The sequence below is a fragment of the Myotis lucifugus genome, unplaced genomic scaffold, assembly GCF_000147115.1.
Source record: "Myotis lucifugus unplaced genomic scaffold, Myoluc2.0 scaffold_0, whole genome shotgun sequence".
NCBI lineage: Eukaryota > Metazoa > Chordata > Mammalia > Chiroptera > Vespertilionidae > Myotis > Myotis lucifugus.
In genome coordinates, this window is record NW_005871048.1 from 30253183 (window position 1) to 30325271 (window position 72089).

Sequence of the window (72089 nt, forward strand, 5' to 3'; positions counted from 1 at the left end):
CCTCTGATTCTACTTTATTCACCAGTTTATTTTGTTCATTAGATTTCTTGTTTGTTTATTTTTAGATTCAATTGTTGATCGATATGTATTTGTTGCCATTTTATTGCTCATATTTTTTTTATCTCTCCTTCTTCTCCATCTTATTCTTCCTCTTTTCAAAGAATACCCTTCAACATTTCATGTAATACTGGTTTGGTGGTGATGAACTCTAGCTTTTTCCTGTCTGTGAAGCTCTTTATCTGAACCTCAATTCTAAATGATAGCTTTGTTGGGTAGAATAATCCTGATTGTAGATCCTTACTATTTTTTTTATCTTTATTGTTGAAAGTATTACATATGTCCCCCTCACCCCCATTAACCTCCTCCAGTCCAGCCCTACCCCCTAATTGTCTGTGTCCATGTGTTATACATATATACATACAAGAACTTTGGTTGATTACATCCCACCCACCCACCCTCCCCCACCTTTCCTCCAGGATTCTGCACCCTGTTCCATGCTTCCATGTCTCTGGGTCCACTCTGTTCATCCGTTTATTTTGTTACTAAGATTCCACATATGAATGAGATCATGTGATACTTGTCTTTCTCTGACTGACTTATTTCACTTAGCATGATACTCTCCAGGTCCCTCCATGCTGTCTCAAAGGGTAAGAGATTCTTCTTTTTTACTGCTGCAAAGTATTCCATCGTATAAATGTATCACAGTTTTTTAATCCACTCATGTGCTGATGAGCACTTAGGCTATTTCCAAATCTTAGCTACTATAAATTGTGCTGCTATAAACATAGAGGTGCATACATTCTTTCTGATTGGTGTTTCTGGTTTCTTAGGATATACTCTGAGAAGTGGGATCACTGGGTCAAATGGCAGTTCCATATTAGTTTTTTTGAGAAAACTCCATACTGTTTTCCATAATGGCTGTACCAGTCTGCATTCCCACCAGCAGTGTACTAGGGTTCCCTTTTCTCTACATCCTCACCAGCACTTGTTATTTGTTGATTTGTTGATGGTAGCCACTATGACAGGTGTGAGGTGATACCTCATTGTCATTTTAATTTGCATCTCTCTGATGATCAGTGACTTTTGAGCATTTTTCATATGTCTGTTGGCCATCTGTATGTCCACTTTAGAGAAGTGTCTATTTAGGCCAGTGGTTCTCAACCTGTGGGTCGCGACCCCTTTGGGGGTCGAACGACCCTTTCACAGGGGTTGCCTAAGACCATCGGAAAACACATATATAATTACATATTGTTTTTGTGATTAATCACTATGCTTTAATTATGTTCAATTTGTAACAATGAAAATACATCCTGCATATCAGATATTTACATTACGATTCATAACAGTAGCAAGATTACAGTTATGAAGTAGCAACGAAAATAACTTTATGGTTGGGGGTCACCACAACATGAGGAACTGTATTAAAGGGTTGCGGCATTAGGAAGGTTGAGAACCACTGATTTAGGTCCTTTGCCCATTTTTAAATTAGATTATTTGTCTTCCTTTTGTTAAGTTGTATGAGTTCTTTATATATTTTGGATATTAACCCTTTATCAGATGTATCATTGCCAAATATGTTCTCCCATACAGTGGGCTCTCTTTTTGTTTTGTTGATGCTTTCTTTTGCTGTGCAGAAGCTTTTTATTTTGATGTAATCCCATTTGTTTATTTTCTCCTTAGTTTCCTTTGTCTTAGGAGATGTATCCATAAATATATTGCTAAGAGAGGTGTCTGAGATTTTGCTGCCTATGGTTCCTTCTAGGAATTTTATGGTTTCCTGTCTTATGTTTAAGCCCTTTATCCATTTTGAGTTTGTTTTTGTGTATGGTGTAAGTTGGTGGTCTAGTTTCATTTTTGTGCATGTACTGTCCAATTTTCCCAACACCATTTATTGAAGAGATTGTCTTGACTCCATTGTATGCTCTTGCCTCCTTTGTCAAATATTAATTCAGTGTAATGGCTTGGGTCAATTTCTGGGAGCTCTGTTCTGTTCATTGATCTATATGCCTGTTCTTGTGACAGTACCTGTTGTTTTGATTATGGTGGCTTTGTAGTATAACTTGATAACAGGTATTGTGATTTCTCCAACTTTGTTTTTTCTCAAGATTGCTGGAGCTATTTGGGGTCTTTTTTGATTCCATATAAATTTTTGGAGTATTTGTTCTAGATCTGTGAAATATACTATTGGTATTTTAATAGGGATTGCATTGAATCTATAGATTGCCTTGGGTAGTATGGACATTTTAATGATGTTAATTCTACCAATCCATGAACACGGTATATTCTTCCACTCTTCTATCTCTTTTTCCAACATCCTGTAGTTTTCCGAGTACAATTCTTTTACCTCATTGGTTAAATTTATTCCTAGGTCTTTTAATTTTTTGTTGCAATGGTAAATGGATTGTTTGTTTAGTTTCTCTTTCTGAGAATTCATTATCTATAATAATAAAAGCGTAATATGCTAATTAGACCGGGTGTCCTTCCAGACAAAGCCACGGCAGTGGGGGGTGGGAGGTGGGGGGGAATGAGGCAGAGCCTGGTGGCCACTGTGGTGGGCAGGGGCCGAGGTAGAGGCAGCCCCCACTGCAGCGAGGGCCGAGCCCCTTGTACGAATTTCATGTATCGGGCCTCTAGTTGGTGTATAAAAAAGCCATAGATTTTTGGGTGTTGATTTTGTAGCCTGCTACATTGCCAAATTCATTTATTAAATCTAGTAGTTTTTTTGTACAATATCATGTCAGAGGGCAAAATTGTCCCACAAAATGGTTGTGCTCACATTCCCATCAATAATGGAGGCAAGTGAGGTTCCTTAACTTGAACATGGTAGACTTACATAATGAAGTATGAAAAACTATAGAATTTTAACATAAAAGAACAAGTTTTAGAAAAATCAAATTAAACTTTTAAGATTATATATTTATGCTCAGAACTACTAAACTGCTTTACTTCTATTAACTTCATTATCTGTCAGTGCCTCAGGCTGGTATCTTCTTGCTCAAGATAGAAGTATTTCTGCAAAGATAAAAACACTCAATGCCAAAGGTTTTTTTGTTGTTTTTACATATAATTTGTATTTGCACTGTGTTTGCACCTACTATTATGTTTCCATGGTCTGAAGTACTTTTATGTAGTATTACCACCCAATATAAAAGCTATCAACCAGAATCCTTTCTTCATCTATAATAACTAGAATAATTCCAATATTGCCTTTTCATTTCCACTAATTGGATGAAAAATCTTTTCCTGGGTCATAATTCCTTTTTCAGGAATTCCACCTTCCATTTAGTTTACCTAATCACTTAGAAATGTTGAATTCAATCAAAGTTACAAATCTGTATTTCAAACTCAGAAAATTAGCATCAAATTTCAACTAATTTTAAGATAAATTTTGCTTACTTAGGGATGTTCTGAAAATTGAGTACATATTACTCTTGTGTCATGTTAAGGAAATGCATAAACCAAAAAAACCTTATTTAAACATTTTATATAATGACCTTAGAGTCTTTTAAAGTTAAGGGAATCTATAGAGAACTTAATTTAAGACACTTCTTGAATTATTTTCAAGGAAAATAACAAGGATAAAAATTTACTAAATGGATTTATGACCTCAAATCAACAAACATTTATTGGGCTCTGCCACATGCATGGCACTATGTTAGGTACTGTTGAATTCAACAATAAATGAGATATGTCCCCCACAATTCAAGGAGCTTACGTTTCAATCACGAGATAGACTTTGGTCTCTATTCTAGGGAGATAATAGTTATACATTCTCTGCACTTTTCAAACAATGATAAAAAGTTATAAAGTTGATTAAATCAATGCTGAATACTAGCTGAAAATAATTCACTTTTGGCTCCTATCTCACATTTTATCTCCAGTAGAAAAGATAAGAAATGATGATAAGAAGTAGGAAGCTTTTTTTTTTTTTTTTTTTCCCCAGGTAGCCAGAGATCCTGGCTGAGACAAGCTGTGCACTAAATAAGTCCTTTATGGATTTCAATACTTCTGACTATGAGGAGAGTGTGTGCAATGCTGAGGAAAAGCATGGGAATGGAGATTATGCATATTCTGGTGAATTATCAGAGAAATGATTGAATGAATTGCTATGAACTTTGAGGTTTATGATTTATAGTCTTGAATTGTTGAAACAGGTTTATGCAGCCTCTCCTTCTTACAGAAATTGTAGAGGATTGGTTTCAAAATAAAAACTGAAACGAAAACCAGATCTGTCAAAGTGGTGCTCTTCAGATAAACCTGAGTCCTTCAACTATTCTAGTAAATAGACTGTGATCTCACAGCTAGATGGTAAGCTTTTGTAAATGAAACATACTTTAAGCTTTTTTTTAATGAATTCAATATTCTAAGTACTGTTTGCAATGATATCATTACTTGCTAAAAGCATATAAGAAGAATAAGGAGAAACAGAATTCAAGAGTAACTTGAGCTTTCTCTAGAAACAGATTGTCTTTACAGGTTATGTCCCCTGAGTGCTATGCTCAACAAAAATGCACACATAGACACCCCAATCATACTGTTTTCTCATCCTGACTTTATGCCCTAAAATCAAACCATTGAACCATTAGAATTAAACCATTCAAGGAATAAACATTTGTTTATTCACAATGAAAGAATGGATGAATCCAAGTCAAGTTTGTGGTTTAATTCCAATGTACTGAAACTAGAACTAAATAGTTTAAGGTTTTGTGACAGATCTAGTAAAAATTAATTTTTTTTAATCAAAGTGGTTTAGTCTGTGAACTTAAGTTAACCTTTATTATTATTTTAAATTATTTTTCTATGCTCACAAAATTACAGAGGGTGTTTGGCTATTTACACAATATAGCAGCAGTTCTCCAATGTTTTACATAAAAATCACCTGGCAATGGGTGCAGATGACCTTTCGTTAAGTTGTACACTTGAAACCTGTATGGTTTTGTGAAGCAATGTCACCCCAATAAGCTCAATTTTAAAAATCACCTGGGGAGCTTGTTAAAAATTCAGATTGCTAGGCCCCTCCCCCTATGATTCTGATTCAGTAGGTCGGGGTAAAGTTCAGAAATCTTTATTTTTCTCAGCCACCCCTTTCCATTCTGATGTTAGGTCGATCCAAGCCTTGCACTTTAATACTGCTAGAGGCCAAAATCTAAAATAGATTTAATGAAACATTTGGAGTAAAATATAATTTTTTTCTTTCTTTCCTGCTGTCTTTCATTACTTCTCTTCACTATTCCAAACTTTCTGTACAAACTTCCATCTACCTGCTCGCTCTCAAATCCACAATTAATTAATGTGATCTTTTCCTAGCAGTGTTTGTTTTTCCCATGGAAAACATTACTTTATTCATTTTATGTTCCTCTAGTACAATTCCTTCAGCCTCATTGGTAGTCTTTATGACTAGCAGGGGTGGGCAAACTTTTTGACTCGAGGGCCACAATGGGTTCTTAAACTGGACCGGAGGGCCGGAACAAAAGCATGGATGGAGTGTTTGTGTGAACTAATATAAATTCAAAGTAAACATCATTACATAAAAGGGTACGGTCTTTTTTTTTTTTTTTAGTTTTATTCATTTCAAACGGGCTGGATCCGGCCCGCGGGCCGTAGTTTGCCCAGGGCATTGGAGGTTGGATTTTGCTTCCAAATGTCTTCTCTCTTAGTTTTTCTACCTTTGTAAAAAACTGATGAGGAATTAATAACCCTAATAATAAACCTGCTTTATAAAGTAAAATTTTCAAAATAATTTTGAAATGGGATGATAGTGTTACTATGATAATGGTCCTCTGGTTTGGGGGACACACCATCTTGACTCTTCTTCTCTGAGGATCTTTGCTTGCAGAGTGTAGTTGTTTGTTTCTTCTTTAGTTTAAGGATCATTTTGAAAATTAAACATTCATTGTTCACCGCACAAATATTAATTCAGTGTCAACTCCATGAGAAGCACTGTCCTAGGCCCTGGGGACACCACTGGGAGCAAAATGGAACTGGTCCTGGTCCTCATGAAATGTTCCGTCTAACTTGTGGCCCGAAGCCATTGGTAGATTTATGAGATTACTTGGGTGGTTAAAGTGAATTTGGAAGTTGAAAGGATTTTAATGATACCAGGGTTGCTGAAGATTTTAAAAGCTGGAAGAGCCCTTAAAGATGATATATTTTAGTCTCTTAAACTTTAAAAAACTGGAATTAAGGGATAACTCATTTTAAAATGGAACAAAACTGACCCATGTCCCAAAGCCACATGGCTGCTCAACATTTCATATTCTTAGTTGGACTCTGTTTTCCATTCCATTTCTATATTTTTATTTCTCATATTTTTTGTAACTGGTGGAGAGGCAACTTCCTTTGACCCAAGGCAATCCCTTACGGAGGTGCACAGTGTGAGCCAGACCAGTCAGCATACCAGACGGTTGAGGTTCTAAGCACAGTTGACCAATAGAGGTGAGTGGGACTAGTCAAACTGAGTTAAGAGTATTTATAATTCAGAGCTTCACTGTTTTAATAAGATATTATTTGCTTCAAAAACTACTGATGTTTTTAAAATTTCCTTTTAACTTAATTTCTTAGATGTTGTTTATACACTGACAATTTGAACAGAGATGACTTTGCCAGCAAAGCCTCTGAAGTGTGTTCTTATAAGTACTGACTCTAGATTACTAGATGAGCACCTATCTTCCTTTAAGAAATTAAGAGTTATTGAGCTCTTATTGTCAAACGGTTATAAAGACTGACTAGACAATGTGTCCAAGCACTGCATAGTAATAATCGTGAGAAAATGGAATCACTTGATTGAAAAAAAGGGGAGAATCAGAACATTTTAATGAGAAAGCAGTACAATTTTGTGCAAACAGGGATAAGAACAATAAGAAAATATGTTAAAAAAAAGAAGAGAATCACGATAGCTGGGATTGCTAATGCTTAACTGTGTAGGGAGCTACATACACTTAGAAACAACTATAACTGCAACACAAATCTTTGAGCAGCATCACCAATGTCCTGTAGTATCATACATCTAAATAGCCAGTTAGGACATTTGTCATCAGAGAATGATAGCTGCAAAACAGGTGAAGATATTTAAAGGATGTTTCCCAAACTGTCCCCAGTAAGTCTCAGAATACCGAGTAAGGACTAACAAAATTCATCAGCTCATTACTATCACCAACCACCATTTTGAGCCAACAGAAAAGGATGGCTAAAAGTTAAATAACACTTGTAAATTATAACAAAACTAAATAAACTATAATGTTAAAAATAGTAGCATCAAATTAAGCATGATGACAAATTTGATAAACTCTTATGGAATAAATCAAACTGTAACATTTCGATTTATACATTTTCAAATATTGGAGCTGGATATGGTCCCAGAGGCGAATCAGTTCAACTGTGTTTGTATTTTATTGAAGACAAGGAGAAAACAGGTCCAGAGATGTTGGACGACTTATTTAAGATCATTCAGTTAGTGATAAAGGCTAGACTAGAAAGCTGATAAAAATGTATCTACTGTAAGCTCCATGCTTGTCACTGTGAGCTGTTAAAAAAGCAAACGTTATCCAACCTTTTGTGTCCAAAAGGAGTTTGAAATCAAGCTTGATCTTTGTCAGGACAAACATATGTGCTCATCTCAACGTAACAATTCATGCCTCTAAAATTGAGGGAAAGGCAAATGGAGTGAGCCAATTGTGAAATTATTTGTAGCCTCTTAATGCAAAAAGTTTTCTTTACAAACTTAATTCTCTCTGAACTGTGTATAGAAATAGAATGAGTCACCTCAAAAGTGTTGGGGATTATGAAAATATTTGAAATTTTGAATGTTTAAAATTTTTTTATTCCTTATGAATTTTTGGAACACAGAATTCACCCTTAACCAGTTTCTAATACTGGAAATTTCAGCTTGGCTCTTGATCATGAAACATAGTGATTTGGAGATATATTAATACTGGTTCATGGTCAGTGAATTTTTAAACTGGGAATGTAGGAGGAGCATTCATCTGAAGATATACCTGAGGAAGGAGAAAAGATCTTTGGTTTGTGAAGAGAAAAGTTAGTAATTTTTACAAAATTCTTGCATATGAGAAAATTTTAAATGCTTTAAAAATCTGTTTTTGGGGGGGAGGGTGGTCATTTATTTATTTATCTATTCATTTACCAATATTTATTAAGGCCAGGTATTTTTCTAGATGCCAAGAACACAGCAGTGAACCAAACAGACATAAACATCTTCTTTCAATTAGCTTATATTTTCTTTTGATACACAATGAGAAAATAAAGAAGTTAAACATATAGTATGTCAGATGGTAACAAGTGCTACGGAGTGAAAGGGATCAGGACTTTGGGGGTTGAATTGCTATTTTAAACAGTAGATGAGAGAAGTCCCCACTGAGAAGATGACATTTAAGGAAAATCAAAGGAGATGAGGAGGCAAGCTGCATAGCTCTCTGGGAAAACAGCATATCTGGAGGAAGAGTGTTCCAGGCAAAGGAAACAGCAAGGGCAAAGGTCCTGTAGTGGAAGCATGCTTAACGTGTCTGAGGAGGCCAGTGCAACAGGAGCAGATGCTTGAGGGAAGTAGAAGGGGAAAACATCGGAGGGAAAATGGAGGGTCATAGCATGTAGGGCCTTGAAAGTTAGTTGATGACTTTGGCTTTTACTCTGATCGAGAAAAAGTCATTCAAGGGTTTTGAGCTGGGTAGTGATATGGTTTGCCCTATACTTAAGAAAAGAACATGTATAGGTGCTATGTTGAGAACATCTTCTATTCTCTGTTGGGGCAGAGATGGGAGACCAGTTAGAAGGCCATTACAATAAGATAAGTGGTGATGGTGGCTTGAAACAAACTAATAGCAGTTGAAGTGGTGAGAATTGGCCAGAGATATGGGTATATTCTGTGTAGAGCTGAACCATTTTGCTAAGGATTAATTGAGAGGACTGAGGAAGAGAGAGGAGCCCAGAAAATTTTTTGCCTTGGACATTGTAAGGTTGGAATTGCCATTTGCTGAATGGGGGCATGGGGAGGAGCAGTTTAGAGAGGAAGACTAGAAGTTTGGTTTTGAGCATGGTTAACTGCTTTTTCTCATATTTTGCTGAGATTTGCTGTGTGTGTGTCTATGTGAAAAATAATCTTACAGACTTAAAATAAATTAAGATCATATCGGTTTGGGCCACAACACCCATCAGAAACTTTCTTTTTTTTTTCTCTAGAAATGTAGCAAAGGATTTAGTAAACATTCTTTAAAATATTTAGTATTTACACTTAAGTAGAGAAATTTGTACTTAGGCAAATCCAGGTTTGTTTGTCCCCCCCCCCCCCCTCAGAATGTCAAGAAAAAAATTTAAATGTACAGTTGTTAATGATGAGATGGAAATAATAGAATCAGTTAAATATTAATGAGTATAATGGTATTGATTTTTATTGTATGATTTTTGAAGCAAATCCCGGAGAGCATATATTTTCACTCATAAATACTTCTGTAAAAATGTTTACATCTGAAAAATATTTTATCCACTTACTTATCTAGCTATAGCTTTTAATTCCAATTCCAATTTCACTATACATATACTACCACATTCAAGGCCTTATCTGTCTACCAGTAGGTGTAAGAGATCCTTAAAGTAACTCAAGAGTTGCTCTAAAAAAGTGACAATAATAAAGTTAAATAAAAATTTTTCAGTGTGATTTACTATACATATTAAAATAAAACATTTCCTTTCCTCATGCCACCTTGTTGAAGTGTTTGATATGTCTAGGAATATTTGTGTACAGTTACTAAACATCTGCTTGAAATATAGCTTAGGCTATGTCTGCAAATGAACTAAATTGAGAACTTTCCTGGGTGATTAAAAATATTTCAATGTTCTATTTAAGAATGCAAGAGATTTTAAATGATCCAAAGAGAAGTTTCTAGATTTTGATATTTTCAAAATATTTAAGTGGAGTGAACTTTTAGTGATCATACAACTTTGGAACATTAACAAATTACCTGAGAAATATTTTTGCATAATTGATTGATAAATAAATATTTATCTGGCTGTCAATTGCCTCCAAATTCAATTGCACAGATTATTACCATATTTATAAAGCCTACAGTTGAAATTTATTTTAACCAAAAATATTCCCAAAGATATTGAAAAGAGGGCATAAATTTCAGCCATTCTTAGATTCTTCAAACTGATCTTTGTGGTACACCAAGGGTTTATTTTGGAAAGAAGAACATGGGTGTACAGGTCTGGAAGTGTCCATAGGGTTAATCTAGTTCATCATGTCATCCTAAGCATTATTAAAATTTCCAGGTGCAAAACCAGTTATAATAGGCTGATTTCCAACCTCTGAACTCTGGAGAACTCTTTTAAAGGCAGAACATCCTTTTCAAAGATATTAAAAATAAGGTTTCTCCTCATTTCACTTCTGCAGAGTCCCCCATAGTGATGGATATTTTAAAAGATCTTCTCACAATACTTTAAACCCTTAAAAGATTTTAGAACTTAAACTTCAAATAATCTTCTCTTTGTCAAGGTCCTTTGGTGTTCTTCAAATAATAGTGCTTTGTTTAAAGACTTAAACTTGTGTATTAAGTGATTAAAGTAAAAGCTCATTATTATGTTTTTCCTGTTACTTCACCTCTGATCTTTCAACTATAACCTCTGCTTTTGATCTATTTCCAAAGTATTAAAATATAACCACTATTAAGAACAAGCCTTTATAATAGCACAATTGCCAACATGGCCCTTGGCTATTTCCAATTATTCAGGCCTTGTTCTTCAGTTTTGAGACCACCTAGTACTTTTTGATACACTTCATATCAGTGGTTACCCAACTTTCTCTTTCAAGGGACTCTTTTAGCAACTGTCTTATTATATTGAACATTAACATAATTAAAATATTTAAAACTTCTATTTTTTGCAACTATGCTTATAAAAGGAAATAAGCAAAAAATGAAAAAGAAACTATGTTAAGGTAGAGGATGATAGGTGATTATTTTCCAAATATTCTTGAATATTGTTGCTATGTCAACAGTAATATATATATATACTCCTACAGTGGATTAAATATACCAGGTATGTTAAAATATCTGAGTTAATAATGATATTTTAAAAGCATACTTCATTGGTCATTCTTGGGAACCAAATCATTCTGAAAACTGATCAAGAAAGGTAAAGCGTCAAAAAAGAAATATTTTAGTTTTTAAATCTCAGAAATTTAAAAATATCTTTACTTACTTTCCATCAAATATTTAGAAACTTCTCTTTCCTCCATCCTTAGCATTCCAGATTCATTTTATATCTGCCACAATTGTAATATCACCTATGCTAGGTCCCAGGGTTTTACAAGATCAATTTTGGAACATTCAGGGACTTATTAGGTAATATTTTTTACAGAAATGTACTTCAATAAAAAAAAAATTGGTGGCGCTATTTTAAAATGAAAGAATTAAATGATTTTCCTTAAAGGCTATGTGTTAGTTGATTAAAAGGGGAGGGCCAAGTGTGGGAGAGTGAAGATTTTCCTGTTTTCTCCTGGTTCCCACTAGACTCTCTAAAGGCCTTTTTTCAGGGAAAAGCTTCCTAGAAGTTTGGTGCCATCTCAAAAAAAAAAAAATAAATCTCATTATAGCTTAAATTTAGAACAACCCTGACACATTAAATTAGTAGCTTTGGGCGCCAAATGACTCCAGGTAATTGCTCTGATCTTTTTTACTTTTGTAGATGTGTGATATTGATACCCCCTTCTTAAGATCATATCCAAGTTATGATGAATTCCGATCCAGAACACTTCTCTGTCTTAATCCACTCATCTGCCTGTATGTCCTCCTTATTGTTCTCCTTGATGGTTTTGGCTCTTATCTCAACAGGAATTCTATGGCAAACATTTCCTTAACAAGAAAAGACAAGCTTCTACCCTACCTTTCTCCTGTCCCTTGACTATAAACACAGTCACTGGCGTGCATGAAGCGTATTCACTTAAAATAGTCACTTTTGCAAACTTCCAGACGCAGCTACCATGTTCCTGTCTTCAAGAAGTGTTTCTCAAGCTCTCAGATGGAGGCAATGGCTCCATTCTCTGACAAGTCACAGAACCTAGTTTATAACTTTACTGGAGGTCCGATGCAAGAAATAAGTGCAAGAGTAGGCCTTCCTTCCCCCAGCTACTGGCACCAGCTTCCCTCTGGCACCCGGGACCTGGGCTTCCCTCACAGCCCCAGCTTCATCTGGAAGGTCCTCCGGAAGGATGTCTGATATAATTAGCATATTACGCTTTTATTATTATAGATTGTAGCATTTACTATGTTCTCTACTCACACAGTCATGTAATGGTGTAGCTCTCACTGGTCATGAGCTTTTCAGAAGCAGAAACTATCTCTTCATTATTTTTTCTTCTAGCACAGTTCCTGATTTTGGTAAATACTTAATATACATCTGTTGAAAGACTAAAAGAATTGATGAACAAATGAATGAATGGTCTTGTGTACTTTTGTTGTTTCTTTGACAACTTCTTCCTGTGCTTATGGCATTGTTTATTTGTTTGTTTTCATGATTACTATGCTTTTATATTCATTAAGTGGAATGTGGTCTTTATTCTAAATAAGTAACTCTAATTCTTAATATCCCCTTAACTTCAATTTAAATAATCCATGCACTAGTAAAGCACTGTGGGAACTTCATTTTATGTTTGTCAATGCTGGAAAACCCCAGCTGAATTGCTACAAAAAGGCAAAATTAGGGTTGGTCAAGAGAATGACCACATGGTTTGATTTATTTTATTGGGACTTATCATCAACATAGGCTCTGATTTCTAATTTACTACTTGCAACAGTTTTTTTTCTCTCTGTAGATATTGGTAATCAGAGAGAAATTGGCAATCCTGTAAGATAGATTTAGAAATGTTTATCCTGAGCATTTTGCTTAATGCATAGTAGGTGCTCTATTAACAAAATTTAAATGAATGAACAAATAACAATTGACATTTTTAAAGCAATTCATACACATTGTGTCCATTTTTCTTACCGCATTCTGTACGTGTGATTATCATCCCGCTTTTGAAACAGTAAAATTAATTTTGTTTCTTCCAGGGGATGCTGCTCTGCGATGAGAGCCCAGAGTAAAATCAGTTCAAATTAAACCCTGCCTATCCTATTACTGTGTATTCTCAGGACCTAGAGCAGTACTTGAATTATGGGATAAGAGCTCTTATGTTTTCCACTTGCCTAGCATAACACTCTAGAAACGTTAACTTATTTAATTTTTACATGAATTCTATGATTCAAATCTCCATTTACAGATGAGGAAACTGATGTGCCGAGGAAGGCCATGAGGGCCTTGCCTAAACTAGTTAAATGCTTTAGAGCAGTGCTTCTCAGAGTCCGCACCCATCAGAATCTCCTGGGGGCCTTGTTAAAACAGAGGTTGCTAGTCCCCCACTGCACTGTTTCTGATTCAGCAGATCTAGGGTGAGGTCTAAGAATTATCATTTCCAAGTTCCCAAAGAATGCCGCTGGTCCAGAAATCACCTTTTGAGAATCAGTGCAATAGAGTTTACAGAGCATTTTCTCACACTATCTATATTAATGCCCACATTCCCATAATCAGTTATTTTGCCCATTTGTGGATGAGGGAACTGAGGTGAAGAGAAGTTAATCAGCCTTCCCACAACCACAGTTAGTGGAAAGTCCGCTTGGACTCAAGTCTGGCTCTAAATCAGTGCTCTTGGCTTTGCCCTAAGAGGCCCTACATGGTACTGAATTTTTAAAAACGCTGCTCCAGTAGATAAATTGTAAAGACTTTATGGATTTGGCAGATAAACAAAGGAACCCCATGGGAACAGAGGAACTTACATCTTCTACTCTGTTTCCCTTAATTAATCTGAGTAAACAAGATAGTCTCTAGACAAGTTGACTTGTTCAAAATTTATTTTCATTCTAATTTAGACCGGTCATAAATATGATTCAACTATTTTCCCTTTTTGTGTAATACAATTGGAGGCATATGATAGCATTTTAAGAGATGCTTATCTGGCTCATATTACTGTTAAAGAACCTTTCCTGCAAAAATGAAAGAATAAATTCTGGAGTATTTATTGAAAAGTATTATTTTAATATTTAATCCTTCTTCATAATGACATTCTAAAAAAATCTTACACAACAATTTTCACTAAAATTTATGAAGTGCTTTAACTCTTTTTTTCTTAGATACCAATCCTACAGCACACCAGAGACTTAAAGCTGCAAAACTTTGTTTTCCTCAGCTTCTTTCAGGCATTAACATTCCGATGCCATATTCTTATGACAAAGACTAATAAGAAGAGAAAATGGCACACCCTGGATCTATTTCAGTGATAAAGATAGGAGTGGGAAACAGTAAAAATCTACCTTGTTCTCATTACTACCGTGCTAAAATGGTCATCAATTATAATCACTCACCACATCCCTAACGGGAGACTTGGTTGGTAACTTCTCTTGAACACAAACTCAGTCTCCTTTAATCCAGTACATATGTGAAATATATATGGAAATATATTGATAGTGCTTACATTGATGGCATTCTCTTCACTTATAAAAGCATGTGCTGAAAAAGAAGTGATATCAGTGCATAATAGCAAGGTTTCTATAAGACAGCTATTTCTGTTTTATTGCCCATCATCTTATACGCAAAATAGAAATGTTCCAAGCACTTACTGCCACCTATATTTCATAGTCATAGTTATATATGCAGAATTTTTCTTTTGTCTTTGCCCAATGGGCAAAAATGTCAATACACGTTTTCCCTACCCTTTGCCTGTGGCCTCATGTTCATTTCTGTTCAGTTTGACTTGACTCATTTTTTTACTTTCCTTCTTTAGTTCACCTTCTCCCTTTCTCCATCTCTTCTTTTAGCAAATAATTATTGGTGTTCAAGATTTGGAAAGTAAGACACTTATATTATGCTGGAGAAGAAAACATAGACATATGAAAAAGTCCCATAGTTTGTGTGGTACATTATATGATGAAGAAGCAAGAGAATGTACAGTACAGTGCAGTACAATAAGCATTCAATGGGAATAGAGATCCCTAATTAACCGGTGTGTTTGAGAATGGCTTTGTAACGAACATTTTCTTTAATCTATTGCTGCATATTAACTTATTATTTGTCTTAATTGTACCATCTAAGCTGGGTTCAGCTGTCTTCTTCTTCACTTGGTGTCTGCTGGTGTTGGAATGTGCAAGATGGGTTCTTTTATCTAGGTCAGTGGTTCTCAACCTTCCTAATGCTGCGACCCTTTAATACAGTTCCTCATGTTGTGGTGACCCCCAATTTCATTGATACAAATTGAACATAATTAAAGCATAGTGATTAATCACGAAAACAATATGTAATTATATATGTGTTTTCCGATGGTCTTAGGCGACCCCTGAGAAAGGGTCGTTCGACCCCCAAAGGAGTCGCGACCCACAGGTTGAGAACCACTGATCTAGGTGGTCAGAACCAGTGGGAGCTGACTGAGTTCTCCCTAGTAGAGTAGCTGAATCTCTTTTCATGGTGGCTCAAGTCTCCCAGAGAGCATTTCAAGAGCTTAAACCTCAATGTGCATATAGTTCAAATGTTCTGCTTCCTATTCACAAATGTTCCACTGGCCAAAGCAAGTCAGTGTGGGAGGCAATGAATTCTAGGCAGCTAATGAATACTTGGTTCTCTGTGGGTCACCAATCCAAACAAAGCACTTGGAGGATATGGAGAATTTGAGCTGGACTGACTAAAAACATTATGGATTAGAAAAATCCATTGGAAGAAAAGGTATTTGGAGGAACAAGTTTTAGATATAGTAAATATGAGATGATAAAAATATCCAGTAGGCAGACAGAGAAAATTTACTAGAAGACATGAGTTAAAGACTGAAGTTTTAAACTCTGTAGTCATGTGCAGAGAAGTTCTGAGAAAGATAGAAGTTGGATCAATGAAATTTGGCCTCTGTTTATAGTTAGAAGTTGGAAGGAAAAAGAGGAGCCAGATTAGGATACCGTCTATTCCTTTGAAATGCTGTGATACTGTTAGAATTTTTATATTTCTAGTTGAATTTGACTCTCATTTTCAGACATCTGGGAGTAGAATTTATTTGAGAAGCAATGCAGTTTTATTGTAGCTATTTTTACTATGGAGCACTTCTAGTGCCTAAAGTTAATGACTTAAAAATATGTATTTATTAGTAATAGCTAAGATCTTTGAGTCTTCATGGTTCTCAAGTAGGTGGAATTTATTGTATGAAAACTAAAGTTAATGATACAACTTGACAGAAGTCAAACCTTTATTAATTTTATCAAATCAATTCTATTAATTAAGCTTCATGAATCTTTCTGTAGACTAACAAAATTGTATAAGCTTGTTTTCAGTGATGAATTAATTTTCTTCTTATGAAATGGACTTGATATTGAGGCTAGGTCAACTCAAGTGCAGGAGGTTAAAAATATGGTGCAGAAATATTTTCTTATCCATTGACAAACTAAACTCAATATTCAGAGGCAAATAATAGTTTCCTAAGAACCTGTTACACACATTGCCCTGGCTGCTGTGGCTCAGTGATTAAAATGTCGGCCCATGCACTGAAGAATTGCAGGTTTGATTCATGTACCTGGGTTGCGGGTTCCATTCTGGGCCTGGTCAGGGTGTGTTTGGGGGCAACCAATTGATGTGTGTGTTCTCTCTCTCTCTCCCTCTCTCTCTCTCTCTCTCTCTCTCTTCCTCTCTCTCTCTCTTTCTCTTTCTCTCTCTCTCTCTCCACTCCCTCTTCCTCCTTTCTACTCTTTCTAAAAATCAGTGGAAAAATATCCTCAGGGTGAGGATTAACAACAACAAAAAAGGACCTGTTACCCACATAAATGAGAACTACTGATTGAGGAACTGCATTCATATACTCCCTGAGGAAGTGTCAGGAAGTTGTTTGCATTTAAGCACTGCCTTGTTTTGCTGAGCTACTCAGGTAGGCCTTCAGTAGTAAAGAGAGCTATGACAATCAGACCCAAACAACTGTGGGTAGCTGTGGAGCCTTGTCACACTTAAGCCCAAGGGGGTGGGATAGAGTACAGAAACCATTTGGATTTTTTTTTTAACTCAGCCCACTGCTTTTAAAGAAAAATGTGAAGGCTAGGAATTTGGCCAAAACTGAGATTAAATATTTGTGATCTTGTTCTATGGTATCACTAATTTCCCCTTTCTGTTGCACTTTTAAATCATTTTGAATTTATTGTTTGGAAAACCATTATACAGTACATGCTTGCTTATCTGTAAGAGTATAATGAGAATGATATCAAAAGTAGTTATAACTTTATATGTCCTTATTCTGTAACACTTTTATTTAGTATGTTACTTGGTTCTCTCCACTTTTTAAAATCTCATGGTAATATAGCTGTGTTATGTAGGTCACGCCTTCCCTAGTATGCTACATTATGACCTAATAAAAATAGGTAACATTTATTGAGCTCCTAGTATATCTTAAGTGCCTTATATGTATTATTTTATTTGATCCTCAAAGCGGCCTTATAAATTAGGTACTATTATTCTTAATTTTCAGCAAGGGAGACTGAAACACAGGTATGTAACCTGTTCAAGGTAACAAAGCTAGTCAGTGGCAGAGTAGAATTTAAGCATGCATCTCTGAATTTACAGTCAGAGCTTCTAACTACTATTCAGGCACCAGGCATTTTATGATCTTTCTTTTACCATGTTGCAATTACTTTATTTTCTACCTTTCAAAATCTTGAACTATGAAACTGAGGGCAAATTGGCCAATGGAGAAAGGGCACTCATCTGTAACATTTCCTTGCTATTCTCTATTTCCTGAGAGAATATTCTCTCACTATTTCCTCTCACATCTGTAATCAGGTAGCTGTTATATATAATAAATACATAGGTTTTGCTCTATGTCAGTGCTGTTGTTTGAAGTGTATTTTGTTTTTGCTTTTTAATTCTCAGAACAACCCTATGGCATAGACATTCTTATCTCCATTTTACAGGTGAGAAAAATTAACACGGAGATATTAAGCCACATGCCCAAGGTCACACATCTATTAAATGGCAGAGTCACAGTTCAGATTCAGACAATCTAACCTCAGTCCATGTGTTTAACCACTACAAATACTACTTCTTTAGTTTTAATTTGTTTTCTTAAAAACTACATTTTTACATAATTATAATTATAAATTTTTATTCTCACCTGAGGATATGTTCCCCCCTCCCCTCGCTATTGATTTTAGAGAGAGAGAGGAAGGGAGAAAGAGAGAAACATCAATGTGAGAGAGAAACACTCAACCAGTTGCCTCCGGAGTGCCCTGTCTGAGGATTGAACCCACAACCTAGGTATGTGCCCTGAACAGGAATAGAAGCCACAACATTTTGGTGCAAGGGATAATACTCCAACAAACTGAGCCATCCAGCCAGGGCTTACATAATTATTTTCATGCAACAAAATTAAACAATTAAAATTAGTTTTGCCTATATAAAGAATAATATACTGTATATTCCATTCTTCCCTCCCCAATATCTTTTAAAAACTAGATGGCTTGTACTGGGATAATAAAGTTATTCTTTGTACTAAATAATGATTTGTGGTTTATCTTATCCCTTTTGTTTATTGAGTGTCTACTTATTTAATCAGCTCATATGTGGGGCAAGGACATGTGTGTCCTCACTCACTGAAGGCACAGAAGAAGATTTGAAAATAACACAAGAATTAGAATATCCCATGAATCATATCTTTACAATAAAGAAATAGAGATACCCTTTAATCTAAGCATATCATTCTGAACTAGTGTGTTGTTATAAGAGCCAAAGAAGCTTTCCTTGTAAAACTGTTTAGTGCTCAACAAATGAGCCTATTTATAGTAGGCAATTCTTTTTTTTTTTTTTAACACTTTATATATTTTAGAGAGACGGTAGCTTACTGATATATCTTCTAGAAAAAAATTAGTAATACTATCATTAGGAATAATTCTTGAAATTAGAGCAGGAGGTCCTTTCTATAAAACTATGGTGACAGTGCAGAAAGGGAGAACATGCCCATGGCATCTGTTCAGGTGACTGTGTGATCCTGTCTGCCCAGACAAATGGCTGATGTCCAAAAAATCAGAAAATGGGTGTGTCTCAGGATATCAACATGGTAAACACCAACATTTTAAAGGGAACTTAGTCAATGGGGACAGAAGTAATATTCAAATTTCTGACTTCTTTCATGGCCTCCGGTGACAAAAATTTTTTTAATAAGGAGTTTTTCTTAATATTAAAATGCAAAGGAAATAAAATTTTTCAAGTGAGTTAGTTAACGTGAAATTCATACTTATGCTTGACTAGTGGATTCTCTCCTTCCTGTTGACTATATTAGATTTGGAAAACTTATAGTTTGCAAAATTAATTCTTACAATGCTATATTAGAGATCAGTAAAATGGAGATCTAGATGTAAAAACTCATATTAAAATCACTGTTACATTCTTTCAATCCATAGAATCCGAAAACACAGTGGAACGTGATGCATCCTTCAGAGTATTAGTTTATGGCTAAAAAATTTTCTTCAGTCTTTAAGTAAATGGGAACTTCCAATGAACTTTTAACATGAAAATAACTTTTGCTGATTACCTCTTTGACTTTAACATTTTAAATGATTTTCATTTGAAAAATATCCAGAATTAAGTATATAGAATAATTGGCAGCATGTACATAGTGACTAGATATACTATTCTAATAATTTGCAGAATGCAAAAGTAATTATATATATTATACTAGTAGATTTACTTCCTCATTTTAAAAGGGGCTATAATAAATATAGCTTTAATTTATCACGACTTTGAAAATTCCTTGGGATTTTTATTATACATGAAGTAATGAATAACTAAATATCCTTTAGTCATAGCCTTTCACTCAGTGAACATAGAGTTTAGGCAACTTTCTGTGTAGGAATATGAATCATCTAGTAGAAAGGTTTTTTTGCTAGCTACTTGTATCCCATAGTGATGGTAGGTATTAAACTGAAGCTAGAAGAAAATTCCTTACTTTCATATGATCTTCAAATAATTTTAAACCTACTAAATTCTTTTCAAGCTTGAATTTCATGTGTTTCAATAACCCTGGGCTCTTCTTTGAATCTTGTTATCACAGGATATGTGATTTTAGAAATGTTTTTATTTAAGTCATAAAATAAAATGTACCCCTGCTCTAGCATGGATATTGCATGCCTTTCAATTTAACATGAGCCAACCTTCTCTCAGCTAACACCATTGTTAGAATGGAGTTCCCACGGAATCACAAAAGCTGAGAGCTATATTTTATATGAAGTCTGTTACTGTTTCCACAGTGGAGGAAATAGCTTGCTCTTTCATAGTGGATTCCAAGAGAGTGAGACCTATTAGGTCCCATCAACTCAAATTTAGTGATTAGTGACAGACTTGAAGATTAGTGATAGACTCGGATTGTGGCCTGTGCCTGCACTACAAAACAAAGTCGAGAAAGTTATTAGAAGATTTGGTCATTACAAGTGCATTTTTTCCTGAGTTAATGACTCAGTTCTCTACTTACATAGTTCAGTGTACATGCAATTTTATTCTTTCTTCATAGAAATTTGTAGTAATATTCCATGAGTACTAATTAATCTGTTTTACTAGGATGACCCCAAAGGGTCAGAGGAGGATTGTATTTAAACTTGTTAATTCATTCACTCATCTATTCTTATTCATCTGTTCAACAAACTTTTCTTAAAACACATCAGTAAGCAGGGGAAAAATACAAAAACTAAATAAACAGCCATGATCTCACTCTTATGAAAGTTCAAACAAGTGGAGGAGGCAGGCATTAATCACGTCACCATACTAATGAAAATGCCATATAATTACAAGTAGATATGTTATCTTATGGAAAGCATAAGCTGGGAAACTGGAAGGCCAGTGTTGCAGATGTTCCAAAGGAGACAGAAGCAGAAGCTAAATCAGGGGTCAAACCACTGGGAGATTTTCAGCAATTTATAAATGTTGGTCTTTTAAAAAAATTAAATTGATTATATATATTATACTAGTAGATTTATTTCCTCATTTTAAAAGGGGCTAATAGGATTGGTTAATAGGATCATTTAGGTTTCAAGTAGTACATTTCTATGATACAAGATCTGTACATTGCACTGTGTGCCCACCAACCAAAGTAAAATCCTCTTCTGTCACCATCAATTAAGTCCCCTCCACCCCTACCCCCCAAACTTTGGTCTTTTATCCAAATAGCAAGTAGAAACTGTGACAGTGTTTGAGAAAGGGAGTGTAGTGAATTTAACTGTAGCTCCCATAAAGATATATCTGAAACCTGACCCCTGGAACCTGTGAATGTAACCTTATATTGTAGATATAATTAAGATAAGACTTTTGAAATGAGATCATCCTGGATTATCCCAGTGGGCCCTAAATCCAATGATATGGCCTTATAAGAGACAAAAAAAAGGGTAGGGGAAAAATTAGATCCTAGAAACTGAACGTGTCTCCATGTCACTGCACATGACTGATTGGTAGGAAATGCACATCTCATATGGACATTCTGAGGCCACAGTCTGAAGTTAGCGTCCACCCAGCTGTGCTTCCTCAGGAGAGGGTCTGTTCCTTGATCCTTTCAAGCTTCTGATGATTGTCAGCATTCCTTGAATTGTGGCTTCTCAGTCCAATTTCTGCCTCCATCTTCACATGGCCTTCTCCTTTGTGCCAGTTGTCATCAGGAACAGATAAATGAAAACCACAAGGACATATTACTTCACCTCTGTCAGGATGGATAGCTACTGTGAAAATAACAATAACAACAAAACAGAGACAGGAATTGGTGAAGATGTGGAGAAACTGCAACATCTGTACACTGTTGGGGAGAGTACAAGATAGTTCAGGCACTATAGCAAACATAGAGGTTCCTGAAGAAATTAAAAATAGAACTACTATATGATCCAGCAATCCTTACTTCTAGGTATTTATGCAAAATAATTGAAATCAGTATCATGAAGCAATATTAGCAATATTAGCACTTCTATGTCCACTGCAGCATTATTCAAAATAGCAAAGTGTGGAAGCAACCTAAATGTCCATTGATACATGAGTGGATACAGAAAATGTGGTATATACATACAATGGAATATTATTCGACCCTAAAAAAGAAGGAAATCCTGCCATTTGTGACCACATGGATGGAGCTTGAGGATATTATGCTAAGTGAAATAATCCAGCTCACAGAAAGATAAATATTGCATGATTCCCCTTATAGGAGGTATGTAAGAGTCAACTTTATATCATCAATGAGTGAGATGGTGGTTTCAAGTCCTGGGTGAAGAGGAAAATGGGAAGTTACTAATCAAGGAGGAAAAAGCTTCAGTTAAGCAAGATGAATAAATTCTAGAGATCTGCTATACATTATGGTGCTAATAGTCAATGATATTGCATTATACACTTAAAATTCATTAAATAAAAGGATAGATCTCATGTTAATTGTTCTTGCCACAATAAAATAAAATTTAAAAAAGTTATGTGGACTTGGCCTGATTCTGTGGGATTTCCTAAAAGGGACAGGAGCTGAAGTATCCACTCTGTATGGCTCACAAGGTTCAGCCGCTGAGGGAATGAGTCAGCAGGAGGTAGACAGAGGCAGCCTCCAAGGTTGGAGGCTGAGGGCCCTTATGGTGAATCCTGCTCCAAGGCTCACACACTATACCTTACTTCTGATTTTGTTTCCTTAAACCTTTAAAATACCTATTTTGTAAACTCATTTTGAAGATTAGTGTATCTTTGTAAAAGATTTAGCAAAGTTTTGGGGTTGTAGTAGGAGCTAAATAAACCGTATTGATGATTACGATTATTGCAAAAATGTTAGGAAGAGTCATCTTAAATCTCTAAAACAATCGCCACTGATTAGCTACTGTAATTAAATGCTCTGCTCATTTGAGGAGGTGGGCAGAAACTATTCCTCAGAAGGATCTGAGGCAGAAAATTTCTTTTTATTTATTTATTAATTTTTTTATTGTCTAAAGTTTTACATATGTCTCCTTTTTCCCCAATTGACTCCCTTTCCTCCCGCCCCCCCCTCCCCCCGCATTCCCACTCCGGGCAAGCCCCCACTGCCCCAGTGTCTGTGTCCATTGGTTATGCTAATATGCATGCATACAAGTCCTTTGGTTGCTCTCTAACCCCCCCTCCCCTACCATTTGTATCTGGATCTATTCTTGTTCACCAAATTATGTTGATCATTATATCCCACATATGAGTGAGATCATGTGATATTTATCTTTCTCTGACTGGCTTATTTTGCTTAGCATAATGCTCTCCAGTTCCATCCATGCTGTTTCAAATGGTAAAAGTTCCTTCTTTTTTATAGCGGCGTAGTATAGATGTACTACAGTTTTTTAATCCACTCATCTGCTGATGGGCACTTAGGCTGATTCCAAATCTTAGCTATGGTAAATTTTGTTGCTATGAACATAGGGGTGCATATATCCTTTCTGATTGGTGTTTCTGGTGTCTTGGGATATAGTCCTAGAAGTGGGATCACTGGGTCAAATGGGAGTTCCATTTTTAACTTTTTGAGGAAACTCCATACTGTTCTGCACCAGTCTGCATTCCCACCAGCAGTGCAGGAGGGTTCCTTTTTCTCCACATCCTCTCCAGCACTTGTCATTTGTTGATTTGTTGATGATAGCCATTCTGACAGGTGTAAGATGGTACTGCATTGTTGTTTTGATTTGCATCTCTCAGATGATTAGTAACTTTGAGCATGTTTTCATGTCTCTTGGCCTTCTGTATGTCCTCTTTAGAAAAGTGTCTATTTAGATCCTTTGCCCATTTTTTGATTGGATCATTTATCTTCCTTTTGTTAAGTTGTATGAGTTCTCTGTAAATTTTGGAGATTAAACCCTTATGGGAAATATCATTGGCAAATATGTTCTCCCATGCAGTGGGTTTTCTTGTTGTTTTGTTGATGGTTTCTTTTGCTGTGCAGAAGCTTTTTATTTTGATGTAGTCCCATTTGTTTATTTTCTCCTTAGTCTCCATTGCCCTAGGAGCTGTGTCTGTAAAGTTATTGCTACAACATATGTCTGCTATTTTGCTGCCTCTGGAGTCTTGTAGAATTTTTATGGTTTCCCGTCTTATATTTAAGTCCGTTAGCCATTTTGAGTTTGTTTTTGTGTATGGTGTAAGTTGGTGATCTAGTTTCATTTTTTTTGCATGTATCTGACCAAATTTCCCCGCACCATTTATTGAAGAGACTGTCTTGACTCCATTGTATGCTCTTGGTGAGGCAGAAAATTTCAAACAGCCTTCTGCTGTTCCATTCAAACAGGCTTACGGGTGAAAAATCATATTGTGTTTAAAATAGAATATTTCTCAAACATCTGTATGTAATCATACTTATTAATTTTACAATGCTTATTTCATATTTAATTCCATTGTAATTATGTATATAAAGAAAAAATAGTCTCCCAATTTATTGACTTCCTAGATGTTCCTTGGTTACTTCTGAAAGCAGCAATGGATGCTTTCCCTTCATAAGAGTGTTACTTAATAAAGTATTATTTACTTAACAAATGACTAAATATTACCTTAGTGCAATGGAAGAAATAACTTACCAAATCTCCTCAGAATGACCATATATTTCAGTAAAGATTCATTTATTTTAAACTGTTTGAAACTCACCAAGGTTCATATTTTCTCACATTTTATCTGAGAAATGCACAATGTTTATTTTTAAAATGGAAATGAATTTTAATATTGCACTTCTTACTGCTGTGGGGTTTAGAGTTGACTTGATATCATTAAACGCATGGATGAATTAGTGTGTTTATTTGCATGTGTGATATAGCTGTATTTCAAAGCAAACATTTCAAAGGAGCACCAAAATATGTATGTAAAGTTTGTATTTGCCTCCTAGTAATGTTCAGAGAGAGGGTATGCATTGCACAGATCTGGGTTTATAAGAAAAAATTGACTGCTTGGAACTCCATTACTCAATTTTCATGGCCAGACATGTAGGCAGACTTATAAATGCAAAATTTGCAAGTGTTTATGACATAATTTTAAAATCTGACAATAAATAGCTAAAATCAAATTTTACTCACAGGTGACTTAATATTGGTCAAAACAATGCCTCTTCTCTTCTGTATTTATAACACAGAGCCAAGACACATGGGGCCAACATAGTTTGTGAGACAGTTACTCACACATTTCATTTTATAATGCGAACACTTTATAGTAAATAGCCTGAGACCAAGGACATATTGGAAATAGTGCCAGGGGGCTGGTGTGCCATTTCAGTTATCCATAAATGTAAATTTCTTTAATTAAGCACAACATGGTCTCATTTTTTAATACACTTTCCTCTAGATTTTAGTTCTTTTTATTTTATGATAAATATATTTGAACCTATGAGGGCCTGGCTTCACTTTGATATGTGCGCATTTGATTCCCATGGAAGTTAATGGGGGTTATGAATACCTACGGAGGAGAGAATACACCCACAGCCTCTAAAACAAATTTAGAACAATTTAAAATGCCCTGGAGTGATAAAGAGCAAGTTTAAGGGGTCAATAAGAGGGTAAAGGTATGTTTTAAAGATTATTTTTGTGAAAACTCTTGTGGCTTTGAGGCCCAAGGGAGGAATAGATGGGTGTGAACAGAAAAAAGGATAAAAACTAACAATTATGCCTAGGGTAAAAGTGTAAATTACAGTTTACCTTGGCAGAAAGCATGTGCGTGGTAACATTTTTTATGAGAGCTATTTGTATTTCCAAGAGCTGTGTAACCATGTTTATCCCTCAGAATGTCCTTGTGAGGTGTGCATTTCCTACCAATCAGTTTTGTGTGACAGTGACATGGAGACGCGTTCAGTGTCCAGGATCTAATATTTTCAGTGGACAATTAAGCTACTGTCAGTACGCCCCTGGGCATATGAGAAGTCAGAGAGTTAAAAGGGGTTTAGAACTTTCCTTAAATCCTTGAGTGGCAGCATTTGGGTTGGATTTTGTAAGGAAACACTCTGTTGTGTTATCTAAGAGACACGGAACACATTGGTTGCCATGTACCATGCCTGCCTCTTCATCCTTCCACCTCAGCCCCTTCTCTTCCATAGTCAACCTTATTATTAGTTAGCAAGGTGCCAGGAAAATACATGCTTAGAACCTCAGTCTTGAATGATATTTTAAATGTTGGCAATCCTACACTCTCCTTAAAAACCATCAGAAAATATTAATTTAGTCAGTAATACCAAATAAAAACCTTCACCTTCACTCCCCTTAAAGCAACAGCAAAAATAATCTAGTGCCAGCCCTGGCTGGCTGGTCCAGGCTCGCATGGAAGGCAACTGATTCTCTCTCGATCTCTCTCTCTCTCTCTCCCTCCCTCCCTCCCTCCCCCTCTCCTTTCCTCTCTCCCTCTCTCCCTCCCTCCCCCCTCTCCTTTCCTCTATCTCTAAAAATCAATAAAATCATATCCTCGCACAAGGATTAACAAAAATAACATAATTCAAATCAGTTGCATAATAATACACACCACCTATTTTGATTTAGTATTATGCAGTGTAAAAACCATTGAACTGAAGTCACAATACCTGAGTTCTAATCTCATGCTTCTCAACTCTGGCTGCTATTAGAAACATCTGGTGAGCTTTTTTAAAAGCTACAGGTGTTAGAAGCAACTTTCTTGATACCCAACAGTCTAATTCAATTGGTTAGGCATGAGGATTAGGAATCAATATTTTCACAGACTCCTCAAGTGAGTTCAACATTCTACTTTCCATTTTATAACACCAACTTTTTATGAATTTCTCTCAAGAATTCAACACCGCCCCCCCCCCCTTAAGCTTCTATTTTTGGATCTCTGAAATTGGGCAACACATACTAGCCTGATTGTATCATAAAGTCATGAAGATCAAATGGAGAGATGATTTAAAAACTTGTGAAGCAAACACATGCTATACTTATGTGAAATGAAGATGATCAGGTTAACATTCTTATGCTTTAAAGAAATACATTTGAAGAAACATTGGGAAAACTTTTTCCTCACATCTCCAATTCTTTTTTAATTTTCTACATTTGTTTCTTGATAAAGGTTCAGTCTGTTTTTATGTGAGTACTAGTGGCCTGGTGCATGAAATTCGTGCACATTAAAAGGAAATTAATTAGAGAAAATATTTTAATATTGCTATTTGCCCTTTCTCTATAATAGAAGTGTCAGAGATGAAAGAAAATTAGTAAAATGTATATGAAAATCTTCCTCCTGTCAGAGTCTGGGGCACGCCGCGGGACACAGAGTCAAGTCCCTGCCTACCCACGTGCACCTTGAAATCACTCAAAACCCAGACCTGGCTAGTCCTACCCTCATTGGGCAAGATCCAGATCTGGCCGGCCCCACCCCCATCAAGCCCTGCCGGGTGGGGGGTGTGGCCTCAGGTCCCCTGTCAAACTCTGCTGGACGGGTGGCAGAGCCTAAGGTCTTCTGGCCTGGTGCCGGAAAGGGGGCGCAGCCTCAGGTCCTCTAGTGCACCCTCAGGTCCCCCACCCCAGGGCAGGGGGTGTGGCCTGAGGTTCCCCTTTAAGCCTTGCCAAGCGGGGGGCACGGCCTGAGGTCCCCTGTCAAGCCCCACCTGGCGGGGGGGCACAGCCTCAGGTCCCCCGCCCTGACCTGGTGCCACGCAGCCTCAGGTCCCTGCTGATCGCTCCTTACAGCTCGTTACGGGAACCCTGCCTCCGCTCTGAATAAAGCCATCTTGTGTTACAGGAACCCCGCCTCCACTGTGGGTGCAGCCATCTTGTGATGGCGTGATGGAGTGAGGGTCAATTTGCATATTACCTCTTTATTACATAGGATATGTTGTGTACTTTGTTTTTGCATAGTGTTTGCTAATTGATTTCTGTCAACACAGTGATAAGGATAGTGAAAAGGGCTAATGTGCATGTGTGTGTGTGTGTGTGTATATATATACTAGTATGTGCGCACATGTGCACAAGTTTGTCCACTCTCTTGATAGATTTAAACAGTGGATGGTGATAAACATATAAAAAGGCAATTGGCCAAAGCATGTCATAGTATATTCATTCAGCCAAAAAATACTTTACTGAGGGATAAATATGTGCCAGTCTTTCTGCCAAGACATAGAAATAGATGACATTGTCAACACCCTGAAGAAATTCACAGGCAATTGACAATGACAGACAAGGAAAACAACACTTATAATACAGTGTCATGAATGCTGCAATTGAAGATTTTTCAGCAACCTGAAGAAGTCTGTAAAGAGAAGTGAAAGGCATGAGAATGTGGTCAGGTAAGACATATGAGAAGATACAAAATATGAACTGAGTCTTGGGGGACACATGGAGTAAGTTAGGTGGAGGAAGGGGATGGGTCTTCCAGGCAGAGGCAAAAAGTGCAGGAAGAGAATTGAAAAAGTGTGGCCCATTCAGGAAAGTTTCTGAAGTTTATGTACCTGCATGTGAGAGTACATTTGGGGAGCTGGTATTGGATGAGGCAGGAGAGAGGAAGCCAGGGACCAAACATAATTGGATTTACAACTTAGTCTGAAGGCCATAGGGTTACATTTTATTTTCATAGGCGAGTACAAATAGTGTGTGTATTTTTTTTTTTTGTAAACTCACTCCAATAACCAGGGGAGAGCAAAGGAGATGGACCAGGAGGTAAGATACCAAAAGAGTTCACCTTTAATGTAGCCCAGGAAAAAAAAAAAGATAAAATATTGAACTAAGGCAGTGGCAGGAAGAAGGTCAAGCCATTTAACAGAGTAGAATCAATAAAATTCAGTGACAGATTATTCATAATCATATTAAACATTTTGAAATAAAACCAAAACATAGATAATAGAATGTTAGAATGGAACAGTTAGTAGGCTAAATAAAGCCCCCCTACCGTCCCAAAGATGTTCATGTCCCAATCCCTGGAACTCTGTGAGTACATTACTTTATATGATAAAAAGGACTTTGCAGCTATGATTAAATTAATGACTTTGAAATTATCTTGCATTACCTATTGGGCCCAATGTAATCACAAGGGTCTTTTAGGGAACAGTGGAGAATCAGAGTCAGTAGTAGATGTGACAATGGAAACAAGAGGTTGGAGGGATGGGGGAAGGGATCTCAAGCTAAGGAATGTAGAAAAAGGTAACAAGATGAATTCTCCTCTAAAGCCTCCAGAAGGAAAACATCCTTGCCAACACCTTAATTTTAGATTTGTGACTTTCACAACTGTAAAAGAATAACATTTTTAAACCTCTAAGTTTATGGCAATTTGTTACAGCAACAATAGGGAGCTAATATGCAGACTTTTCTTGCCACAGTGTTGGGTGAGAAGCAGATAGAATAGATATCAAAATACCAGATATCAACTCCCCCCCACTCCCAAGTATATGTAATTGGAGAAGTTGCCTTTGGAGGGGGTACTTTCTAATCACAGCCTAGTGAGGCATGCTTCACGGGCATTACTTGGAAAGCTTAGAAATAAATTCCCTGCAGTTAGAAGGCACAGAGTATTCACATCCTTTTCTTGACAGGAAAAGCTGGGAACTGGGTTCTGAATGCTACTTAGGAAATCTAGATGGTGCAGGAAAGGCTAACTGACCGCTTGAGATTGCTGCTATTTAGAGACCGAGTATTTCAGTTGGTTGGAGTGTCATCCTGATACGCCAACGTTGTAGATTCAATCGCCAGTCAGGGCACATGTAAGAATCAACCAGCGAATTCATGGATGAGTGGAACATCAAATCAATCTCTCTTTCTCTCTTTCTCTTCTCTCATTAAATGAAAAAACAACAGACTCTGTTTTGAAGTTATGCTGGCTATTCAGGTACCAATGGTAATTAATAACTTTTCTTTTTTTCAACATGCTTGGATGTACATGCCTGATTCCTGTTTTTGTTTTTTTTCCTGAGATTGAGTTGTCTGATTAAAAACTAGTGTTTAAAATCTCTACTTAGCTTACTCTCAATTGTAGATTTCTATATTGTAATCTCCAACAGTTCCAATTCCTTCCTAGTAATGGAAAACATTTCTTCTCAATTGAGTTCCAAAACTACTTAATTCTTCTTCAGCCATTCTTCCATTTTATGTTAATTAACATATGTATTTTAAATTAGAGGCCCAAATCCTCAGTCCTTAAGATCAATTAGAAATGTTATGATAATAAAAATAAATAACAATTATTGAGTGCTTACAATGTGTGGCATTGTATTATGTTCTTTACATATCCTTTAAGCCTCACAATTTTTGAAATTGAATGATACTTATAGTTCCAAGCTTATATAGTTAGTAAGTGCCAAAACTGAGACTTGAATCAAAAGAGTCTGGATGCAAATTCACTGTACTTACTCTTGCCTGCAGATAGAAGCATTGTGTAAAATAGACCCTTAAGTTTCACTAAAGCTGTGTAAGGGAGCTTTGAGAATTCTGAGATTCACAACACCACCAAAGGAATCCATTTACCCTATGAATAACAAATAGGTTTCCTAAAATCAGTGAAGAGCTTACTCATCACCCCCTATGTTCATTTATATCTAATATCACTGTAGATTACACATTATAGACTATTGAGTTTATTAGCTGTCATCTGTTGAATTCATTCAACAAATGTTGAGCATATGTTGAATAAACAAGGTCCTTGTCTTCATGGAACCTATAATCTGGGGGAGGGAGCAGGAGTGATAAACATATAAATATTAAGTGTCTAGTAGGTTATTTTCATATACATATAAATGTTGAAGTTGTAGAGGCCACCTCAAACAAAGAAGGTAACTTTGAGGATGTGAGAGTTTGCAAAAGCTTAAGGGACTTTTATTTGGAAAGAGCTGAGAACAACCAATCTAACCAATGGGAATGCCATGGGAAAATGTTGCTTCTTGTGAGGAAAGGAAGAAGTCATATTGAGGAGGTGTTATGCTATGAATTTTGAGATATTAAGAAAATAACATCTGGACTGGTAGGTTTCTTTGGTTTGCATATTCCTGCCAGTTAAGAGTTAGAATAACCTGAAAATCACTGAAAACTTCTATAATGTCCTGACTTAGAATTTCAAACTTCCACAAGGAACGAAAAAGTAATAGCAATCCATTCTAACTGTTGCATCCAACTCTCCTGCCTACACTTGTCTTCCAATACTACTCAAGCCTTCTGGAATGGCCTCTCCCTCTCTGGAGAGTTTGGGGCTTTCCATTTTTTTTATATCTTTGCAGATAAAAAAGGATGGGAACTTATGCTTCATAATTACAGCTATTAGAAACCAAATAAAAAACAATTTTCTATTCCATTGCTTTTATTAATCATGATATAGAGCCGAACGTTTTCTTCTAACTTTAAATGACTCTCTGTTCTTGATTTTGGGTATGGGGTTTAACTGATTTCTTAGAGAATTATAATGACACACAAAACTTTTTAAAAGAATTCACCAGAAAATCTGAATGAAAGGCCCATTAAGTTATTTTTATGGTAATACCTGCTAAAAAGATAAACAGATTAACTATTATGTTAACTGTCACCATGAGCCAGCCTAATAGAAATCTTGAGATAAGTGCTACTCTAACACCCCTTTATAAAAATTTGAAATATAACTATCTCTAGGTTATTTTTCTAGTCAGTCTATTTGAGTTATTAACATTTATATTTGGTTCATATTTATAAATAGAATACTTTTTAATAAAGAAAATTAAATTAATGACATAATAAAGAATCCAATAAAAAAAATAAACATTTTTAACTTCAGAAAAAGTAATTTTTCTCAAGAATGTATGCAAAAATTCCACTTGCCTATATTTACTCTAAAAATATTCACCTATGCCTTTATTCATTCATGTTGTGAAAAAACAATTAGTTTTTCTGTATAATACAATTTAGAAATTACTTGAAAGAAACAATACTTTTTCTTTGCTATGATAATAAAAATAAACTTTGCTGTTATGTTCCTATATTAACAGTTTAAAAGGCCATATGGCTTTGGAGTTGATTTTGAATTTTAATTCTCTCTCCAGTACATACTAGACATATGTTCTTGGACAAATATCTTAACCTAACTGAGCTCTTATTTTCTTATTTATAAAATGGGAGTAGACATAAATTATTTCACAAGATTTGAGAAGGTCAGATGAGATAATGTAGATAGCATAGACTGTATATAAACTAGGAATTCCTACACATTGTATTCATAAACACACTCAAAACTTTTTTTTTATTGGTTAACTGGGTTTGTAGAAAAATCCAGTGAATTGATATTTACCAAGAAATATTTTGTGTTTTAAGATAAACTCCTTTAGGAATTTCTACAACTCAATCATATAAGAAAGGGGAATATATAACAATGAAAATGCCACTGTACTGAAGTAGGAACAGAGCATAACCTATCCAGGAATTATGCTGGATAGCAGGAATATTTCTTCATAGGACATCAATGCTGGATTTGATCTTATTATCTCAAATAACCCTCTATTATTTCATAAAATATTAATTTTAATGATATGCATATTTAAATTATTAGAAAGTAGTTGTCATCCTCCCCCCAAATTAGAGATCTTACCTTGTTTTATTTAACCTGCTGGCATTTATGGAATCCCAGCCTCCCATGACATGCTAGGCAGTCACTGGGTGAGGATGGAAGTAAATTCAAGAAAAGACATCATTACTACCCTTTAGGAGCTTATAATCCAGTTAAAGGAATGCACATCAACCCTCAGAACAAGGAAAACCACATTTATGGACCAACATGCCAGTGAGAGCAAATTGATATAAAAATTCTGCTAGTTTGAAAGATATAATGGGCTCAAATATTTTTAATTGAAATTGTTTTCTGCTTGGGTATGGTCTGCAGTGGTCAGTCAAAATGTGTTTGCATGGTTGTCAAAAGCATGATTTGAAACTTTTACATTTTACAATTCATCTCTCTTTTATTCCCTTTCTTGTTACCTTTGTCCTATCAATTAGACAAATTATACATTTGTAGGGTGATTTATAGTCTAGCTTATATATTTTCATACTTACTGCAAAAAAATTACATTATTACATTTACTACTCTCTTCTATAAAATAAAGAGGAAAATCCACTCTGTCAACCAAAGAGATAGTTTATTTTTCTAGATGAATTATTATAGAAGTTACATGAGGCAGGAACTGTTCTTTTGTTATACAGCATGAAAAAGTTCCATTCGATTCTGTTAAACAAATAATGTTATAGACTCTAACCATACTTTTAAAGTTATAGTTTGTCTATCTATAGAGCTTCACAAATGGCAGGTCTTATTAAGTTCTAACAAATTACTCCTAGTAGAACCTATTACATCAGTTAGGATGGGATAGGATAAGTTCCCAACTTTTGGTCTCTGGTCTCTTTACTTTAAAAATTATTGAGGACTCCCAAAGAGTATTTGTTGAAGTTGGTTATAGCCACTAGTTTCTATTTCATAGTAGAAATTAAAGAAAAAACTGTAATTTAAAAATAACAATAATAAATCAATTATATGTTACCATAACATAGTTTGTGTAAAATTACCAAATTTTCCAAAACAAAATAAAATAGTAAGGAGAGTGTCATCACTATTCATTTTTTCAAATCTCTTTAAACCACTGAATTCTTACATCAGCTGATTATAATATTACATACTGTGTAGACTTTGGAAAACTCTGCTTTGCACTTGTGAGGGAATGACGGCAAAAAGGGGAAAAAGCATCTTCATACTATTATGAAATAAGTCTGACCTTCTGGATCCCTGGAAAGAGCTTCAGGAATCCCAGGGGTTCCCCAAACCATACTCTTAGAACCATTGGGCTAAGTTATACTGTGAAAATATACAATCCTCAAATCCTAGAGGCTTAACTGTGAAGTTTTCTTTTTCTACTCTTTCATTCTAATATCCATTGTGGATCAGTTGGACATTTTGATCCATGTCATTGTAGCTCTCACTCTGGGACCCATTTTGGTGAACAGACCTCTTTAGAACATTGCTGGCAACTGTGGCAATGAGAAAGGAAAGCATACAAAATGTGGACTGATTCTTAGCTTCCCCCCTGCAAATGGCACTTATTACCTCTGCTCACATGTCATTCGCCAAAACAATTAACACGACTTCATGAAGGCAGGGAGGGATAACCCTTATGTACGGACAGACACAGGATATTAGTGAGCGGTAATACTGTCCTCTATACCCACTAATATTTTTTAAAGCACTTTTAACTCTGTTGTGTCAAGTCTTTAAGTGTTCATAGACTTTAATCTTGGTCAGAGTTTAGTAAGATAATCTTTAACTTTGCCTCTAAACCTGCTGTTTTTCTACGTTTTAAACATTTTATGCCCCAGTAAACTGAATTGAAACAAACAAACAAACGAAAAAGATATTTACACATGGCTGGCATATAGTGTTTAATAAACAATCCACCAAATAAATGGGCAAATACCTGATAAAATGTTATTTAGACTTGGCATGATACTGTTTGCCTAAAAGTCCAAAAATCATATATCCAAATACTGGTCAGGTTAATTTTGGATCTTGGGATGGTCTTATTGATAATTTAGCTCAACCTCATCATTTAACAGATGATTCCATGAAGTGGGAAGAAATTAAATAACACCATTTTAATTGTCAAAATGAAAATAGAGTTAATGGTATCCAGTATTATGGAAATGGTATTGAGTTTGGGACAGCTTCTATATAAGTTCAGATAAATACTCAAATGATATCATCTTACAGATTTCTGCATCAGAGTTATATTTTCCAACATCTAAAATTTCTAGGACTCAAGAGAAAAATTAACATAGTTTCAAAGCAACTGTGGCTTAAAAACTCTTATTTAATTAGCTTTCCTTGAGGTGCCATTGGAGTAAGAATTCCTTCTGAAGTTTTAGTTCTCCTATAGGCTTGAACTCATTGTGAATGCTACTGTGTTGACTACTTTGATTGCAAAAGCCATTTTCTAAAACCAATTATGCTCATCGAAATATCTTGCAGATGATAACAAGGTTATATAATATAAATTGCCAAGATGTGGGTGACTGCTCCCACTTCCAAGAAATCCAATTAAACATTTGTATTTTATTTTTATTAACTCTAGAACCCAAAGTACCAAACTTAAATAAAAGAGATTGACTGAATATAGATGAATAGAGAACACTACATTTCCTCACAATATAGTAAAAATTAGTTGATGGGAAAAAATAAATGCTTGCATTCATAAGATACTTTCTTCCTAAGAACAATATATTATTTTTTAAAATATATTTTTATTGATTTCAGAGAGGAAGGGAGATAGAGAGAGAGATAGAAACATCAATGATGAGAGAGAATCATTGATCAGTTGATTCCTGCATGCCCCACACTAGTGATTGAGCCCACAACCCGGGCATGTGCCCTGACCAGGAATCGAACCAAGACCTTCTGGTTCATAGGTTGATGCTCAACCACTGAGTTATGCCAGCTGAGCAGAATAATATGTTATTCTAATTAAACTTTACAATAGCCCAGTAAGGATAGAGAAAGGACAAATATTCCCTTTATAAAGATGAAGAAAATCAAGGTGTAAGCAGGTTAAGTGAAAGCCAGAGGTCACACAGTGAGTCATTAACAGAGCCAAGAAGACTTGATGATGCTTTTTTCTTCCAAGATGGTGCCCCAGACATGTAGCCATTCTATGATCATACATTTTGATAAGTAACAAGAATTGGAAAAGCATCGTGGTTCAAATATCTGGCATGGAACCTAAAATTGTACATATGGTAATTATCTTTGCAGGAAACAAGAAATTGCTTTCATTTTCAGAAGCATCCTCCCCAATATTTTATTTTCCCCCATTTTCTTCATATTTAAAAATATCTATTGTCTAACTTCAAATAAATGCAAATATAACTGTGATACAAAGTAGCATTTGTGCCACTAGTACCATTAAAAACCCTCATGTATGAATGGGTGTTTAATTAGGCTGTATTAGATTAATCCCATGTCTCCATTGGTTGTAACAAATGAAAAGGTATTATGCACTGCCATGGGGATAGACATTTAAAGCTCAATGTAACTTTCATATTTTTCCATGTGATTGGTCAGCTAGGACTTCCTTTTAATTTGATGAAAATTTGGTTTGTAAATCAGAAAACCTTTTAATTGCAAGAAATGCAAAGCAGAAGTCTCTAAAAAAAAGAATTGACATTACCTTTGTTGTTTGATACATTAAAGTAAGACCCATAAGGGACAGCTCTAAACAATAAACTTCATATAAAATAGATAAAAGCTTGCTCCTTGGGCCTACATAGAAATTCCGACAGAGGCTTAGAAAGAACAACTCAATACTTCTAATATGATAATATTGCCTAGGTAGCAGCAGAATATTTGTTATAAAAGGTCTTAAATGTCATTTTCTAATGACATTTTGAGGTAATTTTAGCCATTTTAAAAATAATTGCATATAGATTATAGTTATTGTCTAAGAAAAGATTTGCTTCCAATTTAAACAATGTTGGGAAGTTAAATGTAAATTTAAGTAGTGAAACCTAATTTTTAAATCAGAAAAATATTTCACCCGACATGTAAGTTTTGCTTTGTCACTGTACTGTATTCCGTTCAGTAGAACAAAGACCGGATGCATAATGAGCTGATGTAAATGAAGTCAAATCAGCAAAAGCATAGTGGGGGAGGGGAAGGTGTAAAATATGACAGTCAGTATAATGACCAGGGAGTAGAGAATTTAAATGTTTAATGCCTACACATTCAGATTCATTTTTCTGTCATAGCTTTGAATGGGTAGACTGAGGTGCTTGAAAGTCCAGAATAAAAACATCCACTGGACCAGAAGAATTATTAATATTATTTAATAGCACAGATATGATCTGCACTCATATCATCGTCTTTCTACCACTCCCCCCACCTACGTCAGGAAAAAAATACAAGAAACAAGGTTATAATTAGAGATAATTAGGAAATGCTGTTAGTGTTTATTTGGGGCTTTCTCTCTTTCCCTCCTGCACTGTATACCAGCTTCCCATCTCCCAGCCATGATGGAAGCTCAGAACACAATAGGAACACAGCAACAATATGAATTGCAAATACATGTATATCTTTCTGCACAACCTATCTTATTGACTCTTAATAAAATGAGTATCTTCTAAAAAATATCCTGAGCTGTAGATTGCTTTGCCACTGATGACGGGCTTTGAAAAAATACTACACATGCCTTACAATCAACGAGACAGAGTTGTGTTAAACAGAATTGCTTAGCTCTTGTCTGTAAATTACTCCCCTCCCTCTCCAATAAAGAATGAATCTTGCTTAATAATCTGTGCTGCTTAGCATGCGTTATAACTGTACATGTGAAAATCTTCGTATTTTACATATCCACCACTTTAGAACTACAACAAGCCTTCATCATAATGCTCTCATATTTAACATTTTCATACATAGATAGTGTGAGTTTTCAAGAATACTGACATGAAGATCATTTAATGCAGGGTCCGCACCATGCCATTTTCTCTCATGTGCAGTTCCAAACTATGGCTATCTTGAAAGGTATTCATAAATTCATTTTGCTGTCTAGGCAGTTTAACACACAGTAATTAAACTGGAGCTATAAACAGAAAAGCATATACATGGACTTCTCAGATTTTAATATTACATTAAACTAGAGAATATTAATTCCTAAAAATAAATGCATAGATAATATGAAGGTGGAATTCTATTTTGGGGAGGAGATAGGTGGAAAATGAAATCAAAATTATTATAAAGTAAATTAAATTTCTAATTTTTTTAAGCAATTAAAAAATTTGTCTTTACAGCTTAAAACAAAGACTTCTTTGCCACCAATGATGTGTACTGAAACATTTCTGTTAAAATAGCTTCACATATGGGGGGGTGTTGAGGGTTGGGGGAACACAGGAACCTGAATACTTGCTTTGCAAATATTTAAGCTTTTTGCAGGCTAGAATCCAAGGAAGAAATAAAATGCCAACCTTTTACCTTTGAACTCTTTTGTGAAATATCTTAATATTGCCAAATGTGAATATAGTGAACTTAATCAGTAAATTTGACTGAGATTTATGAACTTTTTCATTCTAAATGCATTTACATATACACAAGCACATATATGTACATAAATTTATTTTATTACATCCATTTTACACAAACCGAACCTTAAGCAGTTGAAGTACTAAAAAAAAGCCAATCAAAGTACTCTTCATATATCCTTAAGTCCATAAACCTCTTTAAATTGTCTCTTTTAAAAAACAGCTAAATTATGGAAATGCAGGCTGCATTACAGAATATTTGCCAGTTATATCTTGATTCTTATTTGAAATTCCCACAAGAATATAGGCATGACAGTAATATAAACCATAGAAACAGGCAAAAAAAAAAGTAGAACACAGGGACTTGTAAATAAATCCATGAATATCAAGAAGCACAGATGCTAAGATTATGCATTTTTACCAGTGCAGTTCGGTGCTTGTAAACTATAAGGCCAGACATTTGTAAGATGCAGTGTAGCCGGCCCTGCAGAGGGAGGGAGGGGAAGGAAAGACACTGAGAAAGGTGGGGAGGAGGGAAGAAGGGAGCGAAAGTGAGTGAGAGGGGAGAGAGGGAGACAGACAGAGAGAGAGACAGTGACACACAGAGAGGAGGATTGAGAAAGGGGGGGGGGGTGCACATAGCCAGACACAATAACGCATAATAATGTTAACATTCCTGCATGTCTAATGGCTTAAATATGCTGTGTGCCTCACTCTGGCCCCACACGGCAGCTGATGTCAAAGAACCATTTAATATTTTATCAATAGTCCTTCTTTGAACCAATTTTTTTTTTGCTATAAAAAGGATTCAGGGGTTTTCAAGCATAAAAATAATTAAATCTCTTGAATGGCAAAATTTTAAAACACAACATATTTGTGAACACCTCATGTTCTGCAAGATTCACACCATTCTCCAACTCGTCTTACATTATTTACATCTTAGCAGTGTCAACATGTCTTATTTACAAAGGAAACAGTCATATTTTTAGCATCTTTTTTTCTTCGTATTAGAAATTTATAGCTTTATTAATGTAAAAGAACTGGGTTGATTGAATTATTATTGTAATATCAGTTGGACTTTTAGGGTTCTTTTTCTTTTGAGTGGAAAATATTGTTTTCTTGTTTGATGGATACAATGCCTGTAACAAAGAATGACTGAATTGTCTTAACAAAGAAGATGAAGGCTGTATGTGTTGGTTACAATAGAATAACCACCTTCCAGATCTCTTAAATCCACAATATATGTAGTGTGGGTCCTGAGTGGCTTTTGTTTTCAATGTCTTTTGTAAGCTTTTAGGGTTTTTTCTGCATCAAATGTCAAGTTAATTTACAGGGCGCTATTACTGATATGTTTCCTTGGTTTGTGGTTTTCTGTGAAAGGCAGGCAGCTGAGACCAAGTCTTAGGCTTGGGGGGAGGGGCAGCCAGCGAGCCCATAACACATACACTGTGCCAGGGTCTGTAAATTGGCTGCCCGTGTGACAGCGGGCCCAGGGAAACCTCTAGTCTTCATTTGCATGCTGAAGAATATCCAGGATTAAACCGGACTGATTTTCATACAGGATTTAGACCTGACATTTATTATTCGGTTCACAGACCTCTTGAAGGAAAGTTTGTTTTCCACTCATAGATGAAAAATCTTCTAAGATAAATAAAGACTGGCTTAGCAGTAACAGTAAATAAATATCTTTCCTGTATTCCTTATGAATTTATCATATATGATTACCAGACAGATGTTTGCCATTAAATTATTATATTTTCCTCTTTAGCAATTCTAAAGAAAAATATCTATCAAGTCCCCACTCAGTGTTTATGAAATATATCCATTTAATTCTGAAAGTTGATTTTTCATAAATAAAATTTAGAGACAGACACTTGCTTTTTAGAACAAATTAAAACAATATTGGAGTAGTAAAATACTCTGAAATGTTCGTTTTACATCTGCTCCATGTGTTTTTATGAGGACAGAGAAGATTTTGGTTGTACTGTAAGCATCAATTACTTACTTTTATATAAAACATGAAAATTATAAATGAATGCTACACATGAGCCCTATCTACCAAATTTATTACATCGTGCATTTTCATTGCTAGATAGATCCATAAAATATTTTAGTGTCTTTTAACATTTAGGTATTAATTGTTTGTCCACACAAACATTCATAATCCAATACTTTGGCAATATTTTAACTAAACCGAGGTTTAATTTCTGATGTTCAAACAAAACATAATTTGACACAGTACCAATATGAAGAAACATGGTAGAATTGTTTTACATTTTCTGGGATGCATTTTCTATATGGGCCAAAGTAGACTGATAATAGTGATTAAGAAGGCCCAGAAGAAAGTTAGCATTCCTCATGTATTAAACAACAGATTTTTCAAATGCATTGGAAATACATTTTATACATTTAATAAATGTAATGTAAAATAACACAAATGTCAGCAATTAAATATATTATTGTTCCTGTCAGTGCATATGTAAAGTAACATTGTAAGATCTGCTACATATTTGAATTTTTAATGTGTCAATGGGACTTTTGAAAATGTGTCCCAGTATTTGATTTCTTTATGGATATTAACTTATTCATAACAAATCTTAAACATAAACAATATAGGATGTATTCTTTGAAAATTCTGTTTGCTTTAATGTTTCATTTCATTATAAATATACATATTAATCACATTTACTTCTTCAAATTGATTTATGATTATTCTTAGTAAGATATCTATATATTATTAAAGTTTTAAACAGACTATATTAATGAACTTTTTATAGAGAGATATCAGCATCATATATACAATTCAGATTATTAACCAAACATTTAATAAATGAACAAATGAGTTCATCTAGTTTTATCTTAATTCCATTACCACATAAACATGCACATGAATAATCATACTCTTTATTAAAAAGTTAGATAAAACAGAAGAGTAGAAATTATTGCTGTGAAAAGATTTTGGTCATTTTTCATATTGAAATATTTCTCCTTTATATTTATGTAAATTATAAATGTTAACATAAATGTTATTGTAAAATGTGTCTACACATGTAAAGTGAAGAGAATCAAGGCACTTATTTGCACAATTCAGGCTAAACCCCTCAGTTTTGCTTGCAATAGATAATTGAAGCAAAAGTGTTTTCCCTGAATTATCTGGATGATTGTATCAATGCTTCACTTTGCTTTATAAGTGTATATAGACACAGCAATGTGTCTTCAGAAACTGCCACTTTAAAAAACATGCAAATACAGAACACATTCATTTACGACACTGCTACCTTTTAGGCTTAATACACCACTGAACTTATTTGTTAATCAAATTGGAATCTCAAAAAAAGGGGAGGGGTTAAATATATTTTCCTAAGTAATTATTTCTAAAGCAATATACAGTGATATTTAGATGTAACATACAATTATATATGCATCATTCAAACTAGGTTTCTCTAACCTTCTCTGGCATACTAATGACCCAGTATCCTTGTTATTACGTCTATTAGCAGTCTACTTCCACAGTAGGCCCTGCTAATTGTAGGGAGGGGATTCACAATGGCGTGTTACCAATAAAGTACTGAGGAACATTTAATTGTGAAAGTTTGACCCTCAACCCGAAATCCTGGAAGTATGTGCTAGAGAAAAGGGTATTCTGAATCCAGTTGGTTGGAATGGGAAGGACCATTTTGAATCAAGCTGATTTTTAATGACTTTATTGTTAATACACTTAAAAGTATGGCTGATATAATGAATTGAATTCATACAGTTATTTTACCTTTTTTAGTGACTGCATAAGAAATAGGTATTAATTGCCTCACCCTTTAAAATTTACTCACTTTAAACTCAAGATGTCTCTCAATCAAATTGTGGTCTCTTTATTTATACCTTCAATGTAATTAGTATTGCTCAGTATTCATGACAAACATAAGAAACAAGGAAAAGCATTTTTACTTGGTGATCATTATAAATATGAAATTGTCATGCTATTCCTAATTAGTCACTGATAAAGATAATATGCAAGTTTCTAAGAGGTGCAACAGACTTAGAACAAAATTCAAATATGCCACAATTAGATTATTGTTTCAAATGCCTATGCTTAATAAAGTTGGTACACCATGTTTGCCAAATAATTCTGTCGGGCAAGGGTTCATAGTTTAAAAGTAATTAAGCGATTCAGCCTCATCTTCAGAGGGTACACACCCATGTTCAGACTTTTGTTGGTATAATATGCTTGATAAAAAGTGTTGCCTAAGAAAAAAATTCAGTAAGTTATACTTTTTAAACTTCAACAGGTAGAGGATCAGTTTTAAAGTTGCTTTTAAAAAACATTCTTGTAAAGTATTTGAATGTTTAACATTTTTATTATCCAAGTTTTTACCATTTCTCACTACTCCCTAGAGAAGGGCTGAGAAAATATTTAAAATACTATAGAAATATAAAGGATAAGATCTTTGTCACTCTCGTTTAAATTGATGTATGCTGCTGTCCTATAAACGTCACATCAGATAACCCTGAAAAATTACCATGAATCTCCATAATTACGCATATTCATGATGCTGTTTTGCATAGTGCTAACAGCAGACTGCATGTGGGGTGGGATGTGAAAGGGGGTAGGAGTGATGTGACAGATTAAAATTATTACCAGTATCATGGAAATAGACATAGCAATAGTTCCATTTTGTTAGGTCTTATAAAACAAAAGCATATCATAAAATTGCATAATAATTAAATAACTAGAACTTTTTCTCCTACACACTTCACCCTAAAAAGTTGATAGTGATAAGCTGACTAGAAATGTCATTGTTACTTGAAATGTGCTTATATTTATCATAGATTCCTAGGAACAGGACTCTGTCAACTGAAAACGGTGGATGCTTTTTAACTTGTTTTGAGTGGGGAGGGGAGCAAGTGGGGTGACAGAATTTTCAAACCTTCCAAGGTACATGGGCTTCTTATATGGTTCAAAGGCTCTTGATGAGCTGAGTGCAAATCATGGGGGTACATTTCCTCTGATAAATATGAGGTCTGAATCATATTTGATAAAGTGTTAAAAGACTCTACGAGATAGAAAAGTTGTCCAGTGTCTGTCTCAATAGCTTTTTTGTGCTGAGGCAGAGAGCAGAGTTAATCAGGGACTCCAGAAGTAATTATCGACAGAGTTTGGGTAATACAAATGCTTGGGTAAACAGCGATTGTTCTTTCCACAAGATTTCGAGTAGAAACAACAATACTGGTATTGTCCTCCACTTCTCATTAAGGGGACCGGGGAGGGAGTGCTGCACTGCGAGGCGGATGGGAAACTGACAGACAAACTGTGCTCCAAGGGCTCTCTCCTGATCCCAATACCACAAGCTCTGGCTTTTGGCATCAGGAGTGCCAGCTGCATCAGGAGAAGCCAAGCTTGTCATACCATCTTCACATCAAATCCACTGGGCACAAGAGCTAGAGCATAGTTAGAGCTTAATGAAGAAACAAATACAAAAGGGAAGATTAGGCCTTGTTAACACTTGCATTCATTTGTTCTTATAGAAACTGTACTGGTTGGGTTGTTTTATAGAACTCATTCCTTTTTCTCTTAAGCAGAAATGTTACATTAAGGGTGCATTTTTAATACTGTAAATACACAGGGAAAAAAATTGCTCAGTTCCCCTGCAACTATCAGTCAGAAAATTGTTTTGTCAAAAATGCCACTTGAAACAGTGATGTCCATGACAACTGTCAAAATTGGTAAATAAATACTTTTCATTTTTTAAAATATTAATCATATTGTACTTCTTGTTACATGAATCATTTCCTTGCATACTTAAGTGATACCATTGCATTCTTTTGAAGAATTGGGATGTGAAACTTTATCTTTTGTTATTAGATAACAAACAATCTCCTCTTTAGGGTAAAATATTTATACTTTATGGCAGCACATTACTTTTATCTTCAAATTAATTGCACTTGAGAAAAAAGAACCATATTTTGAAGTTCACTATAAACTAGCCAGAAAGTTTGACAGCAGTATGCTACAATTATTTTTTTATTGTTGTAAGCAATCATTCAACTGTACAAAGGTGTATTGTGTACAGCTGCAATGTAAAACCTATTTTTGTTTATGCTATCTGTCAACCACTTAATATGGCTAAGGTGCATTCTACATTATATTATTCCAAAGGAAGCAAGAGCACTTTAATGGAATAATGTATTTTCTATTCTACACTTTGTGTGTAGGGCCTACCCAAGAAAAGTTCATAATGTGGGTCTTTGGCTCTTAAACTTTAGGTACATGTTGCAAGAAGATAGGCAATTTGTTGTAGATTCCAAAGAGAGAAATGAGCAATACCTGTAGTGGAACTGAGATATTTGAAACTCCATGAGGAGACCATTCATGAGCTTTGCCTTGCTTATGATGGAAAACATAGGAATATGGACAGCTAGGTATTCTTTCAAAAAGTAACTTTCTATAGACATTTGAAAAGACAATCTCCAGACACAACACAGTCTAATTACTAAATAATTTATTTTTTATAATAAAAGCATTTAAAATAAAGTGTATTATAGGAATGGCGAATGTCCTGGCCACTGTGGCTCAGTGATTGAACATCCACTCATGCACCAAGAGGTCACCAATTTTATTCCCAGTCAGGGGGCTTGCAGGAGGTAGCCAATTGATGCTGATGTTTTTCTCTCTCATCGATGTTTCTATCTCTCCCTCTCCCTTTCTCTCTCTCAAAAAAAATAATAAAAACATATTTTAAAAAAGAAATGGTGAATGGCCCAATGAGCAAGTCATTTTATATAAATTGAGTTAGCCTAAGGCCGTGGTCGGCAAACTGCGGCTCGCGAGCCACATGCAGCTCTTTGGCCCCTTGAGTGTGGCTCTTCTTAAGCCTTAGGAGTACCCTAATTAAGTTAATAACAATGTACCTACCTATATAGTTTAAGTTTAAAAAATTTGGCTCTCAAAAGAAATTTCAATCATTGTACTGTTGATATTTGGCTCTGTTGACTAATGAGTTTGCCGACCACTGGCCTAAGGTAAATTTATATCTCTACTCACATAATGATGATGACAAAAAAGGACATTATAAATTAAATTTTGTACAGTATGAGTAGTTTGCTGTTTCATATAAAGCAAGACTCTACATCTCAGGTATTGCTAGCCAATTATTCCTTAATTTTTGAGAAATATTACTTGAATTTACATTGGCCTAATATGAACGAGTCTTTTTTTCCTTTACATGTCTTAAAGAAAACCAATGTTTTCAGCATGGTGGGAATGAACCCTCTTTATTCTGTTGGTATCTGGAAATATCACCAAATTAGGGCTATGTACTGAGTTCCCCTGACCTTTTACTGCACACGGCATTATATTTTTGTGTGACATGATTTTGCCCACATGTATATAAAACATCCAAACAACAGTGTGCCTTGAAATACTCAAAAATATCTCAGATTTCTTAGTGCACATACTTCTTAGTATTCCCATACTTCTCTAAACTCATGGATATCACCATTTTAAGGTAACAGCATGTTAAAATGTGAGGTCATGTTGTAGGAAGCTGATCTTATTACAAACACTTCTTAGAGAATTTGTTACAATAGATTTGTTGATTAATCATTTAAATGGCACTTAGTTTTTATAAATGGTGATTTTCATATGCTTTCAGTCTAAAAGCAGATAAATTCTGAATACTAAATATTACTATTTTTTTGTTAGTCCTATTAGTAATTTTTTCAGTAGTTTATAATTAAACATAACAGGCAGATTTGCATGATATCTCCAAATGTGTTTAGCTATACAGTAGTATTAATATAACTTTTTGAGATTACAAGTAAAATGAGACTACATTTTCCTTTCTGAGCAATATAACTCCTTTTAAAAATTTTATTAATAATTGCTTCAGCATTTATGTGACTACACTATTATATTTATTTCTGAAACTGTCTAGTGAATTTTTCCTGATGCAATCAGTTATGTATCAATAGGACTTACAACGATAGTATGTACAAGAGGATCTTTACTTTTGGAATTGCATCTTAATCTATATATATATAAAAGCCCAGTGACTGGAATGGCGGACAACCAGAACAACCAGTGGTTATGATGTGTACTGTGGCAACCAACCAGCGTGATCTGGGCCCTGGCTGGCCCAGCCCCCAATCGGCCCTCAACACCCCGACTGGGGGCAGGCCAACTGCCCGCCCCCCGCTGATCTGGCCCAATGGGCCCCCATCAGGGCAGGCCAGCTGGACACCACCCGTGCACAAATTTGTGCATTGGGCCTCTAGTCATAATATAAAATACATGTGTTTATTTGAATTATTTTAAGCCAACAGCATGATAGAGTAAAACAGTTCATGTTCCCAAAGCAAAATTTGACCAAAATATTTTTTATTGTACTATAATCATCACATGTAAATATTACATATATCTAAATATTATACCAACAGAAATAAATCCAAGTAAGTTTTCTGTTTGAAAATGTCTGAAGCTGGATTGAAACTGTAGAGTTTAGAGTAGATAGAGCTCTGATAATATTACATACATTTAATTGACAGTGACCCAGCTCCATTTTGGGTTATAAAACATTATTTAAAGAAGTTTATATTTCTATAAAGTTTAATGTTAATTTGCACAGATTTGTAATTTAGGTGGACAAAAACAAAAGAATAAATTATACTTTTATTTAGATCAGGAGGTATCCACCATGAATTTATTTGTACTTTCCTTTGAAATGGGTTAATTTTAAGTGAAACATGTTCCACAATTTAAGAATCAACTTTCCCTCAAAAGCGGTCAAAAATTTGTTTGGTAAGAATTGAATAATTGAAATCTCACTAAAGAAATGAAATATGTAGGAATACTGAACATTTGGGCACTGAGTAAACTTCGAGGTGTTCTCTTTTTTGAAAGAGCAAGTCATCCTTGCTCAGAGCTCTAATGAGAATGACCTTGCTACACCGCTGTCACCTATCCTTTGACCTCTAACAGTGTGGAGCTGTTTAGAGGGAAAGGGGCATGTATAGGAATGGAATCATGGCTGGGCCTAGCAGCAAGCCAAATTCTGCTGTAGTGTTCTAACCTCACGGTAGCTAAAATTAGAGGCCCACTGCCACTAAGAACTCCTCCTGGTCGCCACCTCTGTTGCAGAGAAGAAAAGCATAGTTTTCTTCAAGAGAAAACTGACTGAAAGGGTGTGAGGGGGGAGTATGTAGTCAGAGTTCTTTTAATCTGCGCTCATGTTTGTATGTGCTGGGTAAGTGTACCTTTGTTCACTCTCTTTCCACAGGCTTCTATATCTAGGGCCTTAAAAAAACAGTCCATTCACCCAAATTCTAGCTTGGTGCTTAGCCTGAGTGAATCAGGTCTTCGTTAGAGGACTGGCTTTGGAGGGAGGAGATCTGGATTAGAACTGCAGCTGGTCTGTATTTGGAGCCAATTGCATCATCTCACTGAGCCTTGGGAAATTCTTACATAGTGACTCTAAAGATTACATCAAATGTCATCTGACAAAATAACTAGTACTGTGTGGGGAACATAAGAGGTGCCCCAGAATAGTGGTTGAATTGAAATTTGAGTGTGTAGTTAGAATCCAGGGTAAATTCAGAGCTGGGTGGCTCTTTAAGAACGGTTATTTTATTTTGAGAGGCTCCTAAGGGTGGCTGGGGGAGGGGGCACAGAGACCCTTTATCGTCTGGGAAAAGCAACGAGGCCTAGTGTGGGGCTGCTGCTGGATTCTCAGCTCAGACTTCCAGATTTAACCAAACCATATGAAACTCTGAGTCTGTCCTCATAGCTGTAATTTGAGCAAGAGTTAAAAAACGGGATGCTTAAAAACAAACAAAATGAAAGTTGGCACAGAAATCCAGTGTTTTTTTAATCTTTTCTTTTTAACATAGAACCTGACATATAGTAGACTAAATACACAAATAAATAAGGGTGAGTTTTAAATACTCAAACCACTGAAATTTGATAATGAGTAATTCCAGGTTCACCCCTACCCCTGTTCTTTGTTTTTTCTTTTAAGTTCAAGGGACTTTAAGAGAGTGAAGTACACTTTAAAATGATCAATCTTTATGTTCAAATATGTTGAAAAAGAACATAGTTAACATATTCCTTTATGGAGTTTACCTTAAAGTATAAGAATACACACCTATTACCCTAACTGGTTTGGCTCAGTGGATAGAGGGTCAGCCTGCGGACTCAAGGGTCCCAGGTTTGATTCCGGTCAAGGGCATGTACCTTGGTTGCGGGCACATCCCCAGTAGGGAGTGTGCAGGAGGCAGCTGATTGATGTTTCTCTCTCATCGATGTTTCTAACTCTCTATCCCTCTCCCTTCCTCTCTGTTAAAAAAAATCAATAAAATATATTTTAAAAAGAAAAAGAATACACACCTATTAATGCATATTTTTATTCAATATTTTCACCACAAATTCTAGCAGTCACATATTAATTCATGGAATAGTCTGTCATTTCTTCATAGTACAAACATTTGTTTAGAATATTTTATTAAATAACATAGTCAGATGTTTACTAAATATGCCCTTTAACCATTTCATGATGAAGGATGTATTTTCAGATACAACCACACACATTTGGGTTTAGTCAAGATTGCCGATGTATCTAGGCCAAAAAAAAATGTGTGCCTCAGCTGTAGGCATTGTGTTGACCTGTTAACCTGGATTTCATTTCTGACTACTTTTATATTTAAACGCGAATTCCATAACCTATATATGCATGGGGCATTAATTCTCATTTGAGAATTATCATCCAACTTTAAAATAACTGTAACAGCAAAAATAGGTGTTCATTCCAACCATCCACTTTTTCAAGATTTGGAGCTTGTCTTCTTGAGAGTTCTTTCATACAACAGAGTGAAGGGGCAACTTGAAGTACGATACCAACAGGAGGACTTTGCAGAGGCCACTTCATCGTGAACGACGACATCTGCGGAGTTCCTTTGGGGTCTGGCCTTCATAAACATTATGCCACATGTACATACATTTAAGTACTAATATAAATATAACAACTTTGTAAATGATGTTTTCCCAGTGAATATAATGTACATAAGTCTCAATGATTCAAAATAAAATCAGGCATAGAACTTCTTTCTGGTATGGAACTTATATATGGCAAAAATTATAAAAATATAACACCTCAAAGTAAATAGATAAAGCAGATAATTATTTTACAGCTGCCAATTGATTAAATCATCTCACTTGTAAGTGCTAATACTAATATAAAAAAGAGTACATTTAATGTTCAACTTTGCAAATGCATCTATAAAGATTAGAAAAGAAACTACCTTTCTTCCTTCCTGCCCTTCCTTCCTTCCTTCCTTCCTTCCTTCCTTCCTTCCTTCCTTCCTTCCTTCCTTCCTTCCTTCCTAGGGAATATATGTATATACATAAAAGTTAATGCAAGAAAATATTTTTACTTCACAATTTTCTTCATTATACTTTGATTTTAAGGTCAAAAAGAATCTCTATACATTAAATTTAATGTTGCCCATTTTTTTTATCCTAGAAAAATTGATGATTTCAGGTCATTATTTAAGTATCTGTTTTAAAAGTGTTTACTGGTTATTTGGGGGGAGCATAATAATCTTTATCACATGATTTTTTTCACATAATGAATATCTTAACTAAAATATGAAATCAAGATGATCTATTTACCTTTGTTTCTACAGTACTGTATGATCTTATAACATACACTTTTTGGGTTAATAAATATTTATCACAGTTGGATGCTTATTTTTAAGATATTTTCTTATTATATTTCACAACATATGTCACCTTCTCTTTTTAGGAACTTATTGAAAAATCTTTAGCAACAGTCAGCTTTTTCAACTAAAAGGCACAGATATATACTTCAGCTCCCCCCACCCCCTGTTTGTTGTAAAGAACTTAAAAAGACAAATTTCATCAGGTAGTTCCCTATTTGTAGTATATAAGAACTTGAGATAACCACAGAGCAACATGAGGATAGTTTGTTGTGTTCCTCTTTTATTTACTTCGAAAAAGAATGTATGGAACAACAGATTTACTAATGATTAGGACTCAAAGAAGTGCTAGTTAAATGAAGTGCCTGTGTCACACCTCACTCACAGCAACCCACAATGGCATTCTAATAATACATTTGCACTTATAAATCTTCATAATTACGAAGTTAATGTTTTCTTTATATTGCTCATTTTTAGCAAATGTTAGATTTTCTCCAGAATAAATTGCAAACAACTTATAGTGCTATAATTAATAACATATATTCATGCCAAAAATATATTAACTAGCCTTCCTTCAATAGACACACACCAATTTTTGAGTTATTGCTCTGCCACATATACATGGCTATGTGTTTCTCACCGATCCAAACCTCTCTTTTTTTCCTTCTACCTCCTTTTATCTCTCTGCCCTTCTCTCTCCTTTTCTTTCTCTCTCTATTTCCTCCAGCCTTTCACTCCCTCCGCCCAGGCCCCGTCCTTCCCTTCCCTCAGTTCCTCACTGCAGAGTACAGTGAACATATTAAGAACATTCAGTTGTGGTTGGGCTTCTAACCTTGCTCAACTTCAGCATTAGCAAAGGGATTCAGTTTCTTGAATTCATTAATAGTGCTTTGCCACAAAAGGCTTTGTAGTTCTCTCCTGAATATTGAGCCTTGCTTAATAACATTCCATTTATGTTAGAGACACATTTAATCTGTAAATGTGACCTTTAGAAGAATTCTCTTGTTTTTCATTATAGAAACACTGCATTACAAATATTAATTATTCTTTGATGCCATATTTTAATTAACTAATCATGTGCTATTTGCGGCAATAGAGTACAGTAATGTATGTGCAGTAATGCTATGTAATGCAATATCTATATAAGAGTCCATTGCTGCAGAAAAGACATGTTTGTTTTGAGTATCTTCTCTGGATGAGTTTGCTTATATGAAACATTTAGTCTAGAAGGATGCTTTGTTTTGCTTTGTATTTTTAAATGCCAACGCAAGTCTGATTAAAATGCTGAACATATCGTTAGCCCCATCACTAATAAGTGAACGTTCACTGATGCATATTAGCAGGGTCTAGCAATGTGGTGAAATTGTCACTTAAGTGCTTGGAATCTGAACACAGAAAATGACAGGCAATGCCGAAGGTCCGGCTCCAGTGCATGTCTTCACTGTAGCTGGAGTCACTGGAATGGTGAAACCAGTTTAGGTTCAAGGTCGCTGCTGACATTCAGCTGTCATGGCTTCATTGTCTGCTGGCCTTCTCTCCATTGACACATTCAAGAGTACTTTATAGCAACCACAAAGAGCCAGTCAATTGATACCATTACACTTTATGCACACACAAACCACAAGCCTGTTCAGGACTGTTGATACAGTCTAACATTTATTCATTAAGGCAGCTATTGAAAATGCAACTTGCCCAGCCCCTCTCTTAACAACATAGACTTACTTGTTTAGTCCAAACATTTAGCTATGTCTTTTTCAAGTTTTGCACAGCATTCTCTAATTGAGGTAACAGTATCTGCATTTTAATGCCACACCATTTATGTCCAATGAAAGATTACCTGAAGAACCCTGCCATTATACACTTGTTTAAATACGGGCAGTCGTATAGAAAAAATATGCACAAAAGATGTAAGCAGGGGGAAAGAGAGATATTTATTTGTTCTGGGAGTGCACGGGAATCCAATTGCTCAGAAATGAAATAAGAGTCTAGAGTGAAAGAAGGGAAAACCTAAGCTTGGGTCAGGGAAGAGGCAGTGATTTAGCTCCATTGTTAGGAGTTCTTTGAGCTTCATTGGTTGTAAAGAAAAACCCACTAATGAATCTATTGAAGCTTGCCAGAACTTTGTGTGGAAGACAACTTAAGTTATGGTGCTTATCTAAAAACTGGTAGTAAAGCATGTGGATATATAAAACAGCACATATGTCTCTTTATTAACAGCTTGCCCATAAACAAAATTGTGTAAAGATTGTATATTGTGCAAATAGCCTATTTAACATGTATGTGTTTAATTCAAAATTCACAGATCTTGAAAAGAAGTCATCTCAATGATGAGGAGATATAAGAAAATATATCTTATTTAATAGTTGAAAGGCAGAAATATAATATAGCTAATCTCTTCTTTGTTTTCTACTAATATTTGTAAGAAAAGATCAGTTTAAAAGTCAAGTTAGAAGGCTGTTTCATGTTTTAAGTATGCAAAAAACACTTTATTAAGGAATATAATCACCTAACATTAAAAATAATAGACTTTGGGAAAAAATTTAATATGTCCGTGTACTGCATTTAGTAGAAAATGTTTATCACCTTTTCATCATATGTGGTATTTCCAACATAGAATTGAGTTCTTTTTTTGTAGTTCCATATAATATTTATTACATATACTTATTTAACTCTACAAAATACATTGCATTATCTAAAATGTGGCTACCATTAATGTAGAAATTCAATTAGGCAGCAGTATATTAGAGAAAATAATTTGGCCAATCACTTGTCAAGATCATTGCTAGTTTCTAGAAACCTTATACTATATAGTAAGTACAAATAGAACATATTCTTTTGAAAGTTCTGCCTTAAGTTGAGTTTTGCCAAATACTTTTAAATTATATATATATTTATATATATATGTATATAAATTTTCAAATGCTGAATGAGAAAAGATTCTCACCCTTCCCTCATCGCCCTCCATTGTCAAACTCATACATGGTTCCATGATTTTTTCATAAGAATGAAGGTTATTACTTGGCAACTTGATTCTTTGCCTTTGAGAATTTGTTTTATAAATACATGGGAGTTAGGTCAGTGCATTCACTCATTTTTTTCATGAGCATAGCATTATTCTTCCAAAGAATACTATTTTGGGGCAATGGGAGTAACCACTAAGCATATTGTCTCTTACGATGCCAAGGGTCTATTTCCTTTTGGCATCTCTGATTTCCCACTGAGGCCCAGGGAGACTTTGTGGAGATTATCTTGTAGTTATCATGAAATTATCTCTTTAGACCCATGTCTACATAAGGGAAGACACCATTGACATGGTATTGAACAACCTTCATTCAGGTCTTTATTAATTGCTTCAGGGGCCAAACTAATATAAGCAAATGCTAAATACAACCCAATAAAACTAGTTATATGGGTCTAGTTTTTCTCAAGTCCAAACCATCAGGAATTCATTATAAGACTTGCTACCAAAAATGTCTCTATTTTAGGAATTTTGACTTACTGTTGACCAACAGAGTAATTTGAGGATGAGAATTGCAAGAGTTATATTAAAAAATTAAGGGGGTAAAGGAAATCAATATTTGTAGAATAAATATTTGAGATGTTGTATTGGGCACTTTTGTTGTTCAGTCTCCATAACAACTCTGCATATTTTGGGATTATTATTATTTTCTTTTATGAATGGGAAGAAAGAAGCTCCAGGACTTTTAACAATTTAATTTAGGCTACAAACAAGTAAGTGATAAAGTTATGATTTAAACTCAAAGCCTTATCCTCCTAAAACTTACACTGTCTTGAATACCTGTTTCAGCCAAAGGATTTTGGTAAAATTTGGTTAATGTTGCTGACAACATTTACGGTGAATGCCGCCTTCTCTCTTTCTCCTTTCTATCACCTCACTTTTTTTTCCAATTTCACTCCCTGTAGTGAGCTCTTCATTTTGTCTCTTTTTCTTCCCTTCTTTCCTTCACTCGTAGGAAACATTGAAGATTATCATCTGTATCAGACTTCTTGCTTATCAGACATCTTTCATATCACTCTCATAGAAGCAGCTTCACTAAGGAATGAAGATGATCTACCTATTCACAACCATTTCTACTAGGGATTTTTCTTCTCAAATAAAGAATATTAATATAAATCTGTCAGTCCAAAATCCTGGGTCTGTAAATATTACATAAAACCACTATGACATATTTTAATCTTTCAAGCTTCCCTCTAAAACTATCTTTTGATAATATTTTTCTAGGAAATTTCTTCTGAGATGAGGAAACAAACTTATATTCAATTACCCTATGTTTCCAGATGTTAGTTTTATAGTCTATACCACAGTATACTTTTGAACATTGCGCTCCTGTGTGTATAAACGTCCCAGGTGTGAGTGTGCGTACCCTTCCTGTCGAACATCTAGCCATCCTCTGTTCTTATTACTTTTGTATGGAGGGATTTTTAATATGCTTAGACATTTTTTAAAGAATAAAGACTGTTTAGATGCAAAGTTAATACAAATATATCTTGGCAATTTTTTGGAGTATTCATTCATTTGAATGTCAAATAAATTATCCCATTTGAAAATTAGGCAGGGTGTAGTGCTTTTTTCACAGACACATTTACTTTCTCTCATAATGTAATTTTTCTTTGTCCAGGTCTATTTCCAAAAACTATTCTAAATAGGAACTTTTAAAAAATGCTTTACTATGAATGACACCAAATAATATTCAAATATTAACAGAAGGAGAGTGAACACTGAGCAAACAATTTGACTTTCCTTCTCAAACTTTGCTGAAACTAGATACATATTTCTATTTTTAATGATGTAATTTGGTCCAAGACATTTTGAAATTATATTATGTTTTGTATTGGAAAATATAATTATTATCTAGGAACTCTCTCCATGTGTAATTTTTCTTTCTACTGTTAAAGCAAATATTATGTGGCATGGTTATTGTTCATATGTCACGTTTTTGGTGATGAAAAATTTTTGTGCTATAAATAGCTTACAAAAAATAATGAAATATTTTAAGAAAGTGAAATATACCCTTAAGATATGCTTTCAGTTAATTTCTAACCTAGAAGGAGGCTTATTTGATGGCTGTACCCTATAATTAGGGAGATCAGTAATCAAGACAACTGTGATTCATTTTACTAGGAGAGCTCCGAGACTGAAGACATCTGGCCTAGACGACTCTAATGGCAACATTCAAAATACACCTAAATTTGCTTTGTTTCATGATTCTCTTCAGGGGGACAAGAGAAGAGGTTATGTTCTCTGCATGAGGACAATTCTACAGTGTCCAAACCAAATGATATTTGTTTTCTGACAGCAGAATGTTGTATCATATTTCCAAGGACAGTAAGCACTTGGATGGACGTCAATGAATACTAAACACTAATTGATGTGATACATCCATATGCACACTCACAATTGCACATGGTGGTCTGTAATGGCTGAAAAATTACATTTTGCTTCTATGAAAAGATCTGTGACTTTTAGGCCAGAGTGGAATTTTGGAGGATTATCTCCCACAATAGAGGACTATCCTGACCACAGTGGCATTTTAGGGCTGTTTGTTGTTTGGCTTGTTGATGATGTTTAGTCAAGGAGACACTTCCTTTCAGATTCTGTCTTCCAAACCCCAGGGCTCTGTTCTGGGCAGTTCAGCCTAATGGAATTAAGCCTGACACGTTTCAACTCTATTTCTTTATAAAATAAACATAAAACAATGGTTTAGATTTCTACTAAAACTCTTGAAGCATGTGGGACTCCAACTTTCCCTGTTCTTTACACATCTGTAAATAAAGCGCATGAAAGAGGAGCACAACAGGATGAATCCACATAAATTTGAAATCCACTGCAGCATATTAAATGGCGCAGTCTCAGTCAAAGAGAGGCTGACCCCATGGCTTCGTGCAGTTTGAAGCTAATTGTTTTCGTCAGGATGGGAACGTCTGGAAGTCCATGGCTGTATCCCACCAGTAAGGCTCCAGTAACTGAGCCGGCCCACAGAGAATGGGCCCACTTTGTAGCGACACAGCGGGCTCAGACACCACCTATTCTGCTCTCCAAACTGTCATGCATAACAACTTTATTGTGCTAAATTGAACTTGAAAGCAACCAAAGGCTATGAGAAGGAGAGGCTATGAGAAAAGCGTGCTGTCAGCGCTGGCAAAGGCTGACCTGGAAAGTAGGCTCAGAGACAGGGGAATAAAAGACCAGGCCCCATGAACACAGCATATTGTTTCATTTTAAAGTATGATTCCCATACCAGAGAAAGTAGCAAATGTGATGTAAATTTATTTAAATAGATTCGACCGCTTAAAAGTTTGCCAGCCGCTCTTATCCAACTTTCCCAGCTCTCTGATTCGTTACTTACAGTGGGAATATAATGACATATAGTCATCATTGTAACAGCTTCTTTGCAGGGGCACAATGATGATTAATGGCCAGCAGCAAATTTTCACATGGGCTCTGAAGCACTATGGCATTAAGCAGCCAAACAGTCCCAAATCCCCCTTTTCTGTTCCACTGAAAAATCCCCTCCTTGTACCTTGCAGATAGGAACAAAGCCTATCTTAATTCCAATCAGCTTTTCCTCATTCAAAGGGAACTTCTCTTTTTCATAATTGATTCATGTGCATTTTTTAGTGTTTCACTGAGCTGAAGCCACTTTTCTCCCTTTCTCTGTTCTGCCCCCACACCCGCACCCCTCTTTTTCTGAGGCGGTGAGGATTGGGAAACATTTCAACAACGGCAACAACAACAACAAAAAATGGTGTGCTTTTTCTTCCCCAAATATTTGCCAAATAGATTTCTCAATTAGTATTCATTTGTGCTTTACAGTTAAAGGATTTAAGACTAAAATTAACTCCTGGATTTCTCCATCCTTAGAAATGGTTTTAGTTCATAAAAAGTATGAGCTCACTGAAATAACTGTGGTGGGAGCCCCCAAGGATGCCCTGTTTCATGGGGGGAGTCTGAGTAGCTCTTGTTCCCATGAGAGACTCACAGCTGGAACAAGGACAGAGTCTGTTGCTCTGGACAGATTCTTTTATCTCCTCTGTGCTGGTAGCCATCAAAAAAGGAAAGAAGTGACCAGAGCAGAAGGCAGCAAAGGAGAACCCCCTAACCTGCTCTGTCCTTCCTAGGTACCATTTTACTCTGTGGTCATCTCACATTATAATTATTAGCAGAAGCTCGTGTGCTAGTTGTAGAAGTGCTCTCTTCCACCTACACTTTCCATGTCCTATGATAATGACACAAGTGACACCAAACCGTACTGTCTTGGAAAGGGATTTCTGCATGTCAACTCATTTATGACAATAGAATGGTCATAAAGTGCAGAATTTTAGTAGCTATACTTTGCATATTTGTTTGCATCTTTTACAATCCTGCCCTTGTTTGTACATATGAGGAGGGTTACCAGATACCCCTGTTTGCTCAGGGCACACTCATTTCTATCTATTGTCCTTACATAATTATTAATAATAACCTCTGTCACTCTCAATTTGATGTGAGCAATTTGCAAACTCATGCTTTTTGCTGTTAAAACTAGCTCAGATTACTTCTATAAAGCAAAAGGGCAGGTTGACTCTTACCCAGGTGTCTATGGACTGACTTACCCTATTGCCTTTCAAGGGGAAGAATCTGACTTGGAAACCCTGTGCTGTGCTGAGGTAGCAGCAGTGACTTTTGTCTTGCCTACTTTTAAGAGGTCAGCTGACCTTACACAGCTTCTTTGATATGTGGCAGTAAGGAGGTCATTTGCTGAAATGAAAGACACATTGCAAACCAGATTTTAAATGTGACACTCTCCTTGGCTGGGTCATTGACCCAGCCACACACTGTACTGGTCAGATAAAAATACTAGGCCATGGTTTTGATAATATCCTTTCTCCTGCTTTGGTGTATTCAAATGGTTAAATGAAGAGTATGTGTAGTTGATAGGGGGGGTTCTGTTCTTCCTTGTCACTGTAGTTTTGGTATCTCCTCTGAAAAAAAACAACAAAAGCATATGGAAGTGACATCATATACCTATATTGCGTTTTTCTTCCAAAAATCTCATACGGGTGAGTGTATTAAAGTCTTTGGGTTATTGAACTAAAGTGTCTAAGCGAGTGTTACAAATCCATAGGACAATGTCCCCAAAGTCTGCATTTTATATTTGGATTTCGGAGTTAACTGAGAGATGTGTATTATCATCTGTAGGCAGAGAATTCCCTATTGACTGGGACACTGAGGAAGTTCATATGTGTTGTTTATTCCTGAAAGTATATGGAATAAATGGACTCCTGATGTGCTAGCTTCAGAATAACTTTAGCAAGACCCTAAAATTTCCCCCTTTCCATAAAACCATAGCCCATATTCAAATACCAGAAGGACATGCATACAAGAATTATGACACTATTCTAAGTTTCTTTACATGAGCATAGTCCCTTGATGAAACCATCATTCTTAGCCAAATTTGGGCCTATCTGATCTTTATTAGTGCATTTTATCCCCCTTTTAGGTAATGAAATGAGAAGAGTACCTGAAAGATGTTTTGTAATGTGCTCTTATGCCCTCATTTTCTCATAATGTCACTACTATGAAGATGTATAATAAAAACTCTCATATGCAACATCAGATTTGTTAGATTATGGTCAGGGATCTGGCTATGAAACTCCCACATTCATGAAGAAATCTGTTTTTTTACTGGCTAAGGACAGGATTTTTATTTATTTGAAACATTTCAAACTTTTTTTTCAATTACAGTTCACATTCAATATTATTTTGTATTAGTTTTAGGTGCACAGCATAGTGCTTAGACAATCATATACTTTACAAAGTGTTCCCCTTGATATTTCCAGTACCCACCTGGCACCATACATAGTTATTACAATATTATTGACACATGCTGTAGTTTAATCACCCTGGCTGTTTTGTAACTATCGATCTCTGTACTTCTCAATTCTTTCACCTTTTTAGGCAGTCCCCCAATCTCCCTCCCCTCTGGCAACCATCAGTCTGTTCTCTGTATCTATGAGTCTAAGACAGGATTTTTAAATGCAATGAGCCTGGGTGCTCTTGGGTTGCCTTCTCAACCCTGAGGTCCTTTCATGAATTGCTAGGGACACACTCTCTATCATCTTTAAAATGCTATAAATCACTTTTCTTAAGGTAGAAAAATTTCTTTATACAAACTATGTAAACTGAGTCCCACTGCCATTACACAGGCAGATCTTATTCCTTTCCTACCAAAGTCTAATTCTGTCTGGACGCCTAAGATATTTCTTTATGTGCTATACTATCCTAATTCTAATCCCAATCCAGCTAAATAAATATGTCATACCAATGGTAATTATTTTTATGACATGATGGTACATGTAGAAGTATAAGATCTCTTAATTGATTTCTGTCCTGTTCCTTTATATACTCAAGTTTTAAAAGTCTTTACTCTGCTTTTCCAAATGTTTCTTTCCTCTTTTTACTTGCTAACAAAACTCTAATTTCTTTTCTAGGTATCATGCAAAGATAGCTCAGAGAATGTAAGCATATTTCCATAAGAGGAGTCATAGTTGGTCTAAATCCTTCATCAAAATTCTATTCTCCTTTGCCAAGGACTGAGTTATAGGCTTGCGGCTCACCACACTAAGAAACATCATAATCAAATTGCTCAAAACCAGTGATAAAGAAAAAAATCTTAAAAGCAGCCAAATATAAAGATATATTGTACAGAGGGGAAAAGGTAAAGATGACAATAGAGTCCTCATTAAAAATAATGCAAGCTAGCAATGAAGTAACATCTTTATAGTTTAAAAGACAAAAAACTGTCAGCCTAAAGTTCTATACCCAGCAAAAATAACTTTAAAGATAAAAGTGTTTCATACAAAATGATTCACAGACTCACACTATAAAAAATGTTAAATTTCTTCAGAAAAAAAGTGAGACCACATGAAAATAAAAATCACTGAAAATGGCAATTTTTCTTATTTATATTTCTTTTAAATGTAAGTGACCTGACAATTGACTTGTATATGCTATATAAAGAACATGTAAAACTCAACAGTGAAAATAAAATTTCAATTAGAAAAGTTGCAAAAGATATAAATAGACATTTCAATGAAGAAGGTATGCAGATGACAAGCACAAGAAAAGATGCTTAACGTAATTAGGAAAATGAAAATTAAAACCACATGAGCATATCTATCAGAATGGCTAAAATTAAAAAAAAAACAGTGATAGCATCAAATGCTGGTGAGGACACAGAGAAACTAAATTATTCATTCACTGTTGGTAGGAATGTAAAATGGCACAGTCACTCTGGAATACTTTCCAGAGTGCCATAATATTTTATGGCAGTTAAAAAAAACAACAACACACCTAAACATACACTTATCATACAACCCAGAAATCATACTCCTGGGCATTTATCCCAGGGAAATGAGAATGTGCATGCATGCCAAAACCTGTACACAAATGTTCATAGCAGCTTTGTTTGTAATAGCCCCAAACTGGGAACAACTCAAATACCTATCACATCTGAATGGATAAACAAATTATGGAATATCCATTCAAGGGAATAACTATTGATGTGCATGATAACATTGTTGTGAACTATTACTATATACAACATGGATGAATCTCAAAATAAGTATAGTGAAGGGAAAAAAAAACAGAAAAAAGTACATTTTATAGGATTCAATTTATATAAAATTCAGAAGATATAAAGTAATCAGTAGTGATAAAAGCCAATTAGTAGTTGACGGGTTGGGGGAAAGATAAGGAAAGGGATGGTTACCAAGGGTATGAGAAAAGTTTTAGGAGTATTGGATAAGTTCATTATGTATGTCAGTTATTCTTTAAATTTGAAAAAAAAGTAAAACAATAGAAATAGAGTCTATTCCCCTCCCCTTTGAGACTGCCTTAATTTAGAGAATACAGTGGACTTCATGTTGCATGGTCTCTGAGATTAGATAAGGAAAGTCCTTGCAGCTTCTCCCAGTTTACTTTAGGATACTTACCTAAGATACTTACTAAGCTACCCTCAATCCCCTCTGCTGGAGAGACTTTGTGGTGAGACCACATGGAAAGGTCCTGAGACTCCGAGCCGATAAAGAGCTACCCAGCCAGCCTTCCTATGACAGGTTGTCTGAGCTTTGGCCTTCATCTGATTGCAACTTCATGAGACAGATCTCAAATCAGAACCATCCAGCTGAATAATGAGGAATAATAAAAGAATGTTATTGCTTTATACTACTAAGTTTTGGGGTGATTTATTGAAAAACAATGAATGACTAGAATGCTATCTATTCTGTATTTTCCAAGTTAATAGTATAACTTTCATTCTTTTCAGGAAAGACTGTTTTGAGTTAAGAAATGACATCTGATTTCTGTTTTATTCATTTTGTTGTTGTTGTTGTTGTTTGTTAATCCTTGCCTGGGGATATTTTTCCATTGATTTTTAGGGGGAGTGGGAGAGAGAGGAAAAGACAGAAACATCAATATTAGAGAAACACATTAATTGGTTGCACGAGTCCTGACCAGGTTGGGGCTGGGGAGGAGCCTGAAACCAAGGTATGCGCCCTTGACTGGAATCAAACCCAGGACCCTTTGATCCGCAGGCCTACGCTGTATTCACAGAGCCAAACCGGCTAGGGCTGTTTTACTCATTTTTATGACTTTCCATACATAGAAAGAGATTTACAAATAAGAAAAAAAATATTTGTCATTGTATATGTCCTAGTTTTAGTTTAGAAAAAATAGACAAGCCTTAGCTATGGATTCAGAAAATTACTGGTATCAGTCTAAAACCTTCTAATTTAGCTAAAATCAATCAAACAGCCAATTAGCAAACTACAGAATGTTGGATTTTGTGGAGGATACCAGATATCTGGCCTGCCATGTTCTCCAAGGATTTATTACCTAGGAGGTGACCAAGGCCTTTTTACAGCAAGATGTGGTAGAATGTCTTCATGACAGAGGAAGAACCTGAGCTATAAAAGTTAAATTATGAATTTCAAAGCTGTTTGAATAACTTTATTATGTCTCAAAGGAAAATTTATTGTGCATGATTATTCTATTAATATTAAACATCAGGAAATACAACCTGAGTGCTCTTATTTGCTAATCAGCCCATTTCCTTCCCACAATTTATCAACTTTTTCCAACTCAGGGTAATTCCTGAGTGTATATTTTGCAAACACTTTGTCCACTTTAATTTGAAATAATCTTAGCAATGGGACAATTGTAATCCAGTTAATGTGAGGATGAGCAGTGGCGCTGCTTAATGCGATTATGTTGAAGGGTGATAGACTTGCTCTAAATAGTAGCTAATAACATTAACCTGTATTAGGTCTTGAAAACAATTTCAAACTTTTGTATTCAAGATTCATAGAGCATAAAAGTACCCGACTTTCTACTCAGATAATGCATAGCCATTGCAAGAAGCAAGAGTAAGAAATGAAAGTGAGGGCCCCCAAACTTATGAATGGGTGGCCACATAAGGATTTCTCTGTTTTGAAACATGTTTATGCTGTGTAACACATTTAAAAAGTTTGGGTCTAGTTAGCTGAATGTTCCAGTGGTGTGTTGGAGCCTACCTGTATTGGCTTGAATGAGACAGTTGTTATCATCTCTTTCCAATAAGTGACATCGTATTGGAAGCTTGAAATCAGTGAGGGTTGGAGTATTTACACCACAGAAATGGCATAATGGTACATGGCAGGCCTCCCTGTTACCCCTGTTTGTACCACTCCAGCAGAGATCATTAACATTTATTGGCACTAGTTATACTTCCAAGACCTTTGATGCAAATTGATTTCAGTAGGTTTCTCTGATTTGGAACTGGTTTGAAAGGTGACAAACTTTATTTGCAGGTGATGCCAAAGCCAAATTTGGGGGAAGGGGTTAAGAATAAGTTATTGGGAAGGAAAATAAATAGGTAATCCATTTTCAAGAATGAATATATATCTATATATCTATATATCTATATATTTATATATCTATATATCTATATATCTATATATCTATCTATATATCATCTATATATCTATCTCTATCTATCTATCTATCTATCTATCTATATATCTATATATCTATATATCTATCTCTATCTATCTATCTATCTATCTATCATCTATCTATCTATCTATCTATCTATATATCTATCTCTATCTATCTATCTATCTATCTATCTATCTATCTATCTATCTATCTATCTATCCAGCTTGTTACAGTCCTTGTGGGACAAAAAGTTGATTTCCTAACTTCTCCAAGAGAAGAAAGAGGGAAATAATGGATAGTGAGGAAGTGAGAGTTTTCAGAGTTTTCAGTGCCACCTGCTCCCAGACATAACAAAAGCAAGTCTAAAGCTTCTGTAAGGAAAGAGCTGTACAGATGAGATCCCAAAGGCCTGCACATCAGGTTACAATTAAACTACAGAATAGCCATCATTCAGAACCTCCTAAAATCTAGCTGAATGGAAGTCCTACAACTAAGACTAAAGAAAAGGCCACATTTGGACTGGTAGGAGTGGGCACAAGGAACCAGCTGGTCCCACACCCATGTGTGATGGATGAAAATTAAGAAGGTTATCTCTACTGCAGAAGTCCCCTTTGAGGAGCGATGGGTCACAGCCCCACACCCAGCCTCCCCAGCCCAGAGTTCCAGAGCCAGGAAGAGAAGTTCCCATAACTTCTGGCTATAAAGGGCCTGAGACTCACTTGCTCTGAGCTCCAGCACTGGGGCAGCAGCTCAAAAGGCACCAGGGACATAGGGGGAGGAACCGAAGTGTCTGGCATCATGGAGAGAGTTAGAGGGCAGCTTACTCTCAGACAGATATGTTGGCAGAGGCCATTGTTCCTTTTCTGAGCCCTCTCCCCACAGAGCCGGCAGGCAAGCTGCATGTCTGAGTCTCCATCAACCTGGATGTCACTGTTTGCCCCACCCTGGTGATTCCCTGAGACTCTGCCTCACCCAACTTGTGGGCCCAACCAAGCTTCTTCTAGTGGCTTTTCCATATGAATGGCCAAGACTGGCTCATGCTTCACATTTTCCTAAAATCTCTCAAACAAGCAGCATCTGGTCTCAGCATGTCCTGTACCTCTTGCTAAGTGGCCCCAGGCTTGGCACTAGGAGCAGCCAACCTTGGTTCCCAGCTTGGCTTCTCCTGGGCACCTCCAACCCTAGCACAAATAGCTGCTAGGTGCAGGTCACTTTGTAGCTCATGCTGGCTGGCCCAGGGCAGAATACAGGCAGCAGCTGACCTTGGACTGCACCTCTTTGTAGGGGGTTTGGGGAAGGGGTGAAGACTGTGAAAGGATTAAGAAGTAAAAATTGGTAGTTTCAGGATAGTCATGGGGATGTAAAGTACACCATGGATAATATAGTCAATAATACTCTAATAACTGTTTATGGTGTCAGATGGGTATGAGATTTATTAGGATGGTAACTTAGTAAGTTATATAATGTCTTATCACTGGGGTATACACCTGAAACTAATATAATATTGATTGTCAGTTATAATTGGGGGGAAAAGAAAAAGATCCCAAAGGACTATCTTGGGAGTTTCTAACACCAGGAAAAGTTATAGGTATTTTGATATGAAGGTAGAACCAGTGAGTATTAAATACTAAAGCCAAGAATTGAAGATGCAGAAAAAATATTACTTGTATCTAGGTGTTAATACATTTTTGTATTTTCCTTTTGTTTAATATCCCATTAAAATACAGTAGCCCTAGCTGGTTGACTCGGTGGATAGAGCACCAGCCTGCATACTGAAGGGTCCTGGGTTCCATTCACATCAAGGGCATGTACCTCGGTTGCAGGCTCCTCCCTAGCCCAGGCCCTGGTCAGGGCTCGTGCAGGAGGCAACCAATTAATGTGTTTCTCTCACATTGATATTTCTCTCTGTTTTTCCCTCTCTCTAAAATTCAATGGAAAAATATCCTCAAGCGAGGATAAAAACAACAACAGTGTATTAATGAATAAACGTTAGTATTTATATATTATAATTTTAGAAAAAAAAGCTATTTTTAATAGAGAAAACAAATTGTGAAAAAACATGTACTCAGATCACCCCTGTGGTAGGCCATGATGGGAGAAGCACTACACACCAGCTTGTGAGATGCTTTAAAATTGCCTACTAGAAAAGAATTGGTCTCCATAGTACGCCCAGACCCCCACAGAGTGACATATGATGGAGGAAAGAATTTTAGCTGGCATGCTTACAAAATTTGATGTCACAGTTTAAGAAAACTTTGTGGGAGAATTAGTCCAAAAGAAAATGAACAATTTAGGAGAACTATTGCTGTGTGATTCTTTCTCTAGGAGGGGAATTGGGATTTGGGATTTTAGAAACAGGTTTGAATCATTACCCTATATAATAAAAGGCTAATATGCAAATTGTCCCCTTGAATGGGAGTTCAACCGTAAGTTTGACCACGGGGCAGGGCCAGCTGACCAACTGCCCACGGCCCCTCCCCCTGGCCGGCCCTGCCCTGATCGGCCCCCCCACCCCAATCAGGCATGGAGCCAGCCAACCTCCCACATCTCCTCCCCCTACCACTCCCCTCCCCCCACCGGCTGGCCTGGCCTGATCAGCCCCTATTGCGGTGGGCCGGCCGGATGCTCCCCCATGCACGAATTCATGCACCGGGCCTCTAGTCAGAGATAAGCACCTATAAATGTAAAATTCAATGATGTCCATTGTATTGCTCTCCAATTCCCTTTTAGTTAATTCCCCATTAATTGTCCCCATCTCTGTTTCAGGGTCCTTGAATAAACATGTCTGTTGCACTATTGAAATCTATTTATCTGTGAAGTCTTTAAATAGGAACCATATCAGAAGGTTACAAATCTTGATCATGAAATTGTATACAGGGCAGTAACATCTGTACAAGAGGGGGTATGTGGTTTGCAAACCTTTAGATATAGTTTTCCAGTTGACAGGCCCAGCAGACAGCATGAGAACTCCATATCTGCATATTTCCAAGCAGAGCTTCTCTGGGCTACTTCCCTATACCTCGGTACTATTTTCTCTTCTCATTAGCATTTATAATTCCCAAATTTGTATCACTTATGGATTTTATTCATGTGCCATTTACCTTTTTTTCAAATAATTAAGCCCAAAATTACATTAGAGCTTGCTCAAGCTGCTTGCCACTTGGATAAATCATCCATCATGGCTTCTCTAGTAAATCACCATCTAGCAATGGAAACAGTCGGCATGTTTCTTAGCTTTATTAGTTGTCTTCTCTGGCAGTCCTTGGGAGAACGAGGCTTACCCAGGGAATTACAATAAGAAAAATGTGCAGCAGTTGATTTTTGTTTCAAGATTTTAACTTTAAATTCTTTCAGTGTGTGTGGGGGGTGTTGTTTTTTTAAAAACAATATTATTTTCTTATCCTATACTGGTCAACACTACCATTTTGGAAATCAGTAAGATGGAAAATACTTTCGTTAATATTTGGCTAATGTTTAATAAATAAAGAAATATGGAAATCATTTTCTTACATATTGTACTTTTATGATCAGTTCAAGTTTTAAAATTCAGGTAGATAACAGTTCTATTAGATATATCCAAGTTATTTTTTTCCTTATTTGAAACTTGTCTAAATTGTAGTAAATGTGGGAGCATTTGTTTACTGCTATATCCTCATTACCTAGAATGTTAGCTGGTATAGAGGCACTCCATAAATATTTGTTAAATGAATGTTAATAAAATTACCAAATAACAACTTTAAAAATTTATCACCCTTTGGTAACAAAAGTTGGAATACCAATTTCATGAATATAGAAGCCTTGTCTATATTGTCTATTGATGGTTATTAGCAAAGTGTTTTGACAACATAGTACACACTTGCTAATGAGTCTTGTCCAATATTCCAGTAGAAATCACCCAATTACAGCATGTCTGTCAATCTTAGTATGAGCTCCCTTTCAATTTACATGGTCAGTTACCTGAATCACTGTCACCGTTTTTCCAAATATTCCAGTATATTCAACTAGAGGTCTGGTGCATGAAATTCATGCACTTGGGGAGGGGGGGATCCCTCAGCCCAGCCTGCGCCCTTTCACAGTCTGGGAGACCCACGATGGATCACCCCAAAGAGGTAGGCCCTGCCCACCCAGCCAGGGTTCCACAATGGATCGCTTTGGAGCCATCATGGAGCCCCCTAGTTGATCACTGTACCAGCTGGTGGCCTGGGCCTCCCGCTGTGGGGCGATCATGGGGCAATGGCAGGGCCCCCAACCAATAACATCGCACCCACCTTGGCTGGCCTGGTGCCAGTGGGTGTCATAAGGTGGTCGTCCAGATGGTTGTTCCGCTGTTTGGCCATTTGGTCGATTTGCATATTACGCTTTTAGTAGTCTAGATATTTAAGGGAAGGTGTGCAACATGTGTCCTATGGCTTCAGTACTTGGCCCACCTTCAACTCCAGGGTACTTAAGTTTGAAACCATTATTTTGTCAATGCAAAGGCTCTTAATTCGTCTTTTTAAACTAGTTGTTTTCTTATTACAAAGTAGTACTTATAGAAAATATAAGTAATGTTATTTTCTTATTACATAAAACTTACAAATCAGTAATAAATTAAAAATAACATTCGCATTCTTACCACTCAAAATAGCCACTGTTAAAATTTTGTTATCTATCCTTCCAATTATATGTGTGATATACATATATATAGACACTACTGTATTACAAGTAATTTTAACACTTGTTTATTCCCCAATTAATTTGATATGAACATTTTTCATTGCTTTAGATATCCTTTACATAATTATTTTAGTGTTCTGGAATCCTCTTTCTCCGGTCATTGCATGACAGATTTCTGCCTATTTTTCAGGTCTCACCTTTTCCACTTCCCCAAGTGGCTTCCTTGTATACTCCAGCAAGTGGCTACCATTCCCCATTCCCAACTTTTCTCTATCATATGAACCTCCTTGAAGCATCGAATGTGTCTATATTTGTTAATATATTCCCAGTGCCTAACTAATATTCATACTTGGTTAAATATGTATTTTTAAATTCTTTATTGTTTAAAGTATTACATATAGTAATACCCTCACCCCCCCCCCCACACACACACACAAGTGTCTGTGTCCATTGGTTATGCTTATATGCATGCATACAAGTTTTTTGGTAGATCTCTTACTCCTCTCTTCCCCCCACCACCCCCCGCCAACCATCCCCTGCCTTCCTGCTGAAGTTTGACAGTCTGTTCGATTCTTCCACATCTCTGGATCTATTTTTTATCATCGGTTTGTGTTGTTCATTATATTCCACAAATGAGTGAGATCATGTGCAGCAGTTGATTTTTGTTTTAAGATTTTAACTTTATTAAAAGATATTTATCTTTCTCTGACTGGCTTATTTCACTTAGCATAATGCTCTCCAGTTCCATCCATGCTGTTGCAAAGGGCAAGAGTTCCTTCTTTTTTACCGCAGCATAGTATTCCATTGTGTAGATGTACCACAGTTTTCTAATCCACTCCTGATGGGCACTTAGGCTGTTTCCAAATCTTAGCTATGGTGAATTGTGCTGCTATGAACATAGGGGTGCATATGTTCTTTCTGAATGGTGTTTCTGATTTCTTGGGATATAGTCCTAGAAGTGGGATCACTGGGTCAAATGGGAGTTCCATTTTTAATTTTTTTGAGGAAACTCCATACTGTTTTCCACAGTGGCTGCACCAGTCTGCATTCCCACCAGCAGTGCATGAGGGTTCCTTTTTCTCCAAATACTCACCACACTTGTTGTTTGTTGATTTGTTGATGATAGCCATTCTGACAAGTGTGAGATGGTATCTCATTGTCATTTTGATTTGCATCTCTCAGAGGATTAGTGACTTTGAGCATGTTTTCATATGTCTCTTGGCCTTCTGTATGTCCTCTTTCAAAAAGCATCTATTTAAGTCCTTTGCCCATTTTTTGATGGATCCTTTTGTTAAGATGTATGAGTTCCCTATAAATTTTGGAGATTAGGCCCTTATCAGATATAACATTTGCAATATGATCTCCCATGCAGTGGGCTTTCGTGTTGTTTTGTTAATGGTTTCTTTTGCTGTGTAGAAGCTTTTTATTTTGATGTAGTTCCATTTGTTTATTTTCTCCTTAGTTTCCATTGCACTAGGAGCTGTATTGGTAAAGATATTGCTATGATATATGTCTGATATTTTGCTGCCTATGGATTCATCTGTGAATAATGACAGTTTTACTTCTTCTTTTCCAATTTGGATGCCTTTTATTTCTTCTTCTTGTCTGATTGCTATGGCTAGCACTTCCAGTACTGTGTTGAACAGGAGTGGTTAGAGTGGGCATCCCTGACTTGTTCCTGTTCTTAGGAAAAATGCTTTTAGCTTTTGCCCATTGAGTATGTTGGCTGTAGGTTTGTCATATAAGGCCTTTATCACTTTGAGATATGCTCCCTCCATTCCCACTTTGCTGAGAGTTTTTATCAAGGAATGGTGTTGGGTTTTGTCAAATGCTTTTTCTGTATCAATAGATATGATTATATGATTTTTATTTCTCAGTTTGTTTATGTGATGTATCACATGTATTGATTTGTGGATCTTGTACCACTCTTGCATCCCTGGACTAAATCCCACTTGGTCATGGTGGATCATCTTTCTAATGTAAAACTGGATCCAATTTGCTAGGATTTTGTTGAGGATTTTAGCATCTATGTTCATCAGAGATATTGGCCTGTAATTCTCTTTCTTTGTAGTGTCTTTATCTGGTTTTGGGATTAGGGTTTCATACACTTTGTAGTGTCTTTATCTGGTTTCATACAAAAAGCTTGGAAGTGTTCCTTCCTCTTGAATTTTTTGGAATATTCTGAGGAGGATAGGTTTTAGTTCTTCCTTGAATGTTTGGTAAAACTCCCCTGTGAAGCCATCTGGTCCAGGGCTTTTGTTTACTGGAAGTTTTTTTTTTATTGCTGCTTCAATTTCCTCCATAATTATCAGCCTATTCAGATTTTTTTATTCTTCCTAGCTGAGTTTTGGAAGGTCATATTTTTCTAGGAATATGTCCATTTCTTCTAGGTTGACCAGTTTGTTGGAATAGCATTGTTCATAGTAATTTTTTTTTACAATCCTCTGTATTTTTGTGGTGTCTGTTTTTATTTCTCCTCTTTCATTTCTGATTTTGTTTATTTGGGCTCTCTCTTTTTGCTTCTTGGTGAGCCTGGCTAGAGGTTCATCAATCTTGTTTGTCCTTTCAAAGGACCAGCTCTTGGTTTTATTGATCTTTTTTGTTTTTTGGGGTTGTTTTTTTTTTGTGTTGTTTTTTTTTTGGTCTCTATGTCATTTATTTCTGCTCTGATCTTTATCATTTCCTTCCTTCTGCTCACTCTGAGCTTTTCATGTTGCTCTCTTTCTAATTCTTTAAGTAGTAGAGTTAGATAATTTATTACCAGTTTTTCTTGTTTTTTTGAGGTAGGCCTGTAATGCTATGAACTTCCCTCTCATGACTGCTTTCACTGTGTCCCATATATTTTGGATTGTTGTATTTTCATTGTCATTTGTTTCCAGACTGTTTTTTATTTCTTCTTTGATCTCTTTGATAACTCAATCATTGTTTAATAACATGTTATTTAGCCTCCAAGTGTTTGAATTTTTTGGTTGTTTTTATTGTATTTTATTTCTAATATTATGCCATTGTGATCTGAGAAGATGCTTGATATGATTTCAATCTTCTTAAATTTGAAGAGACTTTGCCTGTGTCGCAATATGTGGTCTATCTTTGAAAATGTCCCATGTGCACTTGAGAAGAATGTATATTCTGTAGCTTTGGAGTTAAATGTTTTGAAGATGTCAATTAAGTCCATCTGATCTAGTGAGTCATTTAGGATCCCTGTTTCTTTGCTGATTTTTTGTCTAGAAGATTTATCCAGTGATGTCAGTGAGGTATTAAAATCCCCTACAATGATCATATTGCTGTTGATCTTGCCCTTGATATCTTCCAGAAGTTTTCTTTTATGTATTTAGGTGCTCCTGCATTGGTTGCATATATGTTTACCAGAGTTATATCCTCTTGTTGTATCGATCCCTTTAGTATTATGAAGTGGCCTTTCTTATTTCTTATTAGGACCTTCACTTTGAGGTCTATTTTGTCAGATATAAGTATTGCTACCCCAGCTTTTTTTTTTCATTTCCATTTGCCTGAAAAGTATTTTTCCATCCCTTCACTTTCATTCTGTGTGAGGCCCTTGTTCTGAGGTGGGTCTCTTATAGACCGTATATATATATCATGTTTTCTTATCCATTCAGCCACTTGATGTCTTTTGATTGGAGCATTTAGTCCATTTATGTTTAAGGTTATTATTGATAGGTACTTATTTGTAGACATTTTTATTCTTTATGCCTGTGTTTCTTCTTCCCTTTCTATTTCTTCTTTTTACAACCATTCCTTTTGCATTTCTTTTATTGCTGGCTTGGTAGTGATAAACTCCTTTAGCCTTTTTTTTTTTGTCTGTGTAGCTCTTGATTTCCCCTTCAATTTTGAATGCTAGCCTTGCTGGGTAGAGTATTCTTGGATTCAGTCCCTTGCTTTGCATCACTTTGTATACTTTATTCCATTCTCATCTGGCCTGATGTGTTTCTGTTGAGAAATCATTTGATAATCTAATGGGAGATCCTTTGTAGGTAACTCTTTGTCTCTCTCTTGCAGCCTTTAAGATTCTCTCTTTGTTGTTAATGTTTGCCATTATAATTACAATGCGTCTTGGTGTGGGTCTTTTTGAGTTCATCTTGTTTGGGACTCTCTGTGCTTGTGTGACTTTTTCTTCCCCAAATCAGGAAGTTTTCTGACATTTTTTCTTCAAATAGTTTTTCTATCCCTTGCTCCTCTTCTTGTCCTCTAGCATCCCTATTATATGTATGTTACTTTGTTTCATGTTGTCCCAAAGCTCCCTTAGGCTCTCCTACTGCTCCCTAATTTTTTCTCCAACTGCTATTCAGATTGGGTGTGTGTGTCTTTCTGCCCTAGCTTCTAACTCACTAATTCAGTCCTCTGCTTCTTCTAGTCTACTGTTAAAACCTTCCATCTTGTTTTTTAATGGTAACTATATCATTTTTTATTTCCTCCTGATTCTTACATTTCTGTTGATTTTCTCATCCATCTGGTTTATGAACTGTATGACCCTTACTCGGAATTCTTTTTCTTACATATTGCCACTCACATATTGCATGCCTCTGTTTAATTTAGTCCATTTTCTGGCGATTCCTCCTTTTCATTCCTTGCGGGTTGTTTTTTGGTCTTCCCATTTTTGCTGTCTCTTTCTGGACCTGGGCACCCTGATTGGGGTTTGAGAGGTTGAAGACCCTATCAGGGCAATGGTCCTGAAACCATTAGCCCAGAGGCTCGGTCTTCCTTGAGTCTCACACCTTTATTTTATCTGCTCTGAATTGTAGTCCCTTCTCCCATGGATC